This window comes from Scyliorhinus canicula, chromosome 7 (genome assembly GCF_902713615.1).
Source record: "Scyliorhinus canicula chromosome 7, sScyCan1.1, whole genome shotgun sequence".
NCBI lineage: Eukaryota > Metazoa > Chordata > Chondrichthyes > Carcharhiniformes > Scyliorhinidae > Scyliorhinus > Scyliorhinus canicula.
In genome coordinates, this window is record NC_052152.1 from 44,114,429 (window position 1) to 44,184,876 (window position 70,448).

At 47.8% G+C, this 70,448-nt stretch overlaps 1 protein-coding gene across 1 annotated transcript; it reads left to right on the top strand.

Annotated features, from left to right (window-relative positions):
- The first annotated feature begins 19,958 nt into the window (after positions 1 to 19,958).
- On the top strand, positions 19,959 to 59,257 carry dusp27 (dual specificity phosphatase 27). Its single transcript, XM_038801892.1, has 6 exons — positions 19,959 to 20,045; positions 35,031 to 35,155; positions 40,298 to 40,392; positions 42,898 to 43,126; positions 52,712 to 52,929; positions 56,171 to 59,257. Exons 2-6 carry the CDS (start codon positions 35,046 to 35,048, stop codon positions 59,026 to 59,028), a joined length of 3,510 nt encoding a protein of 1,169 aa, XP_038657820.1. The 5' UTR covers positions 19,959 to 20,045; positions 35,031 to 35,045; the 3' UTR covers positions 59,029 to 59,257.
- Positions 59,258 to 70,448: the final 11,191 nt, after the last annotated feature.

Below are 70,448 nucleotides of genomic sequence, written 5' to 3' on the forward strand. Positions count from 1 at the left end.
CGACTGGTGCACAAGGGCACCCTGGTCCCGCTGCACACTCCCCTCTCCCAATTTACAACCATTCAGGTAGTAATCTGCCTTCCTGTTTTTGCTTCCAAAGTGAATAACTTCACACTTATCCAAACTATACTGCATCTGCCATTGATTTGCCCACTCGCACAACCTGTCCAGATCATGGTATAGGATTCCTGCATTCTCGTCACAGTTCACCCTCCCACCCATCTGCAAACTTTGAGATGTTACATTTTGTTCCCTCATCCAAATCATTAACATATATTGTGAATAGCTGGGGTCCCAGCACTGATCCCTTGGGCACCCCACTAGTTACCGCCTGCTAATTTGTAAAGGACACATTAATTCCTACTTTGTTTTCTCTCTGCTAACCAGTTTTCTATCCACCTCCATACACTTTGCCTAATCCCATGTGCTTTAATTTTGCACAATAATCTCTAATGCGGGACTTTGTCAAACGCTTTCTGAAAGTCCAAATATACCACATCGACTGGCTCCCCCTTGTCAACTGTACTGGTTACATCTTCAAAGAATTCCAACAGTTTGTCAAGCATGATATTCCCTTCATAAATCCATGCTGACTCTGACTGATCCTGCGACTGCTTTCTAAATGTTCCGCTATAAAGACCTTGATAATGGATTCAAGAATTTTCCCCACTACCTATGTTCGGCTTACTGGTCTATCATTCCCTATTTTCTCTCTACCTCTCTTTTTGAATATTGGAATGATGTGAGCTACCCTCCAATCTGCAGGGACTGTTCCAGAGTCCACAGAATTCCTGAACATGACCACCAATTTCCACTATTTCCAGAGCCACCTCCTTAATCCTTTAACTGCCTTTAATCCCATTAATGTTGCCAGCACCATTTCTCTACTAATGTTCATGCCCCTCAGTTCTTCCCTCTCACTACACCTTTCATTCTCCAACATTTCTGGTATCTGATTCGTGTCCTTTTTTGTGAAGACAGAACCAAAGTATGTATTCAATTGCTCAGCTATTTGTTTGTTCCTTATTATGCATTCCCCTGTTTCTGTCTGTAGGGGGCTACATTTCTCTTTACCAGTCTCTTTCTCTTCACATAAATGTAAAAACTCTTAGGGCGCGATTCTCCGCTCCCCACGCCGGGTGGGAGAATCGCGGGAGGGCCGGGCGACTCACGACACGCCCCCCCTGGCATCCCCCGCGATTCTCCCACCCACCGCTCGGATGAATCGCCGCTCGCCATTTTTCACGGCGACCGGCGATTCTCCAGCTCGGATGGGCCGAGCGGCCTGACGTTCCCGACCAGTTCACGCCGGCGGCAACCACGCCTGGTCGCTGCCGTCGTGAACATGGGCGCCAAATGCTCGTTTCTGGCTTGTTGGGGGCGGAGAGGGGAGTGAGCGCCACGGCCATGCTCGGGAGGGGACTGGCCCGCGATCGGTACCCACTGCTCGTCGGGCCGGCTTCTCCAAGCGACGCACTCTTTCCCCTCCGCCGCCTCGCAAGATCAAGACGCCACGTCTTGCGGGGCAGCGGAGGGGAAGACGGCAACCGTGTATGCGCGGGTTGGAGCCGTCAGCCGTCGTGACATCAGCCGCGCATGCGCAGGTTAGAGCCGGCCAACCTGTGCATGCGCGGCTGACGTCACTTAGGCGCCGCCATCGCGTCATTCTCAGCGCGCTGCCTTGACGCAAGCGTCAAGGCCCGGTGGCCGAGTGCTACGGAACGCCGCTCCTAGCCCCCCGGGTGGGGGTGAATAAGGTGTGAGGAGCGGCCTCCGAGGCCGTTGTGAAACTCGGCCGAGTTCACAACGGTCTTCCTGATTCTGCGCGGGAGCGGAGAATTCCGCCCCTAGTTTCAGTCTTTATGTTTCCTGCAAGCTTACTTTTGTACTGTACTTTCCCCTTCTTAATCAATCCCTTTGTTCTTCTATGCTGAATTCTAAACTGCTCCCAATCCTCAGACCTATTATTTTTCTTGGCCAATCTGTATGCTTCTTCCTTGGATCGGATAATATTTCTAATTTCCTTTGTAAGCCATGGATTGGCCCTCTTACCCCCTTTGCTTTTGTGCCAGACAGGAATGAACAGTTGCTGTAGTTCCCCCTTGCATTCCTTGAATGTTTGCCATTGCCTATCCACCGACATCCCTTTAAGTAACTCTCCCCAATCCATCAAGGCCAACTCATGTCTCATATCTTCATAGTTCCCTTTATTTAGATTCAGCACCCTAGTCTCTGAATCAACTACTTCACTCTCCATCTTGATAAAAAATTCTATCATGTTATGGTCGCTCATCCCCAACGGGTCTCGCACAGCCAGATTGGCAATGGCTCCCTTCTCATTCCACAGTACCCAGTCTAAGATGGCCTGCTCTCTCGTTGGTTCCTCCAAATATTGGTCAAGAAAACCATCCCGTATACACTCCAGGAATTCTTCCTCTACGGCATGTGGCTAATTTGATTTGCCCAATCTATGTAAAGATTAAAATCACCCATAATCACCGATATTCCCTTATTACATGAATCTCTAATTTTGTGTTTAATGCCATTCCCAACATCACCACTGCAGTTTGCGGGTCTATATATGACACCCACTAATGTTTTTTGCCCCTTGGTATTTCTCAACTCTACCCATACAGACTCCACATAGTCAGAGCTGATATCCTTTCTCACTACTGTGTTAATTTCCTCTTTAACCAGAAGTGCCACGCCACCACCCTTTTATTTTCTGCCTGTCCTCCCTAAATACCGAAAACCCTGGGACATTCAGTTCCCATCCCTGGTCACCCTGCAGCCATATCTCTGTAATCCCCGTTATATCATACCCATGTATATCTATCTGCGTGATTAGTTCATCCACTTTATTGCAAATGCTCCGTGCTTAAAGGCACAGAGCCTTTAAGTTTGTCTTTTTCACATTCTTTGTCTTGCACCCAATATTTTTCTCTTTTGCCCTGTTTGAATTTTGCCCTTGGTTTCTCCACCTATCACTTTCCTTCTTCACTTTTCTACCTTTTGCTTTGTCCTTGCCCCCTCGTTCTCTGACTCCTTCCCACCCCCCTGGCATATTAGTTTAAACCCTCCCCAACTGCTCTAGCAAATACCTCCCCTCGGACATCAGTTCCACTCCTGCCCAGGTTTAACCCGTCCAGTGCACTGGTCCCACCTCCCCCAGAACCGGTCCCAATGCCCCAGGAATCTGAAACCCTCCTCCTGACACCATCTCTTCAGCCATGTATTCATCCAATAAATCCTGTCATTTCTACTCTTACTAGCATGTGGCACCGGTAGTAACCCTGAGATCACTGCCTTTGAGATCCCATTTCTTAACTTCCTTCCTACCTCCCTGTATTCTGCTTTTAGGACCTCATCCCTTTTTTTTTACCAATGTCGTTTGTACCTATGTGTACCACGACCATTGGCTGTCCACCCTCCCCCTCCAGAATGTCCTATGCCCGTTCCAAGACATCCTTGACCCTAGCACCAGGGAGGTAACATACCATCCTGGAGTTTCGTTTGCGGCCACAGAAATGCCTATTTCCTTTACAATTGAATCCCCTATAACTATTGCACTGGCACACTTATTACCCCTCCCCTCTACAGCAGAACCAACCGTGGTGCCACGAGTTTGACTATTGCTGTTTTCCTCTGAGAGGCCATATCCCTCAACATTATCCACAACGGTATGTCTGTTCCACAGGGGAATGGCCACAAGAGATTCCTGCACTACATGCCTAGCTCTCTTGCTCTGTCTGGTGGTCACCCATTCCCTTCTTGCCTGCGGAGTCTGAGCCTGCGACATGACCACCTCTCTATACATGCTATCCACTCGCGGATGCTCCACAGTGTCTCCAGCCGCCACACCAGCTCTGAAACTCGAGCTTCCAGGAGCCGTAACCGGAGATACTTCCTGCACACGTGCTGACCCTGGGGACTGGAACTGTCCCCAACCTGTCACATGGAGCAAGAGGAGCAAACCACGGCTTGGAGCTCTCCTGCCGTGTTTTATCCCTTTAAATTAAACTTTTGAAATTAACTTTTAAAAGATGTTTTTTGTCAGATTATATCCAAAGTCTCCCATACTATTTATTTAGCTTATTTTAAAAAACTGAGTGTTTATCCCTCTTGATCTGAAATCAAATTAAAAATAGTATTTTAAATCAAATTAAAGATACTTATTTAAATCAATAACTTAACAGATTTTCAAATTTAGTCATCTCCCTTTCAGCCAATCAGGTCACAGTCTCCTGTGACGCACTTAACCGTTTTTTTTCTCAAATTCTGAAACAAAAGGTCTCTCACCTGGTCTCTCACCTGGCTCCCAAAAGGTAAGTCAAGGCCCCGAGCCCTGTGCTGTATTTGTCCTCTCCCAGTAGAGGTGTCCCTCGCAGACCCAGCTCCTCTCCGCTCAACTCTGAAACAAAGTCAATTGAACTTACTGGAGTAGTTGCTGAGCTGAATGAAGATTCATAGGTTTAAAAAGAATTGGAAAATAAGAGAGTAAACGAATATTTGGCTGAAATAGTGAAACGCGTGGAAATGAAGCTTCCATTTTTGAAAGGTCGATATTCAGCAGTGTCATGGCACATCCCGCAGTAAAAAAAAATCCAAGTCCGCCCCAGAAACGAACGAAGTGAAGAATCTCTTTGGATGGACACCTATAGTGTCCAAATAAAGAAGATAGAGTGCCAATCAGGAGGTATTCAACTCAAAGGAGGGCAAAATGCAAATCAAGTGGAGATAACCAAATGCCAGAAACATACGATGGGATTTTCCGGATACCCCTCCTTCCCCCCCCTCCCCCTCCCCCCACATGCGGGGTGTTTTCTGGCCATGGAGGAGGATTGCTATTGGCTGTTGGCAGGATCTTCCAATCCTGCTGAAGTCCATGGCATTTTGTACCAACTGTCCGGCCACCAGGGAACCCACCGTATGGGTTTTCCTTCAGCTGGACTAGAAGATCCCGACAACTGGAAGAGCTGGAAAATCCCATCCACAAAGTACTACAATTTCAATGCCAAACCGACAAAATGAACCCAAAGCAACTGACACTACCGTTCCTCCAAATGTATTGGAACAAGGTCTGGAAGCAGCATCAAGCCTCCAGTCTTTTTATAAATTCCTAAATTCATGAATTGATATAGTCAGAGACTTGAGTGAGTGAGAAAGGGCAGCATTGAAATAAAGAAAATTGTTTATTTGGGTAAGGGATTGAGGGAGGAGTAGTATAAGGGCAGCACGGTAGCCTTGTGGATAGCAGAATTGCTTCACAGCTCCATGGTCCCAGGTTCGATTCCGGCTTGGGTCACTGTCTGTGTGGAGTCTGCACATCCTCCCCGTGTGTGTGTGGGTTTCCTCCGGGTGCTCCGGTTTCCTCCCACAGTTCAAAGATGTGCAGGTTAGGTGAATTGGCCATGCTAAATTGCCCTTAGTGTCCAAAATTGCCCTTAGTGTTGGGGTTACTAGGTTATGGGGATAAGGTGGAGGTGTTGACTTTGGGTAGGGTGCTCTTTCCAAGAGCCGGTGCAGACTCGATGGGCCGAATGGCCTCCTTCTGCACTGTAAATTTTATGATATCTATGATAAGGGTGTTCAGCAGATCAAGGATTAATTTGGAGAAAAGCACCACCCACAGTATGATGTAGTGAATCACATGATGGTAGAATGTGTGTTGTAGAGCCTGGAAGGAGTCAGCATGGAGGCAGCACCCATGTAGAGCTTGGAAGGAGTCAGCATGGAGGCAGCACCCATGTAGAGCCTGGAAGGAGTCAGCATGGAGGCAGCACCCATGTAGAGCTTGGAAGGAGTCAGCATGGAGGCAGCACCCATGTAGAGCCTGGAAGGAGTCAGCATGGAGGCAGCACCCATGCAGGTTTATACCTTGAAGATGGATGTAATTAGGAATTGTTGATAAACAGTTTATGTTCAACCATATGAGCTGTCAGCCTTCTAAATGAGATACCAAACAACATTATTAAATGGACCAAATGGGAGGGCAGCTATTATAGAGTGAGGGTTTACCTGTTCCCTTCCAACAGTTTTCCTGGTTGCAAAAATAAATTGCTGCGGCTGCTGGAAATTGGAAGTATAACGAGCATGTTCTGCTCTGTACACCATCGCTACAATGTACACCTGGAATGCCAGGCATCCCGAGAGTCTGGTGTTGCTATGGAGCAGCTGCAATGGAGCAGGTTGCAAAACATATTTTCATCATTTGCACATCATTTAAATGTGTCAGCCAATTTTTTCTATCACTTTGGATGGGGAAAGGCAGCAGCATCATCACTCCTCACTTGTTTTTTAATATTTATTCTTACATGGGATGTGGGCATTGCTGGCTAGGTCAGCATTTGTTACCCATTCCTGTTTGCCCTTGAACTGAGTGGCTTCAAAAGTCACCCCCATTGCTGTGGGTCTGGAGTGAGATTTAGACCAGACCAGGTAAAGGATAGCAGGGCATTAGTGAACCAGGTGGGTTCATACAGCAATGAGTGACAGCCTCATGATGCTATCTTTCAATTCCAGATATAGTTAATTGAATTTAAATTCCGCCAGTTGCCATAGTGGAACTTGAACTCATGTTCCCAGAGCAAGGGCAGCATGGCAGCATTGTGAATAGCACAATTGTTTCACAGCTCCGGGGCCCCAGGTTCGATTCCGGCTTGGGTCACTCTGTGGAGTTTGCATATCTTCCCCATGTGTGTGTGGCTTTCCTCCGGGTGCTCCGGTTTCCTCCCACAGTCCAAAGATGTGCAGGTAGGTGGATTGGCCATGATAAATTGCCCTTAGTGTCCAAAATTGCCCTTAGGCTTGGGTCGGGTTACTAGGTTATGGGGATAGGGTGCAGGTGTTGACCTTGGTGGGGGGGGGGGGGGGGGGGGGGGTGCTCTTTCCCAGAGCATGTGCAGACTCAATGGGCCAAATGGCCTCCTTCTGCACTGTAAATTCTAAATTCTATGATATTAGTCTGGTCTTTAGATTACAGATCTGCTGATCATCAATGCAATGTTTTTCTGATTTTAAATTCAGAGCAAAATTTGGATCGTCTCTATTGGGAATGATGGCTGGGAGGCCCAGAATTCAGCCACATTCTTTATGGATATTGATTAGAAAAAAATACCATAAAACATCATGGTATGGGTAAAATGAACAATATTGATTCAGATGCATCTTATATAGCCCCCTGGTTTGTAAATTGGAACAGGTGTTTGGACATATTTGGACAGCTGAATTAATGGTACCAATTTCACATTATCACCCAAAACCAATTTTACCTGAAATTAGTAAACAACTCCAGCACTAAAGTATCTCTGTGCCCTCTGTATACTGTTGTTCTTCAGTTCTCTGCCTGAAAGTAAGTCCTTGCTGGTTATTTGCAGGCACAGTAGTGTGATTTTATTTTTCTACAGGTAGAGCAAGGAGGCAGCCTTGAGTGTACCTCAGCTAGAATGGGGATCAAGCTAATGATGTTAATCTGATCTACATGGCAGCTGTCTAGCCAAATGAGCTAACCAGCCTCCCAAAGCTTTGACAAAGGGTCATCTGGGCACGAAACATGAGCTCTTTTCTCTCCCTACAGATGCTGCCAGACCTGCTGAAATTTTCCAGCATTTTCTCTTTTGGTCCCAATGTATATTGTTGGAATATGGAAAAAAGGATATCCTTTTGCACCAAGTAAAATGGCTTAGCATTTTATAAGTAATGCATACAGTACCTTAAGTACAAAATCACCAAAAGCTTCCCAAGTCCTCATCCAATGCAGCTTGCCTCCTCAAACCCTGAATGCCGTAGTCACTATTGTTTTTTTTACTGGCGAGCTGCCACCATTTAATATTTTATTAATAATATTTTATTGTCACAAGTAGGCTTACATTAACACTGCAATGAAGTTACTGTGAAAATCCCCTAGTCACCACATTCTGGCACCTGTTCAGGTACACAGAGGGAGAATTCAGAATGTCCAATTCACCTAACAGCACGTCTTTCGGGACTTGTGGGAGGACACCAGAGCAACTAGAGCAACTAGAGGAAACCTACGCAGGCACGGGGAGAATGTGCAGACTCCACATAGACAGTGACCCAAGTGGGAATCGAACCTCGGATCCTGGTGCTACCGTGCCGCCAGTTTGATTGGTCGGCAGCTCTCTGAGATGGGATGTCCTGTCCCTGACTGGCGAAAACCTTGCCTCCAGTTTAGTAACAGCCAATCAGCCATTAAATGGCACCAAAAGAGAAAATGCTGGAAAATCTCAGCAGGTCTGGCAGCATCTGTAGGGAGAAAAAAGAGCTAATGTTTCGAGTCCAGATGACCCTTTGTCAAAGGGACTCTTTTGTCTGACCCTTTGTCTGTACTCGAAACGTTAGCTCATTTATCTCCCGACAGTTGCTGCCAGACCTGCTGAGATTTTCCAGCATTTTCTCTTTTAGTTTCAGATTCCAGCATCTGCAGTAATTTGTTTTCAGCCATTAAATGGCAACAGGTCAGCTGTTATTCACTGGCCAAGTTCATGGAGCACTGCACTCCATAAAACCCAATCCAATTGGTTTCACATATATGCATTCATACAACCTTACCTTGTGCAGTCATCCAAGTGATCATTAGCCCATTGGATGCTTCACATAAATCGCCATAATGTAGCATAGTACAAATTCAAGTGGCTACTTAGAACTTAATCTCTGAAGTGACCTAACATAACAGCATAATACATGAACAGTTACCGGTGTGAAGAATGGTTAGATGTTGCTTAATGCAAGTGCTATTTAAACTCGTAACATTGTAAGACTGCTGCTCTATGTGCAGGATGACACATTGTAAGAGAAAACCAGCCCAAGCTAGGGGATTGCTAAAAAGGATAAACTCTTGTCTCCATTTAAGATCATCCCCACCATCATGAGTTATATGAGAGAATTGAGGGAATAGGGGATGGTTAAACTGGAGGTATTTATCATGCTTAGAGCTGGTACCATCTTGCTCCTGTCAAATTTTGTCTCCCCACTTACTCACTGACACGGAGGTATGTACTCAAACACAGAAATGTTACAGAACATCTGGCAGTGGAAATATGTTTCCTAGTCTTCGATGGCAGAAGAGGAGTGGTCTGTGGTGCAGTGCACCAGAATTCTAATTTCAGAGCACTTGCATCTAAAATGGGATCGTTGCCTAAGTAGGAAATTCCAGCATTAGATGGCAGGAAGTCTTCATCTTGACGTTGAACTCTCACCCATCTGAACCATCTAACATTAGCTGGAATTGGAGAGGAAGACCAAATCCTACAAGTGCACCCAGATTGATGAGCTAACTGGGTTGATTGGTTTGCCTTATTGGTGCTTATGTTGATGGTATTTCACAAATGTTCTTAGCTCACTGTGGACTGACATAAATGCAAAGCTTTTGACATTTTAATGGGGATGCCACTTGTTATGTTATCTCAAATTCATTGGAAATTAAAGAGTAACAAAAGAGAAATGCCCGTCAAGCCACCTGACTGTCCAGGTTCTCATTGGGATCTGAACAAATCATTATCATGTTTTGTTGCGACAGGAATGTGTTCCTTTCCTCTCCCAATGCAACAGTGATATCTGGCTGTGCAATATTTATCTGTGGTACCTAAGATTCAGTGCTGGAAAATACTTCATTACTTTTTGTGCTTAGTCTATCTCACAAGATATAAATCCTTAATATGAACTATATTCTTTACATCATTGGTCTTTTTAATAATGTCATAGAAGATCCTTTGTCCTGATCGCATTGTCAAAGCATCTCAAGTGCTTCAAACAATGAATTATGTTTGGAATGCCATGACTGCTGCACAGGTAAACATCAAAACATTCTGCACAGTTACATCTAATAATTAGTAACAAGATGAAGGACCAGTTAATCTATCAATACCCTTCAATTTTAAAAATATGTGTCCTTTTTGCTAATGAAATCAGATGGCACTCTCTTAGCCTTCCTTCATACTTCAATGATGTAGAATCATCTTGTGTGTTGCACCTTTTGAATCCTCTGACAGCCTCCTGGTTATTTTTTAGGCGCTACAGCGAAATTTAATCACAATACTAATATTTTGTCCTCCTGGAGATATTGGTCAAGATCTGGACAGGTTGGGCAAGTGGGCAAATCAATGGCGGATGCAGTATAATTTGGATAACTGTGAAGTGATTCACTTTGGAAGCAAAAACAGGAAGGCAGATTACTATCTGAATGGTTGTAAATTGGGAGAGGGGAGTGTGCAATGGGGCCTGGGTGTCCTTGTGCACCAGTCGCTGAAGGTAAGCATGCAGGTGCAACAGGCGGGAAAGAAGGCTAATGGTATGTTGGCCTTCGTTGCGAGAGGTTTCGAGTATAGAAGCAGGGATGTGTTGCTGCAATTAGACAGGACCTTGGTGAGGCCACACCTAGAATATTGTGTGCAGTTTTGGTCTCCTTTTCTGAGGAAGGATGTTCTTGCTCTCGAGGGAGTGCAGCGAAGGTTTACCAGACTGATTCCAGGGATGGCAGGACTGTCATGTGAGGAGCGACTGGCTAGATTAGGATTGTTCTCGCTAGAGTTCAGAAAAGTGAGGGGATCTCTTTCTGCTCCACGAGTCCCAGGCAGCAGTCACGCGGGCCTAACTTGGTGTGAGTATTTATAAGTGGGGACCCAGCATCATGGGTTGTGAAGGGGAGCAGGGAGATAAGAAAACTTTTTACATGAATTGGGCTTGCTGGGGTTTGTATGCGTGGAGCTCCTACGGGGGCAGGCTTAGTGCCAAGTGTGTGGATCAGAGTGCACTGGCAGAATGTCTCATAGCTACTCTAAAAGCATTGCAACCCACCCCTTAGGTGTAATTGACAAGCTCCTGACTGTTGAGACTACTGCGGTCTCCAGGAAATGCTCTGAGGTCTCCTGGCCATGTGGAAACCCATTCAGCCAAACCATCTGTTTGAGCCCTGATGTATGAGCAGTATAATCAAGGGGATGGGCGTGGCCATGATCAATCGTCGGACTACCAGGTGTCGACACTCCTCATTGCACACCTTTGATGCACAACTGCACACCAGAAGAAGCAGGAGATTAACAGAGCTAACCCCAAAGGACACATTCACCGGTGCCATTGGAACCCTCCCTGGCACACTGACACTCAGAGTAACAGCCTGACTCGTGAGACTATCAGCTAACCACTCATAAGGATCAGGCGATATCTCCATCTCTGCAGGTTTACAGTGACCCATTGGTATCAGATCATACGAGTCCATCCATCCCAGACCTGCCCAGAAACCCAGACCATTTCCTTGTCACAGCCTCTGTGTAAATCCCAGATTCCCCATCACACTGGAGCTACGCTCCCAGCAAAGGTACACATCCCTCAGTTACCTCCATCTGTAAGCCCACACACCATTCTCTTAGCATAGAGCCACAGGCCTGCACAATATAAATGTCTCCATCACACAACCAGCTGTCACCCTTCAAGGGCCAGCTGTCAGCCACTCCCTGATCGTTGGGCGGGCCCAATGGGGCCGTTGGCCTGCCTTTGTTTTAGCTCCCACTAGCGCCGGGAGTCTGTCTTGGTCTCGATTGTTTCAATGTTTCTTTTTGTCCCTGGGGATAGCTCATTAATATGTTAATGGCTATTGGTTTCAGTTCTGTCTGAGTTCTGCAAATCTTAATACACAGGAAACCTTGCACCTGCTTGTTTTCTCTGGTGTTGTCCATTTTTCCCTGCACTCTTTGCGAGTGTCCATTTTGAATCGGGACGTGGCCACCCCAGGTGGCTACAGTTGGGTCCACAATTGTTCACAATTTATACAGATGATTTGGAGTTGGAGACCGAGTGCAATGTGTCCAAATTTGCAGATGACACTAAAGATGAGTGGTAAAGCAAAAAGTGCAGAGGATACTGGAAGTCTGCAGAGGGATTTGGATAGTTTAAGTGAATGGGCATGGGCTGGCAGATAGAATACAATGTTGACAAATGTGAGGTTATCCATTTTGGTAGGAATAACAGCAAAAGGGATTATTATCTAAATGATAAAATATGAAAACATACTGCTGCGCAGAGGGACCTGGCTGTGCTAGTGCATGAGTCACAAAAAGTTTGTTTACAGGTGAAACAGGTGATTAAGAAAGCGAATGGAATTTTGTCCTTCAATGCTAGAGGGATGGAGTTTAAGACTAGGGAGGTTATGCTGTAATTGTATAAGATGTTAGTGAGGCCACACCTGGAGTATTGTGTTCAGTTTCGGTCTTCTTACCTGAGAAAGGATGTACTGGCGCTGGAGGGTGTGCAGAGGAGATTCACTAGGTTAATCCCAGAGTTGAGGGGGTTGGATTACGAGGAGGGGTTGAGTAGACTGGGACTGTACTCGTTGGAATTTAGAAGGATGCGGGGGGGGATCTTATAGAAACATATAAAATTATGAAGGAAATAGATAGGATAGATGCGGGCAGGTTGTTTCCACTGGCGGGCGAAAGCAGAATTTGGGGGCATAGTCTCAAAATAAGGAGTAGATTTAGGACTGAGCACAGGAGGAACTTCTTCACCCAAAGGGTTGTGAATCTATGGACTTCCCTACCCAGTAAAGCAGTTGAGGCTCCTTCATTGAATGTTTTCAAGATAAAGATAGATAGTTTTTTGAAGAATAAAGGAATAAAGGGTTATGGTGTTCGGGCGGGAAAGTGGAGCTTAGTCCACAAAAGATCAGCCATGATCTCACTGAACGGTGGAGCAGGCTCAAAGGGCCAGATGGCCTACTCCTGCTCCTAATTCTTATGTTCTTATGCCCTGAGCACCCCAACCTACCCATCACCCACCGGCCACTACCCAACACCCAGCCTCAGCCCATCCTTCCCACCAGTGGGACACACATTAGGGGCAAATGATTTTGATTTGATTTGATTTTTGATTTGATTTATTATTCTCACATGTATTAGTATACAGTGAAAAGTATTGTTTCTTGCATGCTGTACAGGCAACACACACCATACATAGGGAAGGAAGGAGAGACTACAAAATGTAATGTTAAAGTCATAACTAGGATGTAGAGAAAAGGTTAACTTAATACGAGGTAAGTCTGATGGCAGTAGGGAAGAAGCTGTTCTTGAGTCGGTTGGTACTTAACCTCAAACTTTTGTATCTTTTTCCTGACGGAAGAAGGTGGAAGAGAGTATGTCCGGGGTGGGTGGGGTCCTTAATTATGCCAGTTGCCTTTCCGAGGCAGCGGGAATTACAGACAGAGTCAATGGATGGGAGGCTGGTTTGCGTGATGGACTGGGCTACATTCACAAACTTTTGTAGTTTCCTGCGGTCTTTTGCAGAGTGCTGAGGGCTTCAGCAGAACTGGAAAACTAGGTTCTTCCCAAATGAGAGCATCTGAGGGGCTTATGGCAAACATTGTTGATGATCAATTTGTCTAAAATGAATGGCACCCATCCAAGATGGAGCTCAGGTTCGAACCCAGAGTCTGCAAAGGCTGTGAGCATTAAGTTACGTTACAGGGGTACACTGTAGAATCCCTGGAGTTGTCCCAACTCTTTAAGACAGAGTGCTGGTGTTATGAGAGATTACATCACAAAGGCTGGAAGCAACCACTTCCTCATTTTAAGCCATTTTAGTGAAAATTCTTAGCAGCCTGATATAACTGTGCATAGAAAACTGTCTACTTCTCATTGATACAGCCCCTGAAATTCACATCTCTGTTCTCGTCAGCAGAATTTTTGGAGGCCCTCTCCCTCTGGCAAATTATCGCCTGGTTTGTCCTGGTCCCAAGTATCAGATGCTGCTCACCAGTGCTTGGCGCTTTTTTTTAGGGAAACAAGGGTCGGTTTAAGGGAATTAGATTTGTATTGGTAAATATTAGAAATAAGATATCATGTTTAAGAAATAAGATATTAATGTTTCTGTGCCTGGAAGGGTTAATACTATAGTTAGATTCATGCTGGACAAAGGTGTTTGTATGTGTGAGGGTTGTTTAAGATCCAACTGTGATTCTATTGTGCTTAAAGAGGGCTACAGTGTGAAGAGTAAATAGTAGTGAGTCAGTGCTTAGTGGTCAGTGACCACAATTCTGTGACTTTCACTTTAGTAATGGAGAGGGATAGGTGCGAGCAACAGGGCAAGGTTTATAATTGGGGGAAGGGTAAATATAATGCTGTCAGACAAGAATTGAAGTGCAGAAGTTGGGAACATAGGCTGTCAGGGAAGGACACAAGTGAAATGTGGAACTTGTTCAAGGATCAGGTACTGTGTGTCTTTGATATGTATGTCCCTGTCAGGCAGGGAAGAGATGGTCGAGTGAGGGAACCATGGTTGACAAGAGAGGTTGAATGTCTTGTTAAGAGGAAGAAGGAGACTTATGTAAGGCTGAAGAAACAAGGTTCAGACAGGGCGCTGGAGGGATACAAGATAGCCAGGAGGGAACTGAAGAAAGGGATTAGGAGAGCTAAGAGAGGGCATGAAAAATCTTTGGCGGGTAGGATCAAGGAAAACCCCAAGGCCTTTTACACATACGTGAGAAATATGAGAATGACTAGAGTGAGAGTAGGTCCGATTAAGGACAGTAGCGGGAGATTGTGAATTGAGTCTGAAGAGATAGGAGAGGTCTTGAACAAGTATTTTTCTTCAGTATTTACAAATGAGAGGGGCCATATTGTTGGAGAGGACAGCGTGAAGCAGACTGATAAGCTTGAGGAGATACTTGTCAGGAAGGAAGATGTGTTGCGCGTTTTGAAAAACTTGAGGATAGACAAGTCCCCCGGGCCTGACGGGATATATCCAAGGATTCTATGGGAAGCAAGAAATGAAATTGCAGAGCCGTTGGCAATGATCTTTTCGTCCTCGCTGTCAACAGGGGTGGTACCAGAGGATTGGAGAGTGGCGAATGTCGTGCCCCTGTTCAAAAAAGGGAATAGGGATAACCCTGGGAATTACAGGCCAGTTAGTCTTACTTCGGTGGTAGGCAAAGTAATGGAAAGGGTACTGAGGGATAGGATTTCTGAGCATCTGGAAAGGCATTGCTTGATTAGGGATAGTCAGCACGGATTTGTGAGGGGTAGGTCTTGCCTTACAAGTCTTATTGAATTCTTTGAGGAGGTGACCAAGCATGTGGATGAAGGTAAAGCAGTGGATGTAGTGTACATGGATTTTAGTAAGGCATTTGATAAGGTTCCCCATGGTAGGCTTATGCAGAAAGTAAGGAGGCATGGGATAGTGGGAAATTTGGCCAGTTGGATAACAAACTGGCTAACCGATAGAAGACAGAGAGTTGTGGTGGATGGCAAATATTCAGCCTGGAGCCCAGTTATCAGTGGCGTACCGCAGGGATCAGTTCTGGGTCCTCTGCTGTTTGTGATTTTCATTAACGACTTGGATGAGGGAGTTGAAGGGTGGGTCAGTAAATTTGCAGATGATACGAAGATTGGTGGAGTTGTGGATAGTGAGGAGGGCTGTTGTCGGCTTCAAAGAGACATAGATAGAATGCAGAGCTGGGCTGAGAAGTGGCAGATGGAGTTTAACCCTGACAAGTGTGAGGTTGTCCATTTTGGAAGGACAAATCTGAATGCGGAATACAGGGTTAATGGTAGGGTTCTTGGCAATGTGGAGGAGCAGAGAGATCTTGGGGTCTATGTTCATTGTTCTTTGAAAGTTGCCACTCAAGTGGATAGAGCTGTGAAGAAGGCCTATGGTGTGCTAGCGTTCATTAGCAGAGGGATTGAATTTAAGAGCCGTGAGGTGATGATGCAGCTGTACAAAACCTTGGTCAGGCCACATTTGGAGTACTGTGTGCAGTTCTGGTCACCTCATTTTAGGAAGGATGTGGAAGCTTTGGAAAAGGTGCAGAGGAGATTTACCAGGATGTTGCCTGGAATGGAGAGTAGGTCATACGAGGAAAGATTGAGGGTGCTGGGCCTTTTCTCATTGGAACGGAGAAGGATGAGGGGCGACTTGATAGAGGTTTATAAGATGATCAGGGGAATAGATAGAGTAGATAGTCAGAGACTTTTTCCCCGGGTGGAACACACCATTACAAGGGGACATAAATTTAAGATAAATGGTGGAAGATATAGGGGGGATGTCAGAGGTAGGTTCTTTACCCAGAGAGTAGTGGGGGCATGGAATGCACTGCCTGTGGTAGTAGTTGAGTCGGAAAATTTATGGACCTTCAAACGGCTATTGGATAGGTACTTGGATTAGGGTAGAATAAGGGAGTGTAGGTTAACTTCTTAAGGGCAGCATGGTAGCATTGTGGATAGCACAATTGCTTCACAGCTCCAGGGTCCCAAGTTCGATTTCGACTTGGGTCACTGTCTGTGTGGAGTCTGCACATCCTCCCCGTGACTGCGTGGGTTTCCTCCGGGTACTCCGGTTTCCTCCCACAGTCCAAAGATGTGCAGGTTGGGTGGATTGGCCATGACAAATTGTCCAAAATTCTATGATTAACCTAGGACAAAAGTTCGGCGCAACATCGTGGGCCGAAGGGCCTGTTCTGTGCTGTATTTCTCTATCTATCTATCTAACAGTAGGCCATTTTCCAGAGCGAAAGGACAGAAAGATAATTTATGACTCCTGAAGTTAAGAGAACAAAGACCAGGGTATTGTTCAGAAGAATACAAAGAAGAGTGAAGAAAATATTCTGAGCTAAAGAGACAATTGCTGAAACAAAATTCAAAGTGGGACAACAGACTTCAGGGTACATAACATGTTTGATGTAATTCTAATAGTCTGGGAACTGAAAGCAGTTTTCACAGCAGTTAAGACAAAGAAATCCAAAAGTGAGGGGTTGATGTAAATCCTAGACTGGATTCACTGTTAAAAGTGGAACAGAAGCTTTGTTTAAAAGTGTCATTTTGAAAACCTGGTCCGGATTTCAGAATGCAAATCACTACAGGAAAGCATAATTATGAGAGAAGATTTTAAAGTGGCTTTTGGGGAGTGGAGTTTGGAAACTCTCACATGACAATCATCTGGGGGGATTCTCAGGAGATGTCCACAATATTCACTTGGGGTTCAGAGTGGAGAACTTATTTGCTCAGTCATCTTGTGTGCTTAATGAGACCATTGTAGATCAAGATATGTTTGTAATCTTTGTAATCCATGTTAATCTTTAAATCTATTGTATTTATTAAACAATTGGGGGGGAGTAAAGGTGTATTGTATTATAATCCAATTTTTCCATGTTTAATTTTTTTTATTGTTAAAACTAATTAGTTGTCCTGTGACATTCAAAAATCTAAAAGCTATTGAGCCAGAGTTCCATTCTGGGATCGTCCCATGTGTTATAACATCAACTTGGATTGTAACAGTTTCATTGTGTATAGATCTATCTAACTCATTCTATCCCAATAAATCTCTTTGCTGATGCTTGAGAGTGATGGAATGAATGATTGATGACAGTGCTTCCTCAGAAATATTCACCTCCTGAGGGGTCTTCCTCAGGGAGCTATGGCTGCTGAGAATAACTTTGGGGAATCAGGTAAAAGCTGAGATGGTATCGTGAGACTAGAAAATAGTGGATGAAAGGCAGCTTCAAGTGGTAAAGAAGTGTATTTGCACATTTCCCAGAGATTCATGAAGGTGTGGAAGGAATAGTCCTTTGGGCCCCTGTTCAAAGAAACCCTCAGTCTCAAAATATCATATTCCGCCAGTTCTAAAGGAACCATTGGATTGTGGGCAGCACGGTAGCATAGTGGTTAGCACAATTGCTTCACAGCTCCAGGGTCCCAGGTTCGATTCCCGGCTTGGGTCACTGTCTGTGCGGAGTCTGCACATTCTCGCCGTGTGTGCGTGGGTTTCCTCCGGGTGCTCCGGTTTCCTCCCACAGTCGAAAGATGTGCAGGTCAGGTGGATTGGCCATGATAAATTGTCATTCGTGTTCAAAATTGCCCTTAGTGTTGGCTGGGGTAACTGGGTTATGGGGATAGGATGGAGGTGTGGGCTTGGGTGGGGTGCTCTTTCATAGAACATAGAACAGTACAGCACAGAACAGGCCCTTCGGCCCTTGATGTTGTGCCGAGCAATGATCACCCTACACAAACCCACGTATCCACCCTATACCCGTAACCCAACAACCCCCCCCCCCCTAACCTTACTTTTTAGGACACTAAGGGCAATTTAGCGTGGCCAATCCACCTAACCCGCACATCTTTGGACTGTGGGAGGAAACCGGAGCACCCAGAGGAAACCCACGCACACACGGGGAGGACGTGCAGACTCCACACAGACAGTGACCCAGCCGGGTATCGAACCTGGGACCCTGGAGCTGTGAAGCATTTATGCTAACCACCATGCTACCGTGCTGCCCAAGAGCAAGTGCAGACTTGATGGGCCGAATGGCCTCCTTCTGCACTGTAAATTCTATGAATTCTATGAAAGAGCCGTGCATACTCGATGGGCCGAATGGCCTCCTTCTGCACTGTAAATTCTATGATAACCCTATGATAGTGCTTGCTGCTCCAGCTTTGCCAGCATTCTGTGATCCTCCAATCTTACCCTTTCCTTTGTGTTGTGCAGTAGCTTGTCATGTTGAATGAGAGAATGACAATTAATGACCTCTACAGCAGAAAGTGCTGATGGTCTGAGCCTTCTACTTCTTGCCTGGATGCTGAGTGCAAGTAGAAGAACGGATTCAGGATGAGGCGAAGGTGATTGGAAAGCACATGCGTAGTAGAGTGAAGGCAGCAGGGTAGCATGGTGGTTAGCATAAATGCTTCACAGCTCCAGGGTCCCAGGTTCAGGGAGGGGGAGGGGGGGGAGGGGGGGAGGGGGGGGGGTTGTTGGGTTACGGGTATAGGGTGGATACGTGGGTTTGAGTAGGGTGATCATTGCTCGGCACAACATCGAGGACCGAAGGGCCTGTTCTGTGCTGTACTGTTCTATGTTCTATAGAGTACAGTGAAGGAGGAGCCATGAGGCAGGTTAGTGTTTGTACAAAAGCAATCAAGTGAGAAAAGAATGCTGCTGGCGGATGCTGTGAATGGAACAAGAGGCGAGTGTGTATTTTGTAATGAGAATGAGAAGGGGCATTGCGCAGCTATGTGCTGAGAGTGGAAGGCAATGGTAAACAGCCACTGACAAAAACTGCCAATGGCTCAGGATGAAGCACCAGCTGACAATGAGCCAAGGAGCTGCCTTCAGTCAGAGCACACAAACGGCATGATTTATCTTTTATTTTCAGATTAAAATCTGAGATGATACACTAAATAACAACTGGTTTATTATATTTGATGGTGAGTGCCATTACGCTGCCTATTCTTGCACAGTCCTTTTCGTGCTTATTTTCTACACTGAAAGAAATTGTGACAATGTTTACTTTCCAGAAAGTTAGCGAAAGCTCCAAAATGAAATTACCATCCAAATATTGGAGCTTTGGAGCTCAAACCTAGGAACAACTGCAGGCCCATCCTGAGCTAGAATTCATAAGAGAGGTGATACACTTGTGCTCTCACGCAGTGATTTTAAAAAAGCTTTCCACATCTGTGCTGGCAGTTCATTGCTTCAGGTATCCTTTTGTTCATGAGAAATACCGACAATTCCATCCAGTCTACTCGCGAATTCACACGATAGCCTTTACATTACTTCATTAGCATTGCTAAATTTCGTCACAACTCACCACGATTATTTTTATGTTAATGTTGATAGTATAGTCCGATCAGGCAGAAAATGTTTTTCAAACGATGTTGATAAACTTCTGTGACAGCATAATCCCAAATCAGTCTGTGATTTATTTATCAGTCAGAACATTGACTAAAATAACGCTGATGTCACCGCCACCTGTACTTTGAGCAGGCCCCATCTAAACATTGCTGAAATAAAAACAAACAAGCTTCATCATCAGCGTTCATCGTTTATTAATAAAGTACACTCAAATCAAAATAAAAGACGAAACAAAGAAACATGAACGTTTTTTTCTTGCTGTGAGTCCTGTTCTGCCACTTGTCAGACAGGCACCAACTTATTTCCACATTCCAGGCGAGGACCCTGGTGTCAGGTTCTCCCCTCGGTCGCGCGAGTTTGGAGCTGGAGAAGTTTTGGGTGACGGTTCACTCCAGCAGAGAAGGTTCGGCATCCAGGTATGGCCCATTTACTCACACTTTAGTTTCACCGACGAATGATTAAAGGAGCTGGAATGTTAGTTTTGAAAACAAAAAAGGTGTCATTAAGGTATTACTAAGTTTTCTTTTGAAAAGATTGAAGCGGCGCGAGTGGTGTCGCCTGTCGTTTCCATCAAAGGGCACATTCCATCGACGTGAGTCAAGGGAGCTGCTCTCCACAGTCTGCAGCTGTCACAGGCTCAAAATAGTCGCTGGCCACTCATTTCAGGCCGGTGCCTCTCCCGAGCTGGCAAAATCAAAACATTATGTCAAAGGTTTCAAATCTTATTTTTTTTCAATCGTTTTTGGTGGTATGCTGATGCTCTGTGAACGCTTTCACCAACGAAAATTATACCAGCATTACCTCAGTGGAGAGTTCTCAAACAATTTTTCTTTCATATCGTTCCTGTTTAGCCTTTTGTTTCATTGAACGTGCCTTAACAAGTAGCCGGCAGTCCTTAAAAATAATCAGATGAAATGCCAGCTTGTCAAACTAATGGAGTAATGGGCCCTAAATTAAAATATGGAGGAACATTTATTCACGTTTTACAAAAGATAAATGATACTTTTGAAATATGTGGCGGCGACCTGGTTGATTTTGCATCGGTTCTGTTTCCACCACATGAAATGTTTTGAAACCAGTTTTGCCCAAAAGTAAAACACTGCAGATACTAGAAATCTGAAATGAAAACAAAACATGCTGCATGTGCCCAGCAAGTCTAGCAGCAGTTGTGGGCAGACAGTTTCAGGTGTCAGCGACCACGATGATGCCCTGAGGGGTTCTGATGCAAGGTCACAGACCTGAAACATTGGGCCGGAATTTCAGAGATTTTCAAGGATTGGGACATGGTGCTGGATTTGAGAATCATGGTTCTGGAGGTTTTTCTTGGGATCTTGACTTCTACTGAAGAGTCTGCAATTTTCTGAGGATGGAATGGGAAACCCACTTGTTGCCAGTTAACAGCTCAGTAAGTTCCTTCTTAATGAGCCTGCTTGCTTCAGGGTTGTATTTTTAACATTTCGTTTGGCAAACCCTAACAGTCTGATCCATCTTAGAGCATAGCTGGAGGGTTTTCTGCAGGACCATTTTTGTATTCCACTTGCTTTTTCCGGGACTGACTAGTTCTGGTGTGTGCACTGGACCTTCAATTGTCCTGCATGGCACCTTCTCGCCCACATCAACACAGCTGGCCCCATAAGGAGCTGCCTGTTCTTTTTGGCAAGGCAGCAGAAACCTCCAATATGGTTATTGCCTGACTTTGTCACTGGCACTCCGGGAAAAGCACCCACTTCTCGAAGATGCCCAACACCAGTAATTGGGTGCCGAGCTTGTCCCTGACCAATTAACTATTTGAATTTGAAAACAGCGTCACAAGAGTGCTGCTGTTGAAGTGTTGGGTCAAGACCACCAAATTCTTTTGGATGCCAGGTTTCTGACACCACTTTCAATATCTGACCAATTAACTCTGTTTTTCGCTCCTCAGAGGCTGCCAGACCTGTTAAACAATTCCAGCATTTTCGCCTTTTATCCCAAAGAGTATGGGTAGCTGGGTGATTTTGGTACTGGGCTAGAAACTTGTGAAGTTAGAGGCTGGATTGTACAACCCCCTGAGGCTTATTGAGGCTCTTAGTGGCTAATTAATGGCAGCAGGGTGGGTAGCCAGCAATATTCACTAGGCAGGCCGCTGTCAGGCAGGAAGGGGGGTGTCCCTCCTTTAGAGGGTCCTCTGCGCCCATTGAAAGTACACCCAGCAAGATCACATTCCCCCTTTAATTTGTCTTTCCCGGCCTCTCAAACCGTCACACCCCTCCCCCACTTCACCGGAGTCTGCCAGCCTGGCAGCATGGTAGCATTGTGGATAGCAGAATTGCTTCACAGCTCCAGGGTCCCAGGTTTGATTCCCAGCTTGGGTCACTGTCTGTGTGGAGTCTGCAGATTCTCCCTGTGTGTGCATGGGTTTCCTCCGGGTGCTCCGGTTTCCTCCCATAGTCCAAAGATGTGCAGGTTAGGTTAGCATTGGCCAGGCTAAATTGCCCTTAGTGTCCAAAATTGCCCTTAGTGTTGGGTGGGGTTACTGGGTTATGGGGATAGGGTGGAGGTGTGGACCTTGGGTAGGGTGCTCTTTCCAAGAGCCGGTGCAGACCCGATGGGTCGAATGGCCTCCTTCTGCACTGTTAATTCTATGATCTGACGGCCTGCCAACTCCCAGACTTCCCTTTTAAGTTCGGGGCTCCATCACTTCTTAGAAACTGCCTTAACCTCAGCAGTGGCCATTGAACCTGATGCTGCTGGGACTACAAAGCTGCCGGGCAGCCTGATAGGCAAGCAGATCTCTATGATGAGACTTTCTCCCAGGTGGGAGTGAAAGTTCCACTCTGAAAAAGTTAATGCTCCTAATGCTGGGAGTTCCCACTTACCTGACCCAGCAGGTACTTGGAGTGTATAACAGATTGGTGAGGAATGTTGACCTCCAAATGGGCACACAGTTGGGGCCCCACCATGGATGGGTCTAGGTAAGCCCAAATCATTTATTTTAGAGATTGGGTTGACCATTTACCTATGGGGGCTGAGGTGGGTTATGTGGAGTGTGAGGAAAGACATAGAAGACGAGCTTGGATTTTTGACCTGCATGGACCATCTAGGTGTCACCCGCAGAGACAACGGTGCCCATTGGAGCTCTCCCAAAGAGTCTAACTGGGCCAGCGCTGGAGGACACCACCACCAAGTACAGGCATAACTACCAGGATCACAGCCCATGGATTTTGCTCGCCAGAAGGTTCATATCAAGGAAGTTCAAACTTAGACAAAATCATAAAAGTTTTATTCATCTACATTTCCTGCCGACTGATAAACTTAACTGTCAGGAAATTCTGTAGAGATTTTCCAGTGGATCAGGCCTCAGTTAAATTTATTACCTTTTCTTTGACATTCTCAGTAAAAACTCTGTTCGGGTAGGAAATTGCTTTTCTGACAGCCATAGATCCAAGATGTGAGTCAAATTTATGAAATGTCAGTAAACCTTAATGCAGGCGAGTATCTTCAAGAACATTATCTTCTTTCTTTATGGAATCCTAAGCAAATCTGTGCCTTCAGCATTAGTTGCTCAGAGAAGAATCCTTCTTCACAAAGGGTCTTGCAAGAAGAGCAAGTTCCCTCCAAACCACATACCATCCTGACTTGGAAATATATCACCATTCCTTCTCTGTCGCTGGGTCAAAATCCTGGAACTCTCTTCCTAACAGCACTGTGGGTGTACCTACCCTATATGGACTGCAGAGATTAAAGAAGGCAACTCATCACCACCAACTCAAGAGAAATTAAGGATGGACAATCAATGCGGGCCGAGCCAGCGACACCCACATCACAAGAAAGAATACATTTTAAAAAGACAAGTCAAACAATATATGAATTAGTTTTTAAATAAATTTAGAGTACCCAATTCATTTTTTCCAATTAAGAGGCAATTTAGCATGTTCAATCCACCTACCCTGCACATCCTTTGGGTTGTAGGGGTGAAACCCACACAAACACGGGGAGAACGTGCAAACTCCACACGGTCAGTGACCCAGAGCTGGGATCGAACCTGGGACCTCAGCGCCGTGAGACTGCAGTGCTACCACTGTGCCACCATGCTGCCCCCAATATATGAATTAGTAGCAGTGACCTGTATACAGCATGTTAATAAGCATTTTAACCTGAAAGATTCTGCCATTTTTGTGTTTTATTGTTGGAATAAATTGCATTTATCAAAGTGACCATTTTGTTTTTGAACTGTTAAAATAGAAGATTTTGCTGAGTTGAATTGAAAGCTATTATTTTGTTTATTTATGTGCGGTTGCACTCCAGGCTAGCAATCACCACATCATTGAAAACTACAACAGGACATCTAAAATATTTATTTTCATAAAGGATGCTTGCAACATAATTTAGATTGCTATTGCAATCTCAGTGAATGAGCCCTGTGTTTTGAGGAACTGTTTTTGAGAAAATAAAAATCTATCAAAAATGAAATAAACGCAGGAAATGCTGGAGTTTCACAGCTACTCAATTGGCATCTAAATTTGGGATGACCTTTTCATCATAGCAGAATATTATTTAGGATGACCTTTCATCATAGCAGAATATTTTTTAAATGCACAGGGGCTGTTTTGGGTTTTATTTAAATGTCTTCTACCGCCTGAGACAATGGCTTGCACTATGGTGGTCAATTCTGTGTTAAATCTCGCCCAGTGTGCTCGGAGCCCCACTTTGGCTACGCAGTCCCTGCTGCAATTGCTTCCACAAGACTTGGAATGAGAAGATTCACAAGTCACTGGCTATTGTTTCCTCTAGGCCCTCTTGGACAGCTGAGCTTTTTGTTTGTGTTCGCCTCAATGCTCTTCCAAACAGTCCGCCTTCAGAGGTCTCCTGGCATATTGGCCAGATTTCCGACCATGTTCCAGGAAGATTCGGGGACCATCGGGGGGCTGAAACCCGAATAAACATGGACCCACATGGACGTTTTGGGCCACCTACCACTGCCCCACTAAGCCACCCACTCCTGCCACAGCCAATGAGCTAATAACTATCCTCCATTTCATGGACTCACTACCGCTCACGGTAAAAAGGGGACATTTTCAGAGAATGATCTAGTCGGTACCTTGGAAACTGCTTTCACGCCTTAAGTAGGTTCTCAGACACTCCCTTTTTAAAAATAAATTGAGAGTACACAATTCTTTCTTTCCAGTTACGGGGCAATTTAGCATGGTCAATTCACCTACCCCGCACATCTTTTTAGGTTGTGCGGGTGAGACCTACGCAGACACAGGGAGAGTGTGCAAACTCCACACAGACAGTGACCCGGGACTGGGATCGAACCCGGGTCCACGGCACCATGACACAGTAGTGCTAACCACCGCGTCACCTTGCCGCCCCGGCCCTTAAATGGGCATTGAGCGTTTCCATCCCAAAGAGGAAGGCCAGTTTAACAATACGGATTGGGATCCTAAACTAGTTGAAGATTCCCATTGCCATTTCATCTACAAATGGCTGGAGAGTACATAATACATGCTAGACCCAGTTGCGCCAGATGTTAAACCGCCTAACCAAAGCTTACTGGGGACCACTCCAAAAGTAACCTGGGAATCTATTGGAAAGGAATTTTGATGGGGTCCGAACTACAGAGGCTTGTTGTTAGTCGTATCTCACTATTTTATCCCATCAGCCACCCGTCACATCAGCTCCCCCTCCCAGGCCCAGGAACCAATGAGATGCCTAGGCCTCCAGATGATCTCTTCAGGTGGGTTTTGTTGGTGAACCATCGAGTTTATACATGCTTTAGGCTGATCAAAAATGACCCCTCTTGTATTAGAGCTTATCGTACCAGAAAGATGAATAAGAAGTAAGATCTCATAGCCTGTGTTTTTTTCAAATATAAATTTTGACATACTTAGAGCAATTTTCTCACAGTTTTGCTGTTTAATCTGAGAAATCAATCTAATTCCCCTTTGCTGTGTTTTCTGAAGTATTTGCATCTTGTTGTATTTGACTATGATTGGACGTCAAGTGGGGCCAGATTGGTGGATTGTGCAAGCTCAGTTTTGTTATTATTGTTGTATGTTGTCTCATTAAGTGGCCTAGAGTCTTGTACGGTTGAACAATAACTGTTTATTAATATCACATAGCAATACATTGCCCTTACATACAGAATATAGTCCTGACTCACTCCCCGGTCCTCCCTCGCCTTCCTCTTTCTATCTTGTCCTGGCAATTTCCCCCTGGCTATTTATTTATGTGTTGGCCACAACCGGGTCTCGGAACAGTCGGGTGAACGGCTCCCATGTTTTGTGGAAGTTCTCTTCTGACCCACGGATGTTGAATTTGATTTTCTCCATTTGGAGAAATTCTGATAGGTCGGACAGCCAGTCTGCAGCTTTAGGTGGTGCTGTTAACCGCTAGCCGAACAGGATTCTACGGTGGGCGATCAGACAGGCAAAGGTAAGGGCGTCCGCCCTCCTCCCCATGAAGAGATCTGGCCTGGTACCCCGAAGACTACCACTTTCGGGCTCGGCTCCACCTTTATCCCCACCACTTTGGACATTGCCTCGAAGAAGGCTGTCCAGTACCCAGCAAGTCTGGGGCAAGGCCAGAACATGTGGGCGTAGTTGGCCGGGCCTCCTTGGCACTGTTCACAGCTATCCTCCACCTCTGGGAAAAACCTGCTCATTTGGGTTCTGGTCAAGTAAGCTTTATGTACCACTTTTAGCTGCGTTAGGTTGAGCCTCGCGCATGTGGAGGTAGAGTTGATCCTGTGCAGTGCTTTGCTCCAGAATCCCCACCCTATTTTGAACCCCAGGTTTTCCTCCTATTTCCTACTTGTGTCCAATTCGCCTTCTCCACAAGTCGTTCGTACATGTCACTACAGTTCCCTCTGCCTAGGATGTCAGCGTCCAGTAGCTCTTCTAATAGTGTGTGTCGTGGTGGTCACTGGTATGTACTTGTCTCATTCCATAGGAAGTTTTTACGCTGCAGGTATCTGAGTTTGTTGCCTTTAGCTCGTTCGAATCTCTGCGTCAGCACAATATTCTACAACTTCAGTGTGACTCTCCACATTATAGGACAGGACTCCTACCCGCTCAAAGTTAGCAGACTTTTGGCTGCTCTCCAAATTATTCGGTCCCGCCCACGATCATTCCTGCCGCTGGCGGAAGTGGAAAACCTTGGTCAGAGTGGGTGGAATTATGAGCCCGTGTTAGCCGTCAGTGAGAACGGCGATATGGGCGGAAAATACGGTGGGAATCCCGATTCTTGCCAGTGAGATCGCGTTTTCCAATTTTCCAGGTCCCTCGCTAGTGATGCAACGAGAATCCTGCCATGGAAGGCTAGGAACCTCATTTTAAAAAATATATATTTTTATTGAGCTTTTTCTATTTTATACCCAAATTCACAAAGCCTAACAAAACCAACAGATATATCAACAAAAGAGGCAGATCCAACCGGCGACTCTTGCGGACTTTATATTGCCAGACTTGACCAAAACACACATTTAGAGCCGGCACGGTGGCACCGTGGTTAGCACTGCTGCCTCAGGGCGCCAAGAACACGGGTTCGATCCCGGCCCCGGGTCACTGTCCGTGTGGAGTTTACACATTCTCCCCGTGTCTGTGTGGGTTTCACCCCCACAACCCAAAGATGTGCAGGGTAGGTGGACTGGCCACGCTAAATTGTGCCTTAATTGGAAAAAAAAATAAATGAGGATTTCAAATTTATTTAAAAAAAAACACATTTAGAGTGGTTTATGCACAGATGTGGTTCAGGTATTAACTTGCCAGCAAACAGGTCTCTTGCAGTTTCTGGGGGTACAACGACGTTTCCTTGCCGAGGAAGATTTTAACCTGTATTTACCTCAGGTCATTCCCTCTTGAAAGCTGAAACGTGTCCGACTGTTCCCCCAGGGTCAATACTCTACCGTCTGACCGGGGAGGTTGGGCGGGTTGGGTGGAACGGGAGGTTGGGGGGAGGTGGGGGTGGAATGGGAGTGCGGTTATGGCTAGTGCTCGGAGGGATGTCCCTGCACAAGAACCTTCCTCTATCCTCACCCACACCGCTCCGGTTCCTTGATGTGGCTGCCCAATGATAGAACTGGTGGTTCGGGAGGGCCAGGCCTCCCACATTTCTCCTCCTTTGCAGGAACTTATTTCTAATACCTGGGTTCTCTTCCCCCTTCCCCCTCCCCAAACAAATGCCATGATTAACTTATCAACTGTGTTGAAAAAGGCCTTGGGGATGCAGATCGGGAGGGATCTGAATAAGAACATTGATTTTGATCAACTTCACTCTCCCTGCAAGGGAGACTGGGAGTGAGTTTCACCTCTGCAGGTCCTTTTTAACTTCCTTCACCAGACTCGTCAGGTTCCACTTGTGGATCCATGTCCAGTCTGTGCCAGTTTGATTGGCAGTCTTCCCAGCTCTGCTTCTTTCCCCCGGTGGCTCAGAGGGAAGATTTCGCTCCGACTCAGGTTAAGCTTGTAACCTGAGAAGGCTCCGAACTCCTTCAGGAGTTTCATTATTCCTTCCACGTTGGTCAGGGGATCAAGATGTAATGGAGCAGGTCATGCGCACAGAGTGAGACTCTGTACTCTCTGTCTCCCCTTTGGATACCTCCCCACCCCTTTGCTGCTCTGAGAGAAATCACCAACGGCTCATTTGCCAGCGCAAACAGCAAAGGGGACAATGGGCATTCTTGCCTCGTGCCTCTGTGCAGCCGGAAGCATCCGCAGCTGGTGGTGTTTGTCCGTACGGGCGCCACGGGAACGCTGTACAGTAGATCAACCCAGGAGGTCAGCCCTGACCCAAACCCAAACCACTTCAGTACCTATTTGTGGTACTTCCATTCAAGCCTGGCAAAGGCTTTTTCTGTGTCCAGAGAGATGATCACCTGGTTTTCTCTCCCGGATTAGGTCATGATCACGTTCAGCAGGTGCCTGATGTTCACTGTCAGCTGCCTACCCTTGACAAAGCCTGTCTGATCTTCCGCGACAACCTATGGCAAGTGATCTCCAGGCGCCTTGCCGGAGCCTTTGGCAGGTTCTTAGCTCGGTGTTAAGGAGTGAGGTTGGTCTGTAGTCTTTGGGCTGGAATCTCCAAAAACGGGGCTTTTGTCCCCACGCTGGCGTTTCACGCCAGACTTTCCTTTAATAAATGTACAGCTATTCTCCTACCTTGAAGGGACTGGCAGGGCCCCGGAGTGCTTCTCGCAGCTTCAGCTTCATGAAGGGGTCCCCGCACTTCCGTTTGTGAGTAGGCGCATGCGCACAACAGCGGCCTGCAGCGGCCGCGCCGAATGAGATGGCAGACTCAGCCGGCGGACCTGGACCAACAAGAAAGCCCCAAAGATCGGTCCCACGCCGCTCGATCTAACCCGCCCAATTGCTGCCCCAGCCATCCATAAGGCCCCCCCCCCAGTACTTGATCCCTCGCCCCCCACTAGGGTGGCCGCGGACTGAGTCCCGACCGGCCAGACGTGGTATGAACCACGCCACCGGGAATTCGGCCAGTCGGGACCGGAGCATTGCTGGGAGAGCCTCTGGCAATGGCCCTCCAGCCGTGCTGCGTAATTTGCGTGCGAGCGATTCGGCGACCGGAGAATCGCGGGAGCGGCACTGGGCCCGATCCTATCGTAAAAGTGGATTCTCCGCCCACGCGGCAAATGCGATTTTGGCGAGGGGCTGCGGAGAATCCAGCCTTTTGTCTTTGGAACCTCATTTAAATATATTATAACATCATTAACGAGCCCTCCCACCGGGACTTTCCCCCTGAATGTTCATCAGTTGCTGGCATGACATATCGCCGGCGTGATTTACATTGCCCTCCAGGATGCCAGTTGCAGAGGGAGCAGCGGAGATGACATGGGGGCCGGGGTGGAGGGAAATGGGGTCACTTGCAAGCATTAACATCCTATAATGGCTGTGAGCCTCGAGGTTTAAAGGGGTCTGTTATCTGATATGCAGACAGCGCTTGCAGTGTCCTCGAAACTGGACTTATGGCGAAATGACTGCTGAGGGATTTCCGTTCCAGAGTGGCAGCTGGAAAGTGGGTGGGAGCAAATGAATCCATGGGGTTGTGGTGAATGTACTTCACGTAATTCACACTGTAGAGTATTGTGTCCTTGTGGGCTCTGTATGTGAGCTGTTGCGTGGCTCTGCCCACAGGGGGAGATGAGGAGCTTGTACAGGGCTCCACTCTCGGCTCTGCCTATGGCTCCGCCCATGGCCCCACCCACTACCGGAAGTATAAAGTGCTGCAGCCTTGTGAGCCTGCCCTCAGTTCTTCTGGTCGCAGGCAGGCTCAGTTATAAGTGTATTAAAACCACAGTTTACTTCCTATCGTGTCTCGAGTGAATTGATGGTCACATCAGGGGTCAACACTGGAGGCAACTGTGAGGTTCATGGGTGGAGTCCATGAGATGCCAGGTGGCACGGGCAGAGTGGGAGACACTGACAATGCACGTTTTTCAACCTCATGAGGCCTGAAAACCCTCACACAGGGGTAATATGACTGCCGTGAGAATGAACAGTCACACTCAAGCAGCACCGTAAAGTCAGGGGCATGAGCTGTATGGACGTTCAAGGCTATTGGTTATGGAGGCCAGGCTGTCAGGGATTAATGTCTGGGTGGCTGGATGTTCAAGTTGGAAGGCTCGTTTAATCCGCAGCCTTTAAGAGCTGGAGGAATGAGGTTGCCTTCTAAGGATGAAGTGGATATGCTTATTTCAATCTTCACATGCATCAGGTTTGCCTCACCTGTCACAAGAGGAAGCCAGTTAATAATAATAATTAATAATAATATTTATTGTCACAAGTAGGCTTACATTAACAGCGAAGTTACTGTGAAAAGCCCCTGGTTGCCACACTCCGGCGCCTGTTCGGGTACACAGAGGGAGAATTCAGAATGTTGAAATTACTTAATAGCACGCCTTTCGAGACTTATGGGAAGAAACCGGAGCACCCGCAGGAAACCCATGCAGGCACGGGGAAAACGTGCAGACTCCACACAGTGACCCAAGCCGGGAATCGAACCCGGGTCCCTGCTGCTGTGAAGCAATGGTGCTAACCACTATGCTATCGCGCTGCCTATGTGACTTCATTTTCCCCAAACTGCCTGCCACAAATGCATCTGTTCATGACGGAATCAGTAGGAGTGACCACTGCACAGTCCTTGTGGAGGCGAAGTCCCATCTTGGCATTGAGAATACCATCCATTGTGGTCTGTGGCACTAACACCGTGATAAATGGGATAGATTCAGAACTGATCTAGCAACTCAAGACTAGGTATCCATGAGGCACTGTTCTCCGCCACAACCTGGAACCTCATGGCCCGGCATATCCCCCACTACCGTTGCCACCAAGCCAGGGGAACAACACTGGTTCCACGATGAGTGGAGGAGGGAATGCCAGGAGCAGCACTAGGCATACAGAAAAATGAGACACCAACGGGTGGCACGGTGACAAAGTTGTTAGCACTGTTGCCCCACAGCACCAGAGACCCGGGTTCAAATCCAGCCTTAGGTGACTGTGTGGAGTTTGCATTTTCTCCCTGTGTCTGTGTTGGTTTCCTTGTAGTGGTCCTGCTTCCTCCCATAGTCCAAAGGTGTTCAGAGCGTCGGTGCAGACTCAATGGGATGGATGGCCTCCTTTCTGCACTGTAGGAAATCTACGTTTCTAACCTGATGATGCTATTATACAGGACTATTTGCATGTCAAACAACATAAGCAGCAAGTGATAGATAGACAGAGTTAAGTGATCTCACAGCTCTGCAGCCTTCCACATCCAGTTGTGAATGGTGGTGGACAATTAAACAATTCACTGGATGGATTGGGGAATATTACTTAAAGGGATGACAGTGGATAGGCAATGGCAAACATTCAAAGAGCACATGGGTGAACTACAACAATTGTTCATTCCTGTCTGGCGCAAAAATAAAACGGAAAATGTGGCCAAACCATGACTTACAAGATAAATTAGAGATAGTGTGCGGGATTCTCCTGTACCCGGTGGGGCGGGAGGTCCCGGCGGGACGGAGTGGTGTCAACTAGGGGCTAGGCCGGCGACGGAGTGGTTTGCACCCCGACAGCCGGCATGGAAGGCCTTTGGCTCCGCACCAGCTGGGGCCAAAGGAACTCCGCTGGCCGGCGCGGGAGCATCAACGGCTGCTGATGTCATCCCCAAGGGGGAGTTCACCTTCGCGCCGGCCATCACCGAGGACTACATGGCCGGCGCATAGGAAAAGAGTGCCCCCATGGCACAGGCCCGCCCACGGATCGGTGGGCCCCGGTCGCGGGCCAGGCTACCGCGGGGGCACCTCCTGGGGCCAGATCACTCTCCCCAGGACCCTGGAGCCTGCGGGAATTCGGCCCATCGCGGGCCGGCGAATCGCTGGCGGGGGGGGGGGGCGCTGCGAGTGGTGCCGACCGGCGTGGCGCGATTCCCGCCCCCGCCAAATCTCCGGCGCCGGAGAATTCGGCGGCCGGCAGGGGCGGGATTCACGTCACCCCCCCCCCCCCCCCCCCGGTGATTCTCCGACCCGGCGGGGGGTTGCAGAATCCCGCCCAGTAGCGCCAAGGACAATGCATACAAATTGACCAAGAAAACCAGCAGACCTGAGGATTGGGAGCAGATTAGAATTCAACGAAGAAGAAACAAAGGTATTGATTTAAGAAGGGAAAAATTTGAGGAGGAACATAAAAACTGACTGGAAAAGCTTCTATGGGTATCTGAAGAGAATAGGATTGGTGCAATCATAAACAGGGGAATTTATAATGAGGAACAAAGAAATGGATGACCAGCTAAGTACATACTTTGGTTCTGTCTTCACAAAGGAAGACACAAATAACGTATCAGAAATATTGGGGAACACACGTTTTAGTGAGAGGGTGGAACTGAAAGAAATCAGCATTAGTAGGGAAATGGTGTTTGGAACATTGATGGGATTGAAGGCCAATAAATCCCCAGGGCCTGATAATCTACATCCCAGAGCATTTAAGGATGTGGCCGAGAAATAGTGGATACATTGGTGGTCATCTTCCAGGATTCTATAGACTCTGGAACAGTTTGTGCGGAGTGGAGGGTAGCTAATGTGACCCCACTATTTAAAAAGGGTGGTAGCGAGAAAACAGGAAATTATAGACCAGTCAGTCTGACATCGGTAGTGGGGAAAATGCTAGAATCTATTATAAAAGATTTAATAGCAGAGTGTTTGGAAAACAATGGCAGGACGGGACAGTCAGCATGGATTTACAAAAGGGAAATCATGCTTGGCAAATCTACTGGAATTCTTTGAGGATGTAACTAGTAGAGTTGACGAAGGAGAGTCAGTCGATGTGGTTTATTTGGACTTTCAGAAGGCTTTCAACAAGGTCCCACATAAGAGATTAGTGTGTAAAATTAAAGTGCATGGAATTGGGGGTAGTGTGTTGCGATGGATAGAAAACTGGTTGGCAGACAGGAAACAAACAATAGGAATAAACGGGTCTTTTTCCGATTGGCAGCCAGTGACTAGTGAGGTATAGCAGGGATTGGTGCTGGGATGTCAGCTACTCACAATACATATTAATGATTTAGGTGAGGGAACTAAATGTAACATCTCTAAATTTGCAGATGACACAAAGCTGGGTGGGGGTTGAGCTGCGAGGAGGATACAGAGATGCTTCAGTATGATTTGGATAAGTTGAATAAGTGGGCAAATGCATGGCAGATGCAGTATAATATAGATAAATGTGAGGTTATGCACTTTAGTAGCAAAAACAGGAAGGCAGATTATTACCTGAATGGCTTTAGGTTGAGGGATGGGAATGTGCAATGGGACCTGGGTGTCATTGTACATAAGTTGCTGAAAGTTAGCATGTAGGTGCAGCTGGTGGTAAATCAGGCAAATGGTATGTTGGTCTTCATAGTGAGAGGATTTGAGTATAGACGCAGGGATGTCTTGCTGCAATTATACAGGTCCTTGGTGAGACCACACCTGGAATGTTGTGTGCAGTTTTGATCGCCTTATCTGAGGAAGGATGTCCCTGCTGTATAGGGAGTGCAGTGAAGGTTTACCAGACTGATTCCTAATGGTGGGAGTGACATGAGGAGACATTAAATTGGTTAGCGTTAAATTTGCTGGAGTTTAGAAGAATGAGGGATCTCATAGAAACCTATAAAAATTCTAACAGGACTAGACAAGGTAGATGCAGGAAGGATGTTCCCAATGGCGAGGGTGTCCAGAACCAGGTGTGGCGGGGGAGTCCAGAACCAGGGGTCACGGTCTAAGGATATGGGGTAAACCATTTAGGACTGAGATGAGAAATTTCTTCACCCAGAGAGTGGTGAACCACAAAAAGCAGTTGAGACCAAAACAGTGTAAGTTTTCAAGAAGGAGTTGGATGTAGCACTGGATCAATGGATATTGGCAAGGCGGGGGGGGGGGGGGGGGGGGGGGGGGGGGGGACCAGATTACTGAATTCAATGTTCACAATGAATGGCGGAGCAGGCTCGTAGGGTTTAATAGCCTACTCCTTTTCCTATTTTCTATGTTTCTAATGCTCAGATTTCAACAAAACTGGTGCTGCACTGATACGTGATGTAGGTTTAACTGCGCCGGCCACAGGGAGAACTGGTCTTCACAAATGTTTTGGGTTAGGTGTGTTTTGTCTGTAGGTTTATGCTTGAGGAAAGTAATTTTTGACTCCTACGTTGTTTTTTTTCCTTTCACTATTCCTCCATTTCTTTCTCAGTGTAATTTGCATTTCTAGTAATGTGCTTCTGCACATTTTCTAGTTTCCACATTTTTCCTTTTCAACGACATGGTGTCGCTTATGGGGGTTATTTTGATCAAACTTGCCGGGTGGGAAATTGACAGGACAGGTCTGGCGGTCTGCTGTGCACCACATTTCATTCCACATTCCTTTGGAATGTACATCTTGCGGGGTATAAGACAGGCAGCTAAACCAACTGGCTGCCAAATTTGGTGATTGCTGTTGATGTGGAACTACTGACTGCTGAAGGTCAGATGACATTTTCTCAAGATCATTCCATTCCGAGCTTTTAACAATCAAAGAAAGTAGATCTTTGGTTCCTCTGCCCGAGCAGCATTTGAGCACAGGCCACGAAGGTGAAAGGATAATTCTTCCAACTTTTATTGGCAATCTCATCTCAGCGAGCATGAGAATGGAGGAGTGGGAAATATAAAGGTCAGATGATTGCAGTGCAGCTGGGATTGAGGAATATTGTCAGAATAATGAAATGGTACAAATTGCTTTTGTTTCGTTTCAAGTGTTCGCAAAGCATAGCTCAATTTAGATGAAATATCTAATTTATGATGTTTACCTCCTTTCATTTTGAGTGAGAATGAAGAGACAATATTTGTATATATTTATTTGTTCGCTATTTCTTGGTCTGTCTTTCCACACTTAGACATATTGATTCTCTTTTATTTTACACAGAACTGGAGAACAGTCATGGCTACATCTCAGAATACCAACAGTGAACAAGTTGTTCCAGAAGATAATGATCAAGATGATGTCCTGTCCGTGCAGGCCCGATATCTCCGCAGTCCATCTCCTAGCAGGTCTGATGTGCGCAATGATTAATTCCCTGGCATAAGCAGATCGAACCACAAATGCGTGTGAACTGTTCATACTTTATCATAGAACGTACAGTGCAGAAGTAGGCCATTCGGCCATCGAGTCTGCACCAGCCCATGGAAAGAGCATCCCACTTAAGCCCACGCCTCCACTCTATCCCTGTAACCCAGTAGCCCCACCCAACTTTATCGGACACTAAGGGCAATTTATCATGGGCAATCCACCTAACCTGCACATCTTTGGACTGTGGGAGGAAACCGGACCCCCCCGGAGGAAACCCACGCAGTCACAGGGGAATGTGCAGACTCCGCACAGACAGTGACCCAAGCCATGAATCGAACCTGGGTCCCTGGAGCTGTGAAGCAAATGTGCTAACTACTGCTACCCTGCTGCCCTTACTGTTGATCAGCGAGCAGTATTCTTGTTTTTTAGTCAATAGGTTGTGGTTTCAACTCCCACTCCAGGGTCCTGAGCACATAAACCAATGTTAACACTGAGGTGTAACCTTGAGGTGTTTGTCAGATGAGATGTTGACGCCACCTGTCTGCCAGGTGGATGCAAAAGATCCCATGGTACTAATTTGAAAAAGGAGGGAATTTACCTCCCGTGTTCTATCCAATATTTATCTCTTTATCAACATTATAAAAAAGATTATCTGGCCATTATTACATTGCTGTTTGTGGGAGATTGCTGTCAGCAAATTGGCTACCATTTAAAGCAATTTCTTTTGTTGATTTGTATGACGTTTCCCTGAGCCTAGATTCTGGCTGTTGTTATTGTATCTAAGCTCTGTAAAGATTGACTCTTGGTCATGATTTAAAATATTGATGAGATAGACAATCCTTTCAGGGCATGATGACCACACTAAAACACATTATGCAGAACTTTGCACTTTGACAGGGTTGTAAAACAGTTGGCACCAGGCACATTGTATTCTGGAGGATTGAATTGCCACCTCCCTTGAGGGGCCACAACAAATCTATTCTACAGCACTGAAGTAATCTCAGGGGGCATGGATGACTCCTCTATTTCTACTCCAAATTCATCGCAAATAACCACAGCTACTATATCAGTGATAGTAAGGCAGATTGGAAGGCAGCTCGGATTAAAATAGTAGAGACGATTTTGTTTCATGCTAATGAAAGTGAGTGATTCTTTGCCTGCACAGCAATATTTTTAGTAATTTTAGTCAGAACCTTTGCTTCTACGTTTTCTCAGCTCTCCAAAAACTGCCGCTTTGCACTCGAAATATTGATTTTCTTGACCACCTTTATTTCGCTGATATGAAGAGGAGAATGAAACACGGAAGAGGATATGTTGGTGTTTCTTGGAGAAAGTTGGTGGTCTTTCCCTACATGTAGACACTCACTCATCATGCTCTGCAGACAAAGAAGGGCTGAGGTGGCCAGCTCTACAGAAAGCAACGGAAATACAACAGGAAAGCCAGCTACAAACATATAAACATAGAACATAGGGGTAGGTTATTAGCCCCTCAGGCCTGCTCCTGCGGTATTGTGTGAAGCAAATAATGGCATGATGGGAAAACTAGTCAAGTCTTCTTGGTACAATTGAATTTAACCTAAGACACAGATACAAAATACACAGATACAGCCGAGGTCAACATGACCTGAGAACTGGGTGACTCTGAAATTCTAAGATAAGGCTTGTTCGTCATGAACCTAGAAGCAGTTTCAATAAATACCAAGCTGAAAAGCTGTCTCTTCCTGTTCGTAAACAAATTTGTCCCGTTCTTAAAACAAAGACAAGATAATGATATGAAACTCCATTCACCTAAAGGTCAGCAAGGTGACGCCATTGTAACGATTATTACTTATGTTTTACTTTCGATTAAATTCCTGACCAAGTTGTATTCATGTTATCTTGATCCTACAATGTATAAAAATCGCCCTATTCTTCTGTACTATCGCAGACTTGGGACGGACTCAGCAGTTTGTAATTGACTGCCTTCCGAGTTCAAGTTTCTGCCATTACTGCTAGCAGTTCTAATTAGTAAATAAAGTTCAGTTTTGCTTACCTAATGAATGCTGTTTGAATTTCTCTATCAGACAGACGCGGGGAAAATATTGAATACGACACTCCCCCATTCAATATGATCATGGCTGATCCTTTATTTTAATGCCATTATCATCCCACGCTCTCCCTGTGTTGTTCTCTGTTTTGCTTCACCTGGATGGCATGGATTTGTGGTGTTGAACAAAGAACAACAAGCGTTGTTAACTAACAAAACTAATTTATTAACCACTACTAAATAAGATTTGCATGTATTCCTAAAGTATAAGGTTACTATGCTGTCTCTAACTACAGAACTCTCAAATACACAACTGATCTCTCTTATGCCTAAACACCTTCTACCCAGAATCCCCAGGAGTCACATGATATATATATGAAAGTTCTGTGGTTCCCTCTAGTGGTAAGAAGCATTATCATTAACTTGTTAACTCTTTACATCCCAGACAATATACACATCATGACATACCCCATAATCCCTTGACGCCTGCTGAGTCTAAAAATATATTTCCATCTTGCGTATATTCAGTGACTTGGCTTCCACAGCCTTTGTTGTAGAGAATTCCACAAGTTCACCACCCTCTGAGTGAAGAGGTTTCTCCTCATCTCAGTCCTAAATGGTGTATCCTGAGACTGACCCCTTGTTCCAGATCACCAGCCAGCATAAACGACATCCCTGCATCCAGTTTGGTCAGCCCTGTCAGATGTTTATGCATTTCAATGAGATCCCCTCTCATTCTTCTAAATTCAAATGAAAACAGGTCCTGTTAACCCAATCTCTCTTCATACGACAATCCTGCCATCCCAGGAATCAGTCTGGTGAACCTTCACTGGACTCACTCAATGGCAAGTGTATTCTTTCTTAAGTAAGGAGACCAAAACTTTTTGGGGGGTTTTAAAAATAATTTTAGAGTACCCAATTACTTTATTCTAATTAAGGGGCAATTTGGCGTGGCCAATCCACCTACCCTGCACATCTTTGGGTTGTGGGGGTGAGACGCACGCAGAGACGGGGAGAATGTTCAAACTCCACATGGACAGCGACCCAGGGCCGGGATTGAACCTGGGTCCTCAGCGTGGTAGACAGCAGTGCTAACCACTGCACCACCATGCCACCCAAGTAGACCAAAACTGCACACAATATTCCAGGTGTAGTCTCACCAACGCCCTGTACAGCTGCATTTAGATATTGTTGCTCAAGTCCTCTTGCAATAAAGGCTGACATACCATTTGCCTTCTTAACTGCTTGCTATACCTGCATGTTTGCTTTCAGTGACTGGTGTACAAGGACATCCTGGTTCCTTTGAACGTCAGCATTTCCCGTCTATCACTATTTAAATAATACTCTCCCATTCTGTTTTTCCTTCCAAAATGGATAACTTCACATTATCCCCGATATACCACATCTGTCATGTATTTATCCACTTACTCAAAGGGAGCAATTTTAAGGCTGCATGCGCCATCAGCGGGAATGGTGACACAGATGCAAAATCCCACGAGTGTAGGGAAACGGGAATCTTGCCAGTGATGGAGCAAGCTGTGCATGGGGGAGTGGGGGAGATAGAGGGGTGGTGGCTGTGGGGGAGTTTGTCAGTTCTGATCGGTGCTCCCTTTAAAGATGGCGCCCCGCTCTCTGCAGCTGCGGCCTTGCCAACTGTATCAGATCCCACCCTGCCTGACTGATGGCCTAAACCATGTCCCCGATTTTATTTTTGTCAGAGTGGCTCAAGATCTGGCCTGAAAACTCGGCAGTACAACTGGAGAGATGCACGTCAGTTTTCAGTCAAAGCCTGACAAAGTGACACATTATAGGGAAATTCCGCCAAAAACTTATCTAAATCACCTTGAGGCCTCTTAACATCCCTCTCACCACTCACATTCCCAATAAGCTTTGTGTCATCAACAAACCTGGAAATATTATATTTGGAGCAAGAACAGCTTAACTGATAGCTCAGAACTTCCAAGAGATAAAGATTGACCAAATAAAATAATTTTACTCCCCCTTGCTCTCTTTTCCCACTGTTCCTCCAGCCCTACCCCACACCTCCCCATCTTCTAAGATATCTGCCAAGGCCCTTTGTTAAACAGAAGTCAATATATCAACCAATTTCTGTCATGATATGCAGACATGCACTTAATGAGATACAGACAGACAGCTAATGAACACAGAGAACTGGACATAACCAATCAGCAGGCAGAACACTTGGGGGTGGTTTCCCACTATAAAAGGCACGAGGCACTCACAGTCCGCCTCTTTCCACTGGGGACATCTACAGAGTGAGTCCGGTGTATATATCACGTTAACGCATACAGCACGTGGCTAAGAGCTAGTCTGGTTCAGTCAGACAGAGCGATCACACTTAGGTTAGCAGAGAGTCGAACTCAGAGAACAGTGCTAACTGTGTGACAGGTTCAATAAATCAAATTGAACTAACTTCAAGGTCTGGAGTCTATTTCCGTCATAGCTGCATCCAGTTGCAACCAGTGTTATCTCAGTGTGCTTAACACTACAGTATCTAACTTCCAAAAATTGAAAGATGACAAATGAATGAACTCACAACTTGTTCGATCCACCCTTACTTAAAGCCGCAAGCATTCACCAGAATGTGCCAACAAAATATATTTTCCTTTTTGCGACTACTTCTGAACGCTGTGAATACTCTTGGAAAAAGCTCACCTGCTCAACTTTGAGCAATGCTGTGGGATAGTTAATGAACACCTGGGGTCAAATAGGGTTTTTGTTTGATGTCTTTTCAATACCCAGTGGCACATCACTCCTTTGATACTGCACTGAATCATCCACCTAGATAATGTACAGTGCTTAATTCCCTGGGAGTTGAATTTAAATTTTGACTTGGAAACAAGCATTCTACCCATGAGATGTAAAATCTTCTGAAAACGAAAGAGTAAAAACTCCTCTGAGGTAAAGCTTCTGCTGGTAAAGCAAAATTAATAATAAGGGCTAATAAATAATCTGCTAAATAGTTTAATAAACAATGAGTTGTTGGAGACAAGGGGCAATAATGAAAAAAGCAAAGGAACAATATTAAAATGCACATTAGACATTTAAAAAACTTGTACTTTATTTTCATTGGCAGATTTTCCACTATGTCAGATACCGACACAGAAAGCATCTTCATGGAGCCCATCCATCTCTCATCCGCAATTGCTGCAACCAAGATTATTAATGAAGGTAGGATTCTTATGTTTCCAGATTACCTCAGAAATATATAAACTTTTACAGCTTTCCTGGACCCAATTTTAACTCCAGATAGGCTTTGTGCAGGTGGGAAGTAGGGAGAGTTTGTCGCAGTGAAAAAGCCCAGGCATATTTATCATTATCATTACATCACATCAGTAGAAAGTATGGGCGCGATTCTCCCAGAGGGGGAGAAATCGTAAGGCTGGCGTCAAATCCGGGCGGGTTTGACGCCAGCCCCCCCCTTCCCGACCGGGAACCGATTCTGGTCCCCGGTCGGGGCTAGCATGCCGACGCCGTAAACTCCGGCATCGCGGGCTTAACGAATTTCGTTAAGCCCGCTTGCCAGAGTTAGCGCCGGCTGACGCGTCATATGACGTCAGCCACGCATGCGCGGATTGGAAGACCCCAACCCGCGCATGCACGGATGACGTCATCGCGCATTTGCGCGAAACCCGCGCATGCGCGGGCCGGGATGCCCCTTAGCCGCCCCGCGAAGTGATACAGCGGGGCGGCGGAGGGACAAAGAGTGCGTGGGAATCGGACCCGCTGCCCGCGATCGGTGCCCACCGATCGGGGGCCCATGGCACCCTTGGCACGGCCGTGGTACTGCCGTGCCAATCGGTGCCATGGTTTTAAAAATCGAGAGTTTACGGCCGTTTTTACGAACGGCCAGACCAGGTGTGTTTGCCGTTCGTAAAAACAGCCGTAAAGGGCTGGGAACTCGGCCCATCGATCAGCTGAGAATCGCTGCTGGCCGTAAAAAAACGGGGGCAGCGATTCGTATCGGGAGTCGGGCGTGGGGGGGGGGGGGGGAGAATAGCGGGAGAGCGTCGGAACAGCGTGGCCGTAAAATTTTACGAGCCACGCTATTCTCCGCACTCACGACGGTGAATATGTGCGCCCTATGTGTTTAGGGTTGGGGCAGCAAGGTAGCATGGTGGTTAGCACAATTGCCTGCGTGAGTTTCCTCTGGGAGCTCCGGTTTCCTCCCACAGTCCAAAGATGTGTAGGTTAGGTGGATTGGCCATGCTAAATTGCCCTTAGTGTCCAAAATTGCCCTTCGTGTTGGGTGGGGTTACTGGATTGTGGGGATAGGGTGGGGGTGTGGGCTTGGGTGCAGACTCGATGGGCCAAATGGCCTCCTTCTGCACTGTAAATTCTATTCTAAATTTGATTCCTGAGCAATCCAGTAAAGCCAAACACGGAAAGTGACTTGGCGCAATATTTATCCATTTAACTGATCTAAATTAATAAGGATCTGCACCAAATCACCGTGGGTGTGAAATTTAATGGTCAGAAATGTCAGAATTTTAAACCAATTCAGGTTTCCAGTTTGAAGGGGAGAGACACACAATGCAATACACAGAGAAAGATAGATATTTTGTCGTTTGAGCCACAATGATTTTTGAAAAAAAGTAAAAAATATCTTTTTCCAAAAATTGGTGTTAATTGTAATGCAATGAAGTGACTTAAATAATTTTTTTGATTCTGTTTTCTCCACGCAAGGTGGTATTTCACATTTGTGTGGACTAGTACGAAATGGCGCCCGGTCCAGGCCTCGCTGGGAAGACCATTAGTTCCCGGGTGTCGGGAGAATCTGGCGCAGACATGTTTAAATTAGCTGTACGGCTCATTTAAATATGTTCTCTGGATCTCGCCATCTCACGAAATTCGGATGAATCTCGCGAGATTCACATCACCAATCGGGTGCAGCGAGGGTGGTAAACTGCACCCATAGGTTATAAATAGTTGAGACCATGTAACTGATCCCTGTGGCACTTCACTTTATATTTAGCCAACCTGAAAATGACCCATTTATCCAACTCTCTATTTCCTATCAGCTAATCAATCCCCATCCATGTTAATATGTTACCCCTTACACCATGAGCTCTTTTTTTGTGTAATAACTTTTGATGTGACACCATGTCAAATCCAAGTACACCGCATCTACATGTTCCCCTTTATCCATAATGCTTGTTCCTTCCTCAAATAACTCTTATAAATTAGTTAAACAATATTTCCCTTTCACAAAACTCTTGACTCTGCTTGATCATTAGATGTCCTAAGTGGCCTGCAATAACCTCCCTAATAATAGATTCTAGCATTTTCGCCAAGATACATGTTCGGCTAGCTAGCCGATATCCTACTTTTTGTCTGCCTCTATTCTGGAATAGAGGAATCAGTATCACTATTTTCTAATCAGGTGGAACCTTTCCAGAATCTAGAGAATTTAATGAAAATTAAACCCTATGATTCTACTATCTCAGCAGCCACTACTTTAAAAACTCTAGGATGATGCTCGTCCGGACCTGTGGAGTTGTCAGCCTTTAGTTATAACACTTTCCTCAGTACCTGATTAAGTTCCTCTCACCCTTTCATCCCCTTGATTTACAATTATTTCTGTGCTTCATTGCTCCCAAGTTCAATCTGAATTTTAAATGTTTCCAAAATATTCTTCATTGTCCATTTTTACTTCTTTGTCTTTTGTATCTGAAGAGTTGAAACCCAAAGGAATAAAGTTTAAGCCAATGTCACCAGAAATGATGGAGTCAGCCGAGCAGCTACTAGTGGAAGATCTTTATAACCGGGTAAAAGTGAAGTTTGATGACACCAGCAGATACAACACACCCTGCATCATGGATATCCAGCGCGCTCTGATGCAAAAGTTGGAGGCCCCCAGAGAACTTATGGATGAGGTGTGGCCAAATGTCTTCATAGCTGAAAAGTAAGTCTAAATAAATAATACAAAAGCAAAATACTGCAGATGATTAGAATCTGAAATCAAAAGAGAAAATGCTGGAAATACTCAGCTGGTCTGGCAGCATCTGTGGAGAGAGAGATGAAGTTAAACTGCGCGATTCTCCGGCCTCGTTGCGCTATCACTCGGCCGGTACATAGCAGGAGATGTTGAAAATGGGAACTGCACCAGGCGCCAAACAGTTGGCGATACAACCGGCCCACTCCCGCAGGCGAACCCACTCCCGCAGGTGAAATCGGGATCTCACCGTAGCGTGGCAAGAAGTCAATTATCAACACTTAAGTCCTATTTCCATACAATTAACGGGAGCCACCCCTTATCCAACGGCCTCCCGTCATTCATCAGCCTCCCCAGCAAGTGGTCGCTCTGGCGACAATCAGTACTCCTTTTTAAAAGTGTGAAGCTGACGATAGGACTTCTGAGGGGAGGAGAAGTGGTGAGGAGCCATCCTTGCTCACAGGCAAAGAGTCCGAGGGTGCTGGGCTTGCTACCACAGTGGTGACAAGGGGTATGGGTCCCTACGCAGGGGTGGGCCGCCATCGGAGGGTGAGGGGCAACAGGGTGGCAACCTCACGCGGCACCACCATGCTAATTCCTGGATCATGTGTATCCATTCCAGTGGCACTCCTTGCACCATCGACCACCCTTAACCTTCACCGACTGACAAGGCCTCTGGCTGCGCATCTGAAAGCTATTGCTAATAGGGAATTGGTAATCGTCGTTAAGTGAGCAATTCACACAATGCTAGTGGGTTCTTGTGGATGGACAGACATGTAGCAAGTGGGTGTCATTGCCTAGCATCCCAATCAGACCACAATGCCTGGACACTGTGTCTGAACACTGCGGGAGGCAACACCACACGCGCAGCAGCCGAGATCTGAATAGCCAGGGGATGGAACACAGCTCCGGGGACATGTCCACAGCCAGAGGATGGGTGAGCGCCCTGGGGAGGGGACCAGTGCCCAGTCCAGATGACGTTATGAGCGGTGTCCGGGGTACAGGGTCTGGGGTCTGGTGAGGGGAGCCTGCTGTGGCCAGGAGTGCATGGGTGGGACATTCTGGGTGGGGGAAATGGAGGGTTCTGGGGTGGAAGCCACCACTGTTTGTCAGTCTAACAACCTCTCCCAATGCTTTTGTCAGTCTGACACCCTCTCCCAATGCTTTTGTCAGTCTGACACCCTCTCCCAATGAGTTTGTCAGTCTGACACCCTTTCCCAATGAGTTTGTCAGTCTGACACCCTCTCCCAATGAGTTTGTCAGTCTGACACCCTCTCCCAATGAGTTTGTCAGTCTGACACCATCTCCCAATGAGTTTGTCAGTCTGACACCCTCTCCCAATGAGTTTGTCAGTCTGACACTGTCTCCCAATGAGTTTGTCAATCTGACACCCTCTCCCAATGAGTTTGTCAGTCTGACACCCTCTCCCAATGAGTTTGTCAGTCTGACACCCTCTCCCAATGAGTTTGTCAGTCTGACACTGTCTCCCAATGAGTTTGTCAGTCTGACACCCTCTCCCAATGAGTTTGTCAGTCTGACACCCTCTCCCAATGCTTTTGTGAGTCTGACACCCTCTCCCAATGAGTTTGTCAGTCTGACACCCTCTCCCAATGAGTTTGTCAGTCTGACACCGTATCCCAATGAGTTTGTCAGTCTGACACCCTCTCCCAATGCTTTTGTGAGTCTGACACCCTCTCCCAATGAGTTTGTCAGTCTGACACCCTCTCCCAATGAGTTTGTCAGTCTGACACCGTATTCCAATGAGTTTGTCAGTCTGACACTGTCTCCCAATGCCTTACAGAGATTGAACGTTATGGAAAGGGTTTTGGACCCAGCAGAACTTGCCCTAGTGGTGCTGCTGCTGGGCTGGGTGGCCAGACTGCGGCACCTGCAGCGTCTGCAGATGCTCGAAGCTGCAGTCCACAAGTCGGCCCCACCCCACACCCTGAGGACCTAGCCACCCATCAGGCCGAGGGAACCAGAAGGTAGCCTAGGGTGTACAGGCATCGCTGGTCATTTGAACAGATGATGGACAGGAGGCTCTGCCTCAACAAGGAGACAGTGCGGCAACTGAGCCATGTCCTTGCAGACTTGGCACCACGTCGAGGAGGATACCCGCTCGTGGCAGTCAAGGTCACCACAGCCCTGAACCTTTACACCTGAGGATCAGGTTTTGCGTGGGGACGTTTGTGGCATCTCAGGCCACAGGCGTATCTGACAGGTCGCGGATACCCTGTTTGCCTGGGCTTTGACATGGACCAAGCCCAACTGGATGGGCGGGCAGCAGGATTCTCTGCTATCGCCAGGATGCCGCAGGTAATGGATGGCAAGCATGTTGCCTTGCGCTCACCTGGCCATCTGGAAGTGCCCTACGCTAACAGGAAGGGGTTGCACACCCTGAACAGCTCGTGTGCGACTACCACATGAAGATCATGCACATGTGCACACGTCCCGGGGAGTGTGCAAGACAGCTACCTCCTGGAGCAGTCACTCATCCCCGGACTCCAAGGGCCACCCCAGGATGGGCAGCTCGCACTTAGGGAATAAGGGGTACCCGCTGAGGAGGTGGCTAATGACGCCAGTACTGAGGCGGGAGACCAAAGCAGAGATCCGGTACAACAAAGTCCATGTGGCCACCCGGGCTGTGATTGGGCAGTGCATCGGACTCCTCAAGATGCAGTTCCGATGCCTCGACCACTCCACTGGTGCTTACCAGTACACCGCCCAGGGGTCCGCCCATTTTGTTATGGTCTGCTGTGTCCTCCACAACCTCGAACAGCAGCAGGGTGACGAGATGGAGGTTGGTGATGAGGAACATGTGCCCACCTCTAAGGAGGATGAGGATGATGAGGTGGTGCTGGACTAGCAGGGGAAGGAGGATGAGCCCAGGGAGGAACCAGAGGACCAGCCGGAGGCTGCAGGACAGGTGACAGCGGCCGGGGTCCGACAAGCCTGGAGGGCCAGTGAGGCCCTCATACTCACTGACCACTTAGGATGTGGCCTGGTCCGTCGGCTGCTTGCCTCATGCAATTGCCTTTGATGCCCCTGGCAGGCATCCTCTGGGCGCTCCCGGGCTGGCGCACTTGTCGGCGGCATATGCACAACCGTGCCGGCATGTCCCTGGTGCTCACTGAACCACGGCCTCAGGGGAGGGGGGGGGAGTTCTGGGGAGCCAGGGGGAATTCTGGGGAGCTGGTGGCCACCAAGGCCATTTCATGGGCCTGATCCAGGTTGGCACCCAGTGCCCCCTCCCGCTCAGTGCCCATGGGACCTTGGGGCTCACCTTGGGAGGGAGCGGCCGCTGGTTCAAGCCCCGGCTGCCCCTTTATCATTGGTTCTGCCAGCCCTGGTGGCTGCCCAATGCCTGCACCATCATGTCGATGGCCTCGACGATGTTCCTCAGTGACTGGGACATGCTCTGCAGTGCCTCAGCAATGCCCACCTGCGACTGGGACAAGCTCCGCGGTGCCTCGCCCATGCCCATCTGAGAGCGGGTTTGGGGTTTACTCACCCGTGCTGACCGGTGTAGGTCATTGACCTTTTTTTACAGCACCGGAAGCCAGTCCTCCTGGTCGCACTCCCCGAGCTCACAGCTGCTGCCACCTCATCCCAGGCAGCACTGGCTGCCCTGTGGCTCAATCGCCATGATCTTCGGGTGAACAGTATTTCTCTACTGGCCTCCACCACATCAAGGAGCCGCTTCGCCGAATCTTGGGACCGGTCTTCTCGGCGTCATGGCTGCGAGCTGAGCGGGGTTGGCTGAGCAAGTTATGCTTAAGTGCTGCTCGAACTGCTTAGTGGTGGGCTGGCAAGCGCGGTGCCGGCGAATCAGCTGGTGAGTCTTCATTTGTGGCGCAAAACCTGTTGGGCCTCGTTAAGTGGGCCAATTAACATTGAATAATGTTTCTGGCATCTCTGGGCTGAGTGCTGAGAAGCACCGTTGCTGCTAATGTTTGGCAGGTCCAGAAGCAATTTAACTGCACAACCATTTGCATTCGGCATTGAGGAGAATACCAAGAGATACAATGAAGTTGTTAGGTACTTCAATCGGCATTGCTCCCCCAAAAAGAATGAGATATTTGAGAGATACATGTTCCGTATGCGTACTCAAAAACCTGCTGCTGCCAGAAGAGTTGGTAGAGGATAGGATTTGGGATATATATGGGTGGTTGGGGGAGCGAGGTGGGGGAGGAGGGTGCAAGTGGTGAGGATCAAGAACAAATGGGAGGAGGAGTTGGGGGTATTAGGCTGGGGACTGTGGCGTGAGGGGGTGCGAGTGAATTCAGCCTCCTCCTGCACGAGAATGAGTTTGATTCAGTTCAAGGTGGTACATAGAGTACATATGACCCGGATGACGATGAGTGGGTTCCTCCAGAGGGTGGCCAAGTGCGCGAAGTGTGGGCGAGGGCCAGAGAAGCATGCACACATGTTCTGGGGTTACGAAAAGCTGACGAGATCTGGGAAGCTGTGTTTGGGACGCTATCGAAGATTGTGGGGGTGGAGGTCAGGCGGACCCAATGGTGGCGATTTTTGGGGTATCGGAAATGCTGGACTGGTAGGGAGCAGACGTTGCGGCTTTCGCCTCTCTAATTGCCCAGGAAGGATCCTGTTGAATTGGAGGTTGGATACGCCACTGGGGGTGGCCGGGAGACTTGCACAACTTTCTCCAGTTGGGAAGATTAAGTTTGAGTTGAGGAGGGACAGCGGAGGGCTTCGAGGTATGGTGGGGGTTGTTCATGACACTGAGGAATTGTTCGTCACAGGGGGCGAGAGGGTTAAAAGCGGGGAAATTATATGATGCGACCATCAATTCATGCGAAACAAGGAGTAGAAGTAAACTGTGGCTTTAACAGCTTTAACAGAACAATTCCTGCCTGCAACTGTTCTACTACTGAGAGCCGCCTACAGGGCTACTGCTCTTTATACCTCACCTCAAGGGGTGGAGCCAGGGGCGGAGCCCACACAGGCATCAACATGATATATTCCAGGTAATACCTTACAATGGTCCATAGGTGGAGCCCTCATGGGCAACAGCGTGATACAGTTACATACATGGTGAATGGTTAATGCAATACGTTCACTACATTCACCCCTTGTTAAAAAAATGAAGCCCGGCGGGAGTGAAGGATTCACATGTTCAGCCGGTCCAGCGCCCAGATTGGGCGCTGTGATCGCCGAAGCTCTGCTATCGCTGCTGGCCCTGGTGTCGAACTCATCCGTGCGGGCATGGGTAGTGAAGTTGCCGGTGTGGGTACAGACACGGACTCAGGGAACGTGGCTTCTGTAGCTTTGTTCCTGTGGGTCGGTGAAGGAGGAATGGACGGCGAGAGGGGGTGCGGGTGCCATGTAGGGGCGGGGGCGCTGGTCAGCGTAGGTTGGGGTAAGTTGGGGTGTCGGTGGTAGTGGAACCTGCGGGTGCCAGGTCCCGAAGAGAAACCGTATCCTGTCGGCCGTCGGGGTGTTCTATGTATGCGTGCTGGGGGTTGGTGTGTAGGAGCTGGACCCTCTCGATCAGGGGGTCGGATTTATGGCTCCTGATGTGTTTGCGGAGTAGGACGAGCCCCGGTGTCTTCAGCCAGAACGGAAGCGAGGCCCTGGAGGTGGATTTCCTGGGGAAAACAAACAGGCGGTCATGAGGGGTCTCGTTTGTGGCCATGAAAAGGAGGGACTTATTAGAGTGGAGTGCGTCGGGGCGGACCTCCTGCCAGTGGGAGACTGGGAGATTCCTAGACCATAGGGTCAGGAGGACGGCCTTCCAGACCGTCGCATTCTCCCTCTCCACCTGCCCGTTTCCCCGGGAGTTATAACTGGTAGTCCTGCTTGAGGCGATGCCCTTACCGAGCAGGTACTGACGCAGTTCGTCGCTCATGAACGACGAGTCCCGGTCACTGTGAACATACGTGGGGAAACCAAACAGGGTGAAGACACTATGTAGGGCTTTAATGACGGTGGTGGCAGTCATGTCGGGGCAGGGAATTGCAAAGGGGAAGCGGGAGAACTCATCAATGACGTTGAAGAAATATGTGTTGCGGTTGGTGGAGGGGAGGGGCCCTTTGAAATCGATATTGAGGCCCTCAAAGGGCCCGGATGCCTTTACCAGGGGGGCCTTATCCAGTCGATAGAAGTGTGGCTTAAACTCCACGCAGATTGGGCAGTCCCTGGTCATGGCTCTGACCTCCTCAGTGGAGTAGGGCAGGTTGCGGGCCTTGATGTAGTGGAGAAGCCAGGTGACCCCGGGTGGCAGAGGTCATCCTGGATGGCCCAGAGTCGGTCATCTTGCGCGCTGGCGCATGTGCCGCGGGACAGGGCATCTGGGGGCTCATTGAGCTTCCCAGGACGATATACTATATCGTAATTATAGGTGGAGAGTTCGATCCTCCACCTCAAGATCTTATCATTCTTGATCTTGCCCCGCTGCGTATTATCGAACATGAAGGCTACCGATCATTGGTCGGTGATGAGGGTAAACCTCCTACCAGCGAGGTAGTGCCTCCAGTGCCGCACGGCTTCCACAATGGCTTGGGCTTCTTTTTCGACCGAGGAGTGTCGAATTTCGGAGGCGGTGAGGGTACGTGAAAAAAATGCTACTGGCCTGCCTGCTTGATTGAGGGTAGTGGCGAGGGTGACCTCTGACACGTCGCTCTCCACCTGGAAGGGGACGGACTCATCCACCACGTGCATCGCGGCTTTGGCGATGTCCGCCTTGATGCAGCTGAAGGCCTGGTGGACCTCGGCCACCAGTGGGAGAATGGAGGCCTTGATTAGTGGGCGGGCTTTGTCCACATAGTTGGGGACCCACTGGGCGTAATAGGAAAAGACCCCGAGGCATCTTTTCAGGACCTTGGGGCAGTGGGGGAGGGGGAGTTGCAGGAGGGGGCACATACGGTCGGGGTCGGGTCCTAGAACTCCGTTTTCCACGACATAGCCGAGGACGGCTAGTCTAGTTGTGCGGAAAACGCATTTCTCCTTGTTGTAAGTGAGGTTAAGAATGTGAGCGTTTTGGAGAAATCTCTGGAGGTTGGCGTTATGGTCCTGCTGATCGTGGCCGCAGATGGTGACATTGTCCAAGTACGGAAATGTTGCCCGCAGCCCGTACTGGTCCACCATTCGGTCCATCGTTCTTTGGAAGACCGAGACCCCATTTGTGACGCCGAAGGGTACCTGAAGGAAGTGGAAGAGGCGGCCGTCTGCCTCAAAAGCCATGTAGTGGTGGTCCTCCGGGCGGATTGGGAGCTGGTGGTACGCAGACGCCAGATTCACCGTGGAGAACACCCGGTAGTGTGCGATCTGGTTAACCATGTCTGCGATCCGGGGAAAGGTGTTCACATCACGGTGCGTGTACCGGTTTATGGTTTGGCTGTAATCTACAACCATCCAGTTCTTTTCCCCGGTCCTGACAACCATCACCTGAGCTCTCCAGGGGCTATTGCTGGCCTCGATGATCTCCCGCAAGAGTTGCTGGACCTCAGACCTGATAAAAGTCCTGTCCTGAATGCTATACCGCCTGCTTCTGGTGGCGACTGGCTTACAGTCGGCGATGAGATTTGCGAAGAGGGGGGGGAGGGTCGACTTTTAGTGTCGCGAGGCTATATACGGTGAGTGGGGGTAGAGGCCCGCTGAATTTCAGAGTTAGGCTCATGAGGTTACACTGGAAGTCCAGTTCCAACAGGAGAGGTGCGCAGGGGTCGGGGAGTACATATAACTTAAAATCGGCATACTTGGCGCCCTGTATTTCGAGGGTTGCTCTAGTGCACCCCCGAATCTGCACCGAGTGCGACCCAGAAGTGAGAGAGATGGTTTGACGTGCCGGTAGATTGGGAGCGAGCAGCGTCTTACCATGTCTGGATGAATGAAGCTCTCCGTGCTCCCGAAGTTGAACAGGCAAGGTGTTTCGTATCAATTTACCCGGATGGTCATCATGAAGCTCTGGAGGTGTTTGGGTCGCGACTGGTCAAGGGTGACCGTACTGCGTTGCGGGTAGCCGGCGTGGTTGGAGGTGCTGGGGTGGTCCCAAGATGGCTGCCCCCGTTGGTCGCACGTATCAGGTGGCGAGGAATATGGTGTCCAAGATGGCGGCCCCCGTGAGTCGCACACGTTGTGCGGGCTTAAAGATGGCTGCCCCCACGGACAACACGAGGCCGATGACGCGTCCGGGGGATCGGAGCCGGCAGGCAAGCTGCTACACTGCGGGATCTGCGGGCCTGTGAGTCTGAGGGTCGGGCCTGCGATTTTGAGGGTTTGGACTTGGCCAGGCAAACCTTAGCAAAATTTCCTTTTTTCCCACAGTCGCTGCAGTTCGCATTCCGGGCCGGGCAGCGCTGCCTGGGGTGCTGATACTGGCCGCAGAAATAGCAGGGTAGCCCCCCGTGTTGGGCGGGCAGCTGCGCGGCACAGGCCTGGGGTACTCTTTGGTCGGGGATCCACGAGGGGGTCACGTGATCAGACGGGAACACGTTGAGGCTTTGGAATGCTACTTCTAGGGAGGAGGCCAGCTTTACCGTCTCTTCAAGGTCTAGGGCACACTTCTCAAGTAGGCACTGTCTCACGTAGTTGGACCTGACTCCAGCCACGTAGGCGTCCTGGACGGCGAGGTCCATATGTTGAGTGGCCATAATGGCCTGGTAGTTGCATCTTTGCACAAGGACTTTGAGACCGCGTAGGTACTCCTCCAGCGATTCCCCGGGGCGTTGGTGGTGAGTAGTGAGGAGATGCTGCACGTACACCTCGTTCACTGGCCTTGCGTATAGGCACTTCAGCATTGCGAGGGCGGCTGCGTAGGTGGAAGCTTCCTCGAGTTGTACAGAGATTCGATGGCCCACCCGGGCGTGGAGGAGGCTCAGCTTCTGATCGTCGGAGACGGAAGGCGAGGAGGAGGCGGAGAGGTTGGCGACGAAACAGCGGAGCCAGTGCGAAAAAAATCCCTTTCGCTTCCGCGGCTTGTGGGTCAAGTTCCAGTCGGTCAGGTTTGAGGGCCGATTCCATTGTGGTGTTGTAGTCGATTAAAATGTTGTGACCATCAATTCACACGAAACAAGGAGTCGAAGTAAACTGTGGCTTTAATCGACTAGAACAGTGCCTGCCTGCAACTGCTCTGCTACTGAGAGCCGCCTACAGGGCTGCTGCTCTTTATACCTCCCTCAAGGGGAGGAGCCGGGGCGGAGCCCACAAAGGCACCAACATGATGCATTCCAGGTAATACCTTACAATGGTGGAGCCCTCATGGGCAACAGCGTGATACAGTTACATACACGGTGAATGGCTAATGCAATACGTTCACCACATTATATAAACTGTGGACTGTGATTTTGTGGAGTGTATTTTTTTTTGTTGCTGTTTTACATATATTTGGAATAAAGTGTACTTAAAAAAAATAAGGGAATGATGGACGCCTTTCAAAATCTGGAATGCTCTTTCAGAGCACTTGACACAAAAAGATGCTTTGAAAACTGTCCCAGTGCTGGGAAAATGCCGAGGGTAAACCTTTATGCTCTAAATTGCTGTTTAGTTGGCTCATGACCACAGAAAATTGGTATCAGCTTAATTTTGTTTTTCCAGGAGTGCAACTGTGAATAAGGTTCGATTGAAACGACTGGGTATAACGCACATCCTTAATGCTGCCCACGGTACAGGTGTGTATACCACAACAGGCTTTTATGCAGGAATGGAAATTCAGTACCTCGGAATCGAAGCGGATGACTTCCCTGACTTTGACCTGTCCAAACACTTCCGTAAGGCTGCAGAGTTTATGGATGAAGCACTTCTGACATGCAGAGGTAAGCAGTGATTCAGATTCTCAATACTAATCAAACCAGGGCATAGTAAAATATGGCACAGCCCCAGAAGTGATCTATGTATATGAATATGTAAATATAGTACAGTCAATTCAACACTTCATGACTCACTATCAGATGGTATAAGAAAGACTTCCCCTCTTTTTCTGAAAATGTGCTTCAGGAGAGTGAACAGACAAGAATAGCTGGAGAGAGAGAAGTTATATAAGTTATTTCATTATTACATTGTATAGTTAGTTATCTTTACTGTATTTTATTTCTTTTACTAGTTGAGTGTTAAGTACAAAGGACTCACAAATATTATTTATATTTCCCATTAAATTAGTTCATCTTTAAAAGAAGACTATTGTTTTATTTCATCAACTCAGCTGGTTCAAAGAGTAATATATATATTACGTAAAGTAACATAACAGCCCCGACCGACATTGGCCTCCGTTAAGTGGATCTGATGTCCTCGATGTTGTGGAGTTGCCCGACACAGCCCAATATATATTCGTATAATAGGTTAATGCTAGCAATGTATCCCATCTATGATTTGATATATGAACTAGATATTATATATTTCGCAGGTATCCTCATGTATGCTTCTCAGGTAGCCAAACTTTTTACATATTAGTTAAATGAGGCCAGAATGCAACTTTGATCATTTTAGAACAAAGAAAAGTACAGCACAGGAACAGGCCCTTCGGCCCTTCAAGCCTGTGCCGACCATGCTGCCCGTCTAAACTAAAATCTTCTACCCTTCTGGATTCCATATCCCTCTATTCCCATCCTATTCATGTATTTGTCAAGATGCCCCTTAAACGTCACTATCGTCCCTGCTTCCACCATCTTCTCCGGCAGCGAGTTCCAGGCACCCACTACCCTCTGTGTAAAAATAATTGCCTTGCACATCTCCTCTAAACCTTGCCCCTCACATCTTAAACCTATGCCCCCTGGTAATTGACCCCTCTACCCTGGGAAAAAGCCTCTGACTATCCACTCTGTCTATGCCCCTCATAATTTTGTAGACCTCTTACCAGGCCATCCCTCAAACTTCATTGTTTCAATGAGAACAAATCGAGTTTATTCAAACTCTCCTCATAGTGAATGCCCTCCATACCAGGCAACATCCTGGTAAATCTCTTCTGCACCCTCTCTAAAGCCTCCACATCCTTCTGGTAGTGTGGCGACCAGAATTGAACACTATACTCCAAGTATATTTTATATTAAAGACAGCCAGTAAATATGCAAAGCAAGAGTTATTGTTCACCACAATCCAAGTTATGTATCATCTGCAACCTTTGAAATTCTACCCTGAGTACACTTGTGCAGATAATTAATCTGTATCAAAGAGAGCCCTAACATTGATCCATGAAGGATATCATTGTTGCTTCCCTCCAGTCTTAAAACAATTTTTCACTATTATTTTCTATCTAATAGCCAATCTTTATATGCTATCCTCATCTACCCTGTTACTTCATCTAAAAAATTGATAATGTTACTCAAACATGATTTGCCTTTAACAAATCTGTGCTGTCTTTCATTTGTTAGTCCATACTTTTCCCAATGCCAATTAATTTTTTCACAGAATATTGTCTCTGAAAGTTTCCCCACCAACGACATTGGGCTGACTTACCTGCAGTTGTTGGGTTTATCCCTCTCCTCATTTTTAAACAGCACTGTATCATTTGCAATATTCAAGTCCTCTGGCACCATCTCCATCTCAATGGGTCGATTGGAAGATTATAAAAACAGGAATAAGCCATTCAGCCCCTCAATTCTGTTCTGCCCTTCATTGGGATCCCCATGTCCCTTAATAGATTTTTGTTAACCAAAGCTATCAATCACAAATTTAAAATGACCTGGCAACAAATGTCACTCACAGAAAAGAGTTTCAAATTTTTAATGCCCTCTGTGTAAAAGTGTTTCCTAGCTTCATTCATGAAAAATCTGGTTCAAATATTCATGTCCCTTAATTGTAGACACCTACAGTCAGCAGAAATAATTTCTCTCTATCTCCACCTTATTAATCTCGCTTAGAGTTCCATTTGAAAAACTTGGATCAAATCATCCCATATTGTTGGGCATTTGATAAGGTGCCATACAAATGGTTAATGCACTCTTCACCACCGTGAAACCAGCGGTGGGGGTGCGCCATTGGCAGGACTGAAATATCCCATCAATGTGGACGGTCGGTAGATTCCGGCCAAGGTGTTTGACAAAGAACCAGAGGAAACACGAGGAGACCTTTTTTTGCACATAGCTACTTTTTATGCTCTTTAGTGCACAGTTTTAATTGCTATTTAAAACAAATTTATCAGCAATATTCAGATGAAAATTGGACAAATATTTAAGGGAAGTAAATTGTGGGGCTCTGGGGAAAGAGCAGAGCAGTGATATCTACCAAAGAACCAGCAAAATGGGCAAAATGTTCTCCTCTGTATGTAACTTTCCATGAAACTAAATTTGCTCCTCTATCTCATTCACATTAACTAGCTCCTCTATTTTACCTAATTTCTAATTAAATACTGTCTGTGGCAGTTGAACTACACAACCCCTTTCCAGTGTCTGAATAGTTCAATCAATCAATATTGCCTGCGACCAACCCCCTTTTTTATCTTGCAGAGAGCTCTCTGTTATTACCACTATCATAACTTTTACACCAACATACTTGTTCACTAATTTGCTTACCACTCTCATTGCATTTATGTACTTGCACTCCAAACCCATCTTAGACTGCTGCAGCTTTATCCCTTGTCTAGTCTCTCCTATTTATGAATTGTTCTTTAGTCCAGTGCTATTTGCCTCTCACAGTCCTTTGTGCACTTTCTTTTTCCTCTTTAATATTTCATCCTGGTGCCTTTCCCCTTCCAAATGAATTTAAACATTCCCCCCCATCATTAGTCAATCAGCCTGCAAGGATATTGCTCCCAGCAGTGTTGAGGTGCAACCTGTCATCTTTGAACAGGTACCTCTTGGTCCCAATGCCCAGGAGCCTGAAACATTTCTTCAGCCCTGCATTGGCCTGTTTTATCCTATTATTCCTATTTCAATAACACAAGGCAATGGGAGTAATCATGTCTTTGTACTTCCACCCTAGCTACTAAAATTCTGACCTCAACCACTTTCTTCCTTGTCATTGACTCGTACATATAAGTGTATCTCTTCCATGCATATGTTACAATTCTTACAAGAGAAGTAAAATAACATCAAAACATTCATTTCTTTCCTTTTTCCACAGGTAAAGTTTTGGTTTGCAGTGTCATGGGAGTCAGTCGATCAGCAGCCCTAGTGGCAGCCTACCTTATGATCTTCCACTATATGACAATCATGGAGGCATTAATGACTCTACGTAAAAAACGTCCAGTCTTGCCAAATGAGGGTTTTTTGATGCAGCTTAGGGAACTAAATGAAAATCTTTTGGAAGAACGTGGCCAGTATGATCCTGATGATGATGATGATGAGACTCTAAGCCAATGTTCTGTCATAGAAGCAAAAGCCCATTCTGTCTCTGTAGCTGAAGAGGAGAGTCAAAGCATCATGGGTGCAGAAGCACATTCTATCATGGTGGAAGAGGAAGACACAAATAGCTTAATTGCGAGTAGTTTAATGAGCTCTGCAGCAAAAACAAGTGTTGCTTCCAAAAGGCCACCATTAATTGATGAAGCTGAAGAAGAAAGGATTTATGAAGAGTGGAGAGCAAAACAAGGTTTGTCACCAATAGAACAAACCAAGAAACCGAGAGAGGATGGACCCAAACTTCCTGAAGATCTTGAGGAAGAGAATAATGTTGATTGGCTAATTAGGGAATGGCAAAGTAAAAATGAAAAGTTTGAATTGGATCCATGTTGGCTGCCTGAACGACTTAGCCACAATGAAGAAGACAGAGGATCCATTGTTGCAGGAAGCAGACAATGTCTTGCCAGTAAACATGATGACACCATGAGTGTTGACAGCCTTGACAGTGATCTTCTCCGTCAACATTTAGAGGAGTGCTTAAACAAACCAAGGAGAACTCGAAATGACTCCTTGTCCACTGAAGCCAGCACTTGGGATATGTGGGATGAACGGTTGCTTGAGATCAGCAAGAAAGCTGCAAGAGGTGATGACAACAGTAGCATAGCTTCTTTTAGCTACGGTGAAAAAAGAAGGGACCTAGATGAGGAAAGTTCTGCATTCTCAGAAACTAGTTCTTTGTTCAACTTCTGCAAGAAGAACAAAGACAAGCTCACCCCTCTCGAAAGGTGGCGTATCAAACGGATACAATTTGGATGGAACAAAAAAGATTCCAAAGCAGATGATGAGAACAAAACTGAAGAAAATGAGGAGGGGGATGAAGGAGGACTAAAATCACTTGCTGATGTCAACCTGACTTCTTATCAGAGCTGGAAGTTGAAACACCAGAAAAAACTGGGCAATGAAAACAAAAATGAGATCATTGATCTGGCAAAAGATGAAGATATTACATCCAAGAGAACTAAGCAAAGACGTGCCGAGGTCTTGGAACGTTCCAAACGAACATTGGAAGAGAGTAAGTCCTTATCTGAGTGTGAGACAGAGAGTTCCATTAGCGGGAGCATTCCACTGTCTATTTTTGGATGCAGAATGTCTGATAGAAATGTAAGTGATGATGCTGCCTCGATGTTAAGCATACAGACTAGTGGAACTTCAACGTCTAGAGCCAGAACTGCCTCAACTACTGCAGTGCCTATGCCACCATTGCAAGTAAATGCTGATGCCACTGTTTCACTTTCTAGCATTCAGGATTGGATTGCTTCTGTGGTTAATGAGCAAATTGCAATAAAGCAAACTGAGATCTTGGCCACTGCCTCAATATTAGACAAAAACCTCCAACAAGGGGCCACTGGAAGATATGCAGAAGATGACAACATTTCACTTCTCAGCATGCAAACTGGAAGTGCCTGTGCTAGTTCACTGCTGGGGCCTAAAGCAGCCCACAGCACCAGTACTCAGTCTGTCTTGTCAGGCAGCAGTCTATCTAGCTTCAGGTCAGGCAGCAGTCTATCTAGCTTCAGGTCAGAAGGCTTCAAATCAAAGGAGAAGATTACAAAAACAAGCAAGCCACTTTATAGCTTGTTTGCAGATGAAGTTAATCTTAAAATGTTAGACTCCAAGAACAAGGAAATAAAAAGTGAAATGAAAGTTAAGATGGATGCGTACAAAAAAGAAAAGGTTGCTGTTGACAATAAACGCAGCACATTATTTAAAAAGAAGAAGAAGGATGAAAGTGGAGATGAGGATTTGGCTGAAACAAATTCAGAATGTTTTTCCTATTCAGGAGCAGATAGGTTTGACACAAGTTCCAATATTTCAGATAATCGTTTATTCACAGGCATCAGCACACCAACTTCAGCTACCAATATGCATAAATGGCTTCGAAATGTGAGGGAAGTATCTGTTGATGACAAATCCTTAACAAGTGACCAGGTTATGAATAAAGAAACAAAGTTCAATCGGGCTTCTTATCTGCATGAACCTGAAAGTGGGCTGTTGCCAAATCACCAATTGGATGCAGCAAAAGGTTCAGCTTCATTGTATATTACAAGAGATGTTGATTTGAAAACACCACTCGCAAGTTCTGAAGAATATACATCTAGAAGATTTGCTTCTTCCTACAAATCAAATATTGATGATGACAATGTAACTAAATCAAAATATTCCACCCCATCACCTGACTCTAATTTCCGAAGGCTAAAGGCTAATGAAGCTGGTAGTTCCAGAGAATTGTCCCCTATTGAAACACAGCATTCATATGTTGGTTTTCAGCCATCAGACCAACCAACTCACCTTTTCCCAAGGAGATCTTGCTTGCGCCAAACAGAGACAGAACTAAATGCCCATGATCATGAAGATACCCTGGAGACGCATACAAAGAGAACATTTAAGCAGAGTTTTGCAAATGTAGAGGAACAGGCCAGTGCAAAAGGTAATAACAGTGACCTTGAAAATTCTTCAGCAAAGAAAGGTATGAAGTCTGTATCAGAAAACAACATTGAAGATGATGATGAGATTATAGCTGCTTGGAGGAGCCGTCAAGAAAGCAGAATCAAGGATAAAAAAAGGCGCCAAAGAGAATAAATGTAATAATCGCTGGTATAATAGAATTAATGAATGAGAAGCTGTGTATGTGCAATTGAATTGGTATGTACAACAGAATTAAAGCCAATTTTAACAACTTAACAACCCTCTGACCCCACCAAACCTGGCGACAGCAGTGTAATGCAATGCAAATTTTAAACTTTCTGTTCATGTTTGAAAGAAATATGTTTTACAATCCTTGAGTGGAAATAAAACCCATATCAATATATACGTTTTTGTTTAAATGAGTACCTCTTCATTTAACTTTGCTTTGGAATGTCTTTAGCATCCAGCTTCCATTTATAAAGCAGTTATGTGGTGATTTTAAGACAGAATCCAGCTGGGATGCCATTAAAATGGAGCACTTCCATATACCTGCTTCATTCGCACTGACTTGAGTTTTTAACACTGCTGCTTTTGGGGGGCAGTTGAAGCGGGAGCCTCAGTGCATATTGGGATCCTTATTTTTTGCTACACACTGAATAAAGGAGTTCAGTGTGAAACATCTTGGGGACACTTTGTGAACACGCTGCAGATTTTCAAAGCACAATGTTCAAAGGACAGAACATTGGTACATTTGTGTTTTTTGTTATGGCTTTGCATGCACTGAGTGCAACATCTGATCCATGGTCGACACCATTTGTTTGGTCTTGTTCCCTGATGTCCATCTGGACTAAGAGGCACAGGGGGTCTTTCCTCTATTAACTCAGAATTGTTTGTTGATTGGGGGATGGTCATTGCTCTTACCATTGACTTCAGGCAGGGCACGACTGTTGCCTTCATTTGCTCCTGGGAGTCTGAGTTATGAATGATCGACTTGCCGCCTGCAGTTATTCTAAGATTACCTTAAGATCATATAATGCATTACACCTACAAGAAAAGTACCAATTTAAATCACTCATTCATTTTATTACTTTATATTTTTCTAGCATTGCAATTTTACAGTTTGAAAATAAACGTCTATTTCTAAGGATCTAATTTGGCAGCAAAAGCACTTTTTTTAATGAAGATGGAATATGTGATTTCAGGATCAGGGGCATATAGCAGTGTGTTTCTCAAACTGGGTTCCATGGACCCTTGGGGTTTGTAAAAGAATCAGGCTGAGTGAGAGCCAGGAACAAAGTGCAAGCCGCCACATGTGCAGCACAGAGTGGGCTGGCTTTGTTAGTCTAAAAGGGAGGCATGCAAGGAGCGGCACTGAGAGTGACAGGAAGATTGCCAGGTTGACCCATTGTTGCCAAACTTGATGGTGGTTGCCAGGTGAGCTCAGTCTTACACAAGAGAGGGAGGTTTAAACAAATATATTTGCATCATAATCCCAAAAGCTACCAAAATACAAGTTTTGTGAGGTGTGTTCTGAGAATTACATTGTATTATAATTTAGATGGGGAAACTTCAAACCAAAATGTTTGAGAAGCACTGACAAAACGGGCGGCATGATGGCACAGTGGTTCGCACTGAAGCCTCACAGCTCCAGGGACCCGAATTCAATTCTGGCCTTGGGTAGCTGTCTGTGGAGCTTGCGCTTTCTCCCTGTGTCTGTATGGGTTTCCTCCGGGTGCTCCGGTTTCCTCCCACAGTCCATAGATGTGCAGGTTAGGTGGACTGGCCATGCTAAATTGCCCTTTAGTGTCCAAGAAGGTTAGGTGAGGACTTGCGGTGGTGGTCAGGTGAATGGTCACACATTTGGTGGCTTCGCTCGTGGTGGAATTTTTGGACCTTTTCCCTGGCTAACGGATGGATCTTCTGATTCAAAAATGTGCAGGAGGGATGATAAGAGAGAGTTTCCCACCGGTGGATGGAGGTGTGGACCAGAAGTGGCCAAAAAAGAAGGAAACAGTTTGTGATAGCTGAAGTGGCGACACAGGAGAAGATGGTGGAGGGTCAGGGATCTGTCCTACCCTCTCCATGGTCGACGGAGCAGCTGGTGAGCTTCCTTAACGAGAAGCTCACCCAGCAGGGGAAGGAGAATTTGAAGGACCTGGCTAGGTTGGTGGACCCCACAAAAGCGGGAATCAACCGCATAGAGACGAGGCTGGAGACCCAGAGCCAGGCAATCCAGAAAGTGGAGGAGACGTTGGGCGGGCAAGAGAAGCAGCTCGTCTCAATGGCAGTGGAGATGGGATTGACGCAGGATCAACAGAGGTGGCTGCAGGAGAAAGTGGAGGACCTGGAGAATCGGTCTCGTAGGCAGAATTTGAGGATTGTGGGCCTGCCGGAGGGCAGCGAGGGAGCAGATGACGGCATGTATGTTGCTCGAATGTTCAAGAAGTTGCTGAGAGAGGGGACATTTGTACAGCCCTTGGAAGTGGACCAGGCGCACAGGGCACTGATGAGGAGCCCACAGGGGAATGAGCTGCCGAGGGCGATGGTGGTGCACCTGCATCGGTTCTTGGACAAGGAACGGATTCTGGGGTGGGCCAGGCAGACGAGGTGCTATACCTGGGAGGGCAGCGAGCTGCGGGTCTACCAGGACCTGGTTGTGGAGTTGGCTAAAACAAGAGCTGGCTTCAATAAAGTGAAGGCGGCCCTCTCTCAGTCAGGGGTGAAGTTTGGCATGCTGTACCCGGCGCGTCTGTGGGTGAGCTATAAGGGTCGAGAGCTGTATTTCGGGATGCCTGAGGAGGCGATGGATTTTGTCAGCGACTGGCAGGAGAAGGAGGACACTGAACCTTGGAGGAGCTGTGCCCTTTCGGTCCCTTTGGGGTTTGTTGGGTTATTTTTGTACCGTGTTTGGTACCATTGCTCGGGGTTTGTGCTTGGTGGGGATGGTAGGTGGTCTTTTCTTTGTGTTTGGTGGGTGTTGTGAAGTTTGCACTGGGAGTATGTTTGAGCGGGGAGGGGAGGCTAGTGTGTTAATGGGGGTTGGGGTTGTTATTTTGTGGTGGGGGGACTGCTGAGAGGGGAGGTGGTTCTAAAAGGTGGTATGGGGAGGGTCGATGACGATGGGTGCCCGAGGGTGAGCTTCGGGACGCGAACTGGAGGCTGGCCCAGAGGGGTTATGGGGGGAGGGGGGAGGTGGCGACCAAGCTGATCACATGGAACATGCAAGGGTTGAATGGGCCGGTCAAGAGGGCCTGTGCGTTCGCACATTTAAAAAGTCTAAAGATGGATGTAGCCCTGATGCAGGAGACACACCTGAAGCTGGTGGATCAGACTAGGTTAAGGAAAGGGTGGGTAGGGCAGGTATTTCATTCGGGGTTAGATTCTAAAAAGAGGGAGGTGGCGATTCTGATTTGGGGAGTATAGTGGCTGACTCTGGGAGGGGGGGAGATATGTGACGATGAGTGGGAAATTGGAGGGAATGCCGGTAGCGTTGGTGAATATTTATGCTCCGAACTGGGATAATGTGGAGTTTATGAGGCGGGTGCTCGGAAAGATTCTTGATCTGGACTCGCATCGGCTGATAATGGGGGGGATTTTAATACGGTTTTGGACCCAAGGTGGACCGGTTGAGTTCGAAGTTGGGGAGGGTGTCGGCGGCAGCGAAAGTGCAAAGGGGGTTTATGAAGCATATGGGTGGGTCGGGGGGGGGGTGGATCCGTGGAGGTTTGGGAGACCGAGAGGGAAGAAAGTGGTGTCAGCTCATGCTCCGCATTGGGTGGGCCTGCGGGTGAGTAGGGGGGGGGGGGGGGGGGGGGGGGGGGGGGTCAGCGCCCACAATGGAGGCTAGATGTGGGGCTTTTGTCAGGTGAAGTGTGTGAGCGGGTGAGGGAGACCACCTGGGGTATGTGGAACTAAATGACTCAGGGGAGGTCTCGGCAGCCACATTGTGGGAGGTGTTGAAGGCAGTGGTGAGAGGGAAGTTAATTTCGATACGGGCACACAGGGACAAGGCGGAGCGGATGGAAAGGTGAATTGAGATTCTGCAGGTAGGCGGGAGGTACCCGGAAGCCCCGGAGGCAGGGCTGTTGAAGGAACTGCAGAAGCTGCAGATGGAGTTCGGGTTGTTATCCACTGGGAAAGCGGTTGGGCAGCTGAGGAGGGCGAGAGGGACGGTTTATGAATATGGTGAGAAGGCGAGCAGGAAGCTGGCGCATCAGTTGAGGAAATAGGAGGCAGCAAGGGAGATCGGGCAGTGAAGGAGTGAAGCAGCTGGCTGCCTCCACCTCTGATATGCATCCTGGGGACACACCTAATCATAGCAGTAGAGCAAAGAAGGCAAAGCATGTTGAGGATCACTGAGGGCACTAGGGGAGAGGGGTAGGTAGGCGGTGAGGGGGTGCATGAGTGGGTGGAGGGGAGAGTGGAGCGGCATGATCGGTAGAGTGGGGCATTGTTTGACACCTGTGAAACATTAAAAACCCTTCACCACAACCAGTATGAAGCCTTGTCACTTTCTCCTGCAATGTGGGCCAACCTCCATATTCTTGCCCATCTCTCCAGCCATGCACCACCCCCACCACCACCACCCCGCCCTCTCGCCCAGGGCACACCACATGCAGCTGACGAGTGTGAGAGAGCACTTAGCAGACAGGCAGGGGTCAGACTATGGCATAGATTGTCCGGCTGCCCCAAGATGCAGCTGTCGTGCACACTCCCATGTGCGCACATGTGCATGATCTGCATGTGGTGGTCACATACAAGCTGTATGTTCAGGGAATGGAATCCCTTCTTGTTAATGTAGGTCGCTCCCAGCTCTCCAGGTGCACACAAGCTACATGTGTGCAGTCTATCAGTCCCTGGACCTGGGGCATCCTGGCGATCATGGAGAATCCTGCTGCCCGGGCATCTTGTTGGGCTTGGTCCATGTGTAATTGAAAATACAGAAAAATGTGTCATTTGAAACATGGAAGTCTGGCAATATCTGGTTTGAGAGGATACAGGGAAAGATCCCACAAAAGGTTAATAGCAGCTGCAAAGAGCAGGATTATTAAATGCAGATTCTTTCTCACAAGCAGGTTTAGCAAACACACAGGTTTCATGTGGTAAGCTAAAACAATGGCTCACACCTTCATTGAAAGTAACTATCTCAGGAAGCATCTGGAAAAGCACGGATGAGAGTTTCAATTGAATTAAGTGACGAATGTTTAAAGCAGGCAGGTCTTTCAAGTCATAACCAAGTTAAACTTTAGCATACAGCTAAAAGCAAAGTTTCATACCATAATTGAAATAAACTCTCTTAGTAAACAGCTGGAAAGGATGGATGATGCTCAGTCGAATTTGGTGTCAATTCTAAGTGTAAAATTCTACGAACATCAAGTCAATTAAAAGAAAATTGGAGACGACCTGTTTACGAGAGACATAATTTAAAGTCAAAATCAAAGGCAAAGTTATGAGCTGGGGACAATTGGAAAATTAAACTATTCGAAATCACAGAAATAAAAGTAACTATTGAAACCAAAGCATTTTTTAATCAGATCTGAGAGGTGACGTTATGCCCAAAATGAATAATTAGTTGTATTAAAATGTTTACATCAAAGATACTTTTTAACTATCAAAGTGAAACAAGCTCATTTACAATAAAGTCGTTAAAACTTAATAACTCTTCGAAAGAGAATATAAACCCGAAGAAAGGGGACAGTCAGCAGAGCCAGCTCTCACAGCTCGGTACATGGGAAGAATAGGACACAGCAACCGAGTTCACCAGCGAATACATCTCAAGAAACCAGATTTTAAAGAAGATTGATTGTCAAGGTGTGCCTGAAGGTCCCTTCAACCAACAGGAAGGATCCAGAAGCAAGATCCTTTTACCTTTCTGTAAAGAAAGTGTTTACAGCTTTAAAAAATATATATAATAATAAAATAACTTAAAAGTTTTAACCTGAAACAGTGGTTATTAGCCTACTTTACTTACTTAGCAACGCAGGACCCAGGACATCGATGCTACTAAGGGGTAAGTAGGTAAAATTCTTCGGTGAAGGTATGGGTTATACCGGGGGATAACTTGAAAATATAGTTTGACCTGAATAGCACCCACCAAAGCCTGCATCGGAGTCGGGGAGTGAGAATCCCTGTTCACTATTTAGAATATCGACCCTTTTTTGGTATAGGGGGAATTCTAAGGATAGTGGTGAGTTTTAACTTCACATGTCAAAGTTGATATAGTTTTCTGTCCAGGCAAACTGGGCAAACCTGTGAGAGATGCCACACAGGTCCCCACTCGAGCCCTGTAAAGATCCCAAGACGTAAACATTCAGGACTGCAGTGACCTTGATAGCCACAGAGAGCGGGTGTCCTCCTCTTCAAGTGGTGCCAAGTCTGCAAGGACATGGCTTAGGTGCTACACCGTCTCCTTGTTGAGGCGGAGCCTCCTGCAGCGTGCGCTGTCCGTCATCTATTCAAATGACCAGCGACGCCTGTACACCCTGGGCAGTCGCGGGACTCCCCCTCTGGATCTGACCCTGGCCTAATGGGCGGCGGGGACTTCATGGTGTGGGACGTGATCCAGCACATGGGCCAAGCTTCGAAGTCTGCAGACACTGCTCCTGCCACCATCTCCGGCATCTGGCCGCTCGACCTACCAGCAACACAACTGGACCTGTTCTACGGGGTCCAAGACACTGTCCATACCATTCAATATCTGTAAGGAATTGGGAGACTGTATTTGACTGACAAACAATGGTGGTTCTCACCCCAGGAGCCTCAATTCCCCCATTGATCTCCCCCCCACTCCACACCCAGAATGCCCTGCCCACACACCTCCAGCCACAGTGGGCCTCCCCTCAATGGGCCCAGACCCTATAGCCCTTACACCGGCACATAATGTTACCTGGACCGGGTGTTGGTCCCTGCCACATTGCACTCACCCAACCTCCAGCTGTGAACATGCCCCTGGAGCTATGTCCCATCGCCTGGGTGTTTGGATATTGTTTCCTGGTGTGGCCTCCTGAAGTGTTCAGGCAGTGTCCAGGCATCACGGTCTGATTGGGATGCCAAGCAATAACTCCCACATGCTACACAGGAATCTACTTGGGATGAGTGAAGTGCTCACTTAACCACGATTGCCAATTCAGCAATAACCTTCAGCCGCACAGCCAGAGGCCTCAGCAATCGGTGGGCATTACGGGTTGTCTGTGGGGCAAATGGGCAGGGACAAGGGTTGCCCCCGGACCAAGTACACATGATCCAGGGGTTGGCATGGCGACTTGCAGGTGCCCCCCTCAGCGGGCCACCCACTCCCATAGTGGCCCATCCCAGTCAAGGATGCCCCCCACCTCATCGCCAGACACTGGGGCGGCAAGCCCAGTGCCCCCGGGTTCTTTGCCTGTGAGCAAAGATGGCTACTGGCCTCCTCAACTCCCCGCAGAAGCTCTTCCGCCAGGTTCACATTTTTCAAAAGGAATACTACTCGGCATGAGCGTGATTACGTGCTGGGGAGGTCGCTGAATCACAGGAAGCCATTGGATATGGGGTTGCTCCCGTTAATTGTTTGGAAATAGGGCTTAAGTGATGATTGCTGGTTTCTCGCCTCGCTACGACACGGTGCTGGACCACATAATCTACCCTGACTAGTCCTGGCACAGACAACCTACAACGTCCATTTGTTCCTAGATATGGTGCAACTTTCCTGCAGAGTTGGTCTATTGGTCACCTTTCTTTCCCTGGATAAGGAGAAAGTACGCGACAAGATAGTTCACAAATATTTATTTGGAAGTCTGTGTACATTCAGGTTGAGGTGCGTTTTGTCACCCAGATCCAACCTTTCTGCACCACTGTAAATATCTGATTAGATTTCATGAGTCTTTGATGATGGCCCTTTGCTTTGGGAGTATAGCAGGGATGCCCATGTCCATCCTGTTATATTCCATTGCTCTGGATCCCTTCCTCCGTCACTCAGGTTGGAAGTTGACGTCTGTAGGCCATCTGATTGGCTTACACCGACAATGTACTCTTCGTGGTTACAGATTCTGTTCACCTGCAGAGGTGTGTGGTCACCAGCAAGTCTACTCTGCGGTGTCTTCACAGCAATAAAATGGGAGAAATGTTCTGGATTACCAATGGGTCAGTGGCAGGTGGATTTCCCGGTTGGCACTGAGGATACTGCCTCCGCATGTCCCACTCCCCCTGCCCATCTTACACATTAAGCCCCATTGGTGCCTCGCACTGTGGGGGCCTCTGCCCCTGGTGCCCATCCCTGCGGCCAGGGTACCGTTGGCTGCCCTTGCCAACAGTATGCACCGTGCCCCCTGCAGGGGCTACTGTAAGTGCTGCCCTTGGACGCGTGATGCCCCGCCGGCGGGTGGTGGGCCGATGACATAGAGGAGGCGTCAAACCAAGACGACCTCGAGCTTGCGGCACAGCTATCTCCCACACCATCCACCATCCCAGAGACACTCACCCCGGCTGGCCTATTTAGTGATGAGGCTCCTGGGTCACAGTCTGGGTCGCTCATCACAGCTGAGCAGGTACAGCAGGTGGATGTCGGAGCAGCCGAGGGCCCGGACTGGCGGAGGCCAGGCCAGGCCCAGCATGCAGCTGGCTCCCAGACGTTTTCCGAGTTCCTGGACTTTCTCAACCCACCCGCACAGCCGATGCATCAAGAAACCCAGGGACACAATGACGGGATGAGGGCTGTCTTCCAGACTCTGCAGACGCTGTTAGAGGAGTCGAACCGCGTCCACGAGCAGGGAGTGGTGCCGCTCATGGCAGCTACCCAGGCCGACACCGCACGGGTGGCATCCGCGGTGGAGGCAATGGGTCAGGTTATGCAAGGCGTTGGGCTTAATGTGCACGCGTCATCCTCGGCCCTGGACAGGGTTTCCCTCTCACAGGCAGCAATGTGCCAGAGCCAAAACGACATTGCCGGCGCGCTGCGGGCCTTGGCCGAGTCTCAGCAGGTCATGGCCCAGTCATAGCACGCCATGGCACAGTCCCAGCAGTCAGTCGCGGAGAACATCAACCGCCTGACACATGTGCTGGATGGTGTCGTGCACTCACAGGTTGAGATCGCACAGTCCCTGGCGGGAATGTCTAACTCCTTGGACTCCGTCTCTGCAAACCTTCGGATCCTGGTGGATACCGTTGCAGGCCTCCAGGACTGGCAGCGCCAGGTGTCGGTGGCGCAATGGGGCACCTCCCCGCTCGCACCTCTGTCCCAAAGTGAGGCCCGGGGGCCACCGGGCTCCCCGAGGGAGGAGGAGGTTTCGGGGCCGGTCCCATCAACTCCATCACGGGACGTCCCGGAATTCTTGGCCTCCCCCCATCCCATCCCTGGTGCATCGGGTGGGCAGCAGGCAGAGCAGGGTGGCACAACGTCACCCGAGACGCCCGCAGAGCAGCCTGGCCCATCAAGGCCGGGTCGCCCCAGGAAACGCTTGCCGAAGGAGAAACTAGTCGAAGGGGGCGATTCGCAGCAGTCCTCCTCCACTCCTGCTGTATCATCTGGGGAATCACTTAGACGTAGTGGTAGGGCCTGTAAGGCAACAAAGAGAGACAACTTAGTAAGTTGGCACGGGTGAAGGGCACAGTTTAGTTGTAGGGGCTAGGGCACCTGTAAATGTTTGTTCACATTAAACGCACTGTTCCACCTTACTTGTAATACCGTGTGATTGTTCCACAGCTACAGGAATCGTGATGGTGACCGAGTGTCGCTGGGGTTGACGAGCGGTGAATCTTCGGTGCCGGGTGTGCAGTCCCTTCCTCCCCACCCCCTCCCACAGCTAGCCCACGCGGGCACGTGATAGAGTGTCCATGAAGATCTCAGCGGCCACCAAGGTGGATGGTTCAGCTATTGCCATGGGTCAGACTCTCTCTAACGATTCTGAGCTCACAGCTCTTCGCAGAGCGGGCTGTCATCATTCCACATGGCACTGATCACACCCACTGACACAGCCATCAATGTTGTGCCATACCGTCTGGACCCAGTGGTAAGGATGATGTCTAAGTGGAGCAGTGTACACTGAGAGGGGGTTGGGAGGGGGGGGGGGGGGTTGTTGTGGTGGAAGTTGTGTGTTGACCCTCTGCACGACTAGCGATGCAGGTGGTGGTTTGGTGTTCAGCAGGGACGTCGCATACGACGCGTGAACCGTGCTGCCACCAAGGCGTCACGTGCCCGCCGTGCTCGCTGGGTCCATCGTGCCACCTCCTGGACATCACCAGCACCTGGGTCGTGTCTGCGTACTGCGCCCGCCACTCCGCCTGCCTCCTCCTCCTCCTCCTCCTCCCTCCCCTTCTCCTCCTCCTCCTCCTCCTCTGGGCTGGCACCACTGCCACTGGCTTCTCCCTCCGCCTCCTGCAGCAGGTCATCTCCCCTCTGCATCGCGATGTTGTGCAGCGCACAGCAGACCACAACAATGCGAGCGACCCTGTCGGGCTGGTACTGAAGGGCCCCTCCGGAGCGGTTCAGGCACCTGAATCTCATCTTCAGGAGGCCAAGGCAGCGCTCCACCACACCCCTGGTTGCTGCATGGGCCTCGTTGTATCGTGTATCATCAGCCAAGACCTCAGCGGATAACCCCTGTCACCTAGCAACCAGCCCCTCAGCCGGGGGAGACGCCCCTCAAACATCGCAGGGATGTACGACTGCGCCAGTATGTAGGAGTCATGCACACTCCCTGGGAACCTTGCACAGACGTTCATGATCCTCATGTGGGGGTTGCATACCACCTGGATATTCATGGAGTATGTCCCCCTCCTGTTTGTGAACACCTCCCTGTCCCCTGCAGGCGGGCGCATGGGGATGTGAACACAATCGAATGCCCCCTGCACCATCGGTATCCCGGCCACGCTGGCAAATCCACGAGCTCGTGAGTCTTGAGTTGCTCGGTCCTCAGGAAAGGTGATGTAGCGATCGGCGATGGCATAAAGGGCGGCGGTCACATCCCGGATACTGCTCCATCTCCAAATGCAGTGCAGCGGCCCCAACCACTGCGCTGAACATAGCCGTTCTGTTCACAGACATTGTGCTAACCTACAGAAGGGTGTTGGGGGCAGAGAAACGGGACATGTTAGACGGAGGTTAGTCTACACCTCGGCAGCCGCCTGCCATGGGATACCTGTGTGTCCCGGTGGCCTGGTCGCGCTGCTGACACGCGGGCAGCCTAACCCCTGAACACTTTCTGCATCCAACGGGCAGTTAACTACGTCCTCTTCATCGGTGCGTCAGTGGCCTGTGTCCGTAAGCCACAGGGCAACCAGCGGGGGAGAGAGAGAGGGAGGGAGAAGTGGGAGGGGGGGAGAGAGAGGGAGGGAGAAGTAGGAGGGGGAGACGTGGGAGGGGGGAGAGAGAGAGAGAGGGAGGGAGAAGTGGGGGAGAGAGAGAGGGAGGGAGAAGTGGGAGGGGGAGAGAGTGAGGGAGGGAGAAGTGGGAGGAGGGGGAGAGAGAGAGGGAGGGAGAAGTGGGAGGGGGGAGTTGCCCGTCGTCGAGCAGCATGGGGGGGAGGAGGAGGAGGAGGCATTGATGGTGGAGCCAAGGCGCCAGAGGCGATGACCGAGGCCTAGGGTGTACCGTGCCCGGATCTCATTCCAGACAATGCCGG

Coding starts and splice junctions, on each gene's coding strand:
- dusp27 (XM_038801892.1), top strand. CDS start 35,046: ATGGCTACATCTCAGAATACCAACAGTGAACAAGTTGTTCCAGAAGAT. Junction 35,156..40,297: donor CGCAGTCCATCTCCTAGCAG/GTCTGATGTGCG, acceptor TTTCATTGGCAG/ATTTTCCACTATGTCAGATA. Junction 43,127..52,711: donor AATGTCTTCATAGCTGAAAA/GTAAGTCTAAAT, acceptor TTGTTTTTCCAG/GAGTGCAACTGTGAATAAGG.